Genomic DNA, 60,948 nt, shown 5'->3' on the forward strand with positions numbered 1-60,948 from the left:
TACCCCTGCTTGTACTGCAGCCTGTAATGGATGAGAACCTCCCTGTTCCAGAGAGCTAAACACTGAACTAAATTGTGCTGTAACACAGCCCTGTGTTGGGGAATTGGGAGTGATCGTGCAAACTCTTGCAAATTTGCACAGTGACAGAGGCAATTGTTTGGGCAGCTGTTCACTACATGAAAAGTCAATTGACCAAAAGTCAGTCACTGAGCTATCTCAATACTTTCATTTTATTTTCTTTTGGTAGCAGGTTGCAATTAAAGGAGAGAAAGAAAACAAAGTGGTAAGAGTGTAAGATAATGTACACCCATGTGTAAAAGAAAATGACAAGACTAGATGACTTGTCTTCTCTTGGTTAGCTCCTTGGGCTGCATGTCTCCCTCCTCAGAGAACCTCGTTTGCCTTTGTCCAGATTCGTTAGGGCAGATAATCCAGGCACCTGCTCCCCCATGATGGAAGCCAAAGATGTCCCTGAAGCCACCTCCAGCTGCATCCTTTCCTGCATTGCCCACATGGTCACAACTCGGCTGATTAAACTCCCTCTCAGAACTTTGGTCTTGAGCAAAGGGATTCGAGGGTGAAGGGACTGAAGGTCTGTCCTTCCAAAGTGGTATGTGAGCAAATGACTAAAGTTTACCTAGCCCTTCCAAGCACTTTTTTTCTTAATTTTTATTTATTTGTTTATTTTTTGAGACAGAGTCTCCGCTCTGTTGCCTAGGCTGGAGTGCAGTGGCATGATCTTGGTTCACTACAACTTCCACCTCCCGGGTTCAAGGGATTCTCCTGCCTCAGCCTCCCCAGTAGCTGAGATAACAGGCATACGCCACCATGTCTGGCTAATTTTTTTGTATTTTTAGTAGAGATGGGGTTTCACCATGTTGGCCAGGCTGGTCTCGAACTCCTGGCCTCAAGGAATCCACCTGCCTCGGCCTCCCAAAGTGCTGGGATTACACGTGTGAGCCACTGTGCCCGGCCCCAAGTACTTGTTACACATCAACTCATTTAAACTTCACAGTAATACTGAGAAGAGTGATATCATCGCCATCTTACAGATCAGAAAACTGAGGCAGAAAGCTGTTAAAAGCCTTCCCTATGTAGCAGAGTCAAAGATATGAACCCAGGCCAACTCCTGCACCTAATCTCCACATTGCACTTCCATCAAGGTCCTCTGGAACTGCCTGACTCCTGTCTGCTGCAAGCCTACTTCTTCAGGAGAACCTTATTTCTACAAGTTCCCCAACAGCCTTCCAATAAAGTCCCTTTTGCTTCAAATACGCAGGTATTTTCTATTGTCTACGTCCAAAAAACTTTCAATGATATATTAAGGGAGTATCAAACTGGGTATACTTGTAAATATGTGTGCTTGAAAGTGTAATTTGAAAGTGGAAGTAGAGACTTAGAGCTCCCCAACGGCTATGGGTTAGTACACGTATTAAGGTTATATGGGTTGGCTGTGTCCCTGCCCGAATCTCATCTTGTAGCTCCCACAATTCCCATGTGTCATGGGAAGGACTCGGCGGGGGGTAACTGGATCATGGGGTGGGTCTTTCCCATGCTGTTCTCATGATAGTGAATAAGTCTCACGAGGTCTGATGGATTTATAAAGAGGAGTTCCTTTGCGCAATTTATCTCTTACCCACCACCGTGTAAGAAGCCCCTTTGCTCTTCCTTCATCTTCTGCCATGATTGTGAGGCCTCCCCAGCTATGTGGAACCCATCCTGAAAATGCCACTAAACCTCCTTTTCTTTATAAATTACCCAGTCTCCAGTATGTCCTTATTAGCAGTGTGGGAACAGGCTAATAAAGAGGGTGAATCACAAAAACAAGATGCTGTAAAAAATGACCCCAGTATCTCAGCTGCCTGCCGGCGGAGACGCAGCTTTTGAGTTGCCGGGCGGCGTTTGTTGGGTCGGCGGCATCAGGGATCCGCCGCGGCGTGTGGTCCGCGTAGTGCGGCCCGTGCTGCGCCCCGCGGCAGGCAGAGCTCACGCTTCTGCCCCCCCGACTGGTCCGGGGTCTGGGCACCGCGTCGACGGCGGCTCCGCAGGACGCGCAAACCGGGCCGCAGCCCATGCCCCGAGCGGACTGCATTATGAGGCATCTGCCTTACTTCTGCCGGGGCCAAGTGGTGCGGGGCTTCGGCCGCGGCTCCAAGCAGCTGGGCATCCCCACAGCTAATTTTCCTGAGCAAGTAGTAGATAATCTTCCAGCTGATATATCCACTGGCATTTACTATGGTTGGGCCAGTGTTGGAAGTGGAGATGTCCATAAAATGGTGGTGAGCATAGGATGGAACCCATATTACAAGAATACGAAGAAGTCTATGGAAACACATATCATGCATACCTTCAAAGAGGACTTCTATGGGGAAATCCTCAATGTCGCCATTGTTGGCTACCTGAGACCAGAAAAGAACTTTGATTCTTTAGAGTCACTTATTTCAGCAATTCAAGGTGATATTGAAGAAGCTAAGAAACAACTAGATTTACCAGAACATTTGAAAGTCAAAGAAGACAATTTCTTCCAGGTTTCTAAAAGCAAAATAATGAATGGCCACTGATGAAAAATCATATTTATTCATTCACTGTTTTCTAGTGTTTCTGTGTTGATTACTGTCCAGCCTCATCTTGGTTATATACTAAAAATCAAACACTTTGCTACAGTTGTGAATTAGTTTGAACAGTACAACATAGTTACCATATCATGCTTCAACTGTTAAATTAAGGCCATCATGTCATAGCACGAAAAAGATACAGTTAAAAATCAAGATTTAAAGAATATATATTGATTAAAATGTACCACTAGAAAGGTATTACATGTGTGTAAGTATGGGTAAAAAGGCAAGTCACTAGTTTGAGATGAAAATTAAAATTTTCATGATAAAATACCAGCATATATGTAATTGTATAGTGTGTACTTCTAAACAGAGAAGGCTTATAAAAGTAAATGCATTAAGGCCGAGTGCAGTGGCTCACACCTGTAATCAATCCGAGTACTTTGGGAGGCTGAGGTGGGAGGATTGCTTGAGCTCATGAGTTCAAGACCAGTCTGGGCAACACAGCGAGACCCCATCTCTATAATAAAAAAAAAGGAAATGCATTAAATAGAAGGTTGATAGTTTATCATAAACCTGTGAGAAAGAAACTCAGACTTTGTATTTTGGGCATTAATACATTACAAACATGAAGATGTTTATAAAATTTTGTTGTAGTCATTTTCTTTGCAGTCACATTGTACCACCTTCATTATTGTATAGAGCTGCTTCAGTTCTGAGTCCTCTGGACTTCCCCTGCCTATCTGTTTTTTGTTGCCGTTGAAGACAGTAAAATAAGTGTTTTCAAATCTAAAAAAAAAAAAAAAAAAAAAAAAAAAATGACCCCAAAATTTCAGAGGCCTAACTTAATCGAGATCTGTTGATTGCTGACGTCATGGGTGGTATGCATGGGGGAGGGGCAGGGGACCTCTGCTCTGCTCCATGCAGTCATTTAGGGATCAATGCTTCTTCCAGGACAGGACTTCACCGTCTTCAACACATGGCTTCTGAGGCTGGTATGGAAGAATAAAGTGCAGAGGATCCTGGAGGAGAGATTTTTTTTATGGTCAAGTTTAAAGGTAGCATTTATTGCTTCTCACTCATATTCCACTAGCCAAAATATAATCCCATGGCCCCAGACTGAACACAAGAGGACTGGGATGTATAATCTAGCTGATGGCCCAGGAGCAAAATGAAACAGATTTGGCACACTCGACCTCTTCCCACTACACCAAAAAAATGTATTCAGTGTTCACCATATGCCCAACACAATATTAGGCACCATGCAGGAACTTTAAGCAAATCTCTGTATGTAAAAATTTATGATTTACTTGAAAAGACAGAATACACATTTCTGAAACACATGAGAATTACCCTAAACCAATAGAACATCCAAAATCATCTAGAGGAATAATAGAAGAAATCTCCATGAAACAAGAGATAACCTTTTCATGTATTAAATTTTAAAATATGTTTAAATGCTAATACAAAATTTCTCCCCAGGGTGAGGTGAAGCCGATATACTCATACATGGCTTATGATTATGTAAAATAATACAACTCTTACAGAAAGTCATCCTGGGCCATGTGCACTGGCTCACGCCTGTAATCCCAGCACTTTGGGAAACCGAGGCAGACAGATCACTTGAGGTCAGAAGTTTGAGACCAGCCTGGCCAACATGGTAAAACCCCATCTCTACTAAAAATACCAAAATTATCCAGGCATGGTGGTGGGTGCCTGTCATTCCAGCTACTCAGAAGGCTGAGGCACAAGAATCGCTTGAACCCAGGAAGCAGAGGTTGCAGTGAGCGGAGATCATACCACTGCACTCCAGCTTCAGTGACCGAGCGAGAACTCTGTTTCAGTGACTCACCCCTCCAATCCCAGCACTTTGGGAGGCAGAGGCAGGCTGATCACCTGAGGTCAGGAGATCAAGACCATCCTGGCTAACACGGTGAAACCCTGTCTCTAGTAAAAATACAAAAATTAGCCGGGCGTGGTGGCGGGTGCCTGTAGTCGCAGCTACTCGGGAGGCTGAGGCAGGAGAATGATGTGAACCTGGGAGGCAGAGCTTGCAGTGAGCCAAGATCGTGCCACTGCACTCCAGCCTGGGCGACAAAGCGAGACTCCGTCTCTAAAAAATAACAATAATAACAATGTTGGATAAAAAAGTATTGAAAAAATTTTCATTGCTAATGATTTAATTATTATCACATTGATCCTTGAAAATTGTTGTGATGCCCTGAATTTTAGTTTATTTTCTAGAATTTTTGTCATTAAAATTTCTACAAGATAATAGCAAAGAAAATCTGTAGACTAGATTTTCTATGAAAAATTATATGAATCAGTTTTTGTAGATGACAAGTGTTTCCGGAATTTATTTAATAGGTCACAGTTCAGTTCTAAATTAAATTTCACAGACCAAGTTTTAAAGTTGGCTTCTATAAAAGTAGGCAGTTAAAAAAAATTACCTTCATGTTACTTGCTGGACCTGGTAAGTAAAGATATTTATTACTGCATTATTTAAAATAGCAAAACATGGAAGCAATTTATATGTCCAACTATAGGGGAATGGTTGAATAAATAATGGCACATTCATTAAATTAAATCTAATGCAGTTATGAAAAGTCATAAGTATGAAAACCAGGGAGAATATGGAAAAAATAAGTGTAGTGTTAAGCAAAAAAAGAACTGAGAATTACGAGTAGCCTTGGATTGTGATTACATCAGATAAACAACAACAAAATTATTTACAGTGAGATGGAAAGTCTTACTATCTTTCAAATATTTGTAATGGTTTCATATTACTTTTATTATTTTATTTTATTTTATTTTATTTTGAGGTGGAGTCTTGTTCTGTCACCCAGGCTGGAGTGCAGAGTTATGATCTCGGCTCACTGCAACCTCTGCCTCCTGGGTTCAAGCAATTCTTATGCCTTAGCCTCCCGAGTAGCTGGGACTACAGGCACATGCCACCAAGCCCAGTTAATTTTTTGTATTTTTAGTAGAGACGGGGTTTCACCATGTTGGCCAGGCTGGTCTCAAACTTCTGACCTCAGGTGATCCACCCACCTCGACCTCCCAAAGTGCTGGGATTACAGGCATGAGCCACCACACTGGCACCATATTACCTTTAAATAATGTTTTAGGATACAAGGTGGCATTGTTTTAACATGTAAGTAAAGGAATCACCAGGATGCACTGGGTCGGTCCCTATAGATGAGCACCAGGGTGATATGCACACACCCAAGTGTGAGGCTCCTGCTATACACTGTGTATGTGTGTGTGCATAAAACCTTGAGGAAAATGCCATTTGCCTCATCCATTTTTCCAAAGATGGTTCAAAGACAGTATTTATCACTAAATTCCTCCAAAATCTTAAAACCACATGTGTACATTTGCACTTGTGAGTCACTGAAATCCAGTTTGAGATCATTAGCAACACTGGACAGGGTGACCCAGCCTGTCAAATCATGGGGACAGGTGGGGATGTTACAGGTGGAAATGGACTGACTCACACTCAGGCTGTCACAGCCTGGTCTCAGCCTGCAGGGCTCATGCTGAAAATGGTACAAGCAGGGGAGCCAGGGACTAGTGTCCAGATGAGACATCAGGCTCCATCACCCACTGGCTGAGTCACCCAGGCAGGAGAGCTCACCTGTCTCCCTGGGCCTCTATTTCTCCATCTGCACAGCAAGTATCACAGTCACTATGGTCAAAATGTGTCCTCTAGAATTCATGTGTTAGAAACAACCCCCAAGGCAACCATGTTAGGAGGTGGGGCCTAATGGGAGGTGTTGAGGTTGTGATGGCCCCACCCTCATGAATGGATTAATGCCATTATAAAAAGGGCTTGCAGAAGTGGGTTCACTCTCAGGTGCTTTTGTCCTCATGTCTTCCATCATGTGCTGATGCAGCAAGAAGGCCCTTGCCAGACACTAGCGCCTCAATCTTGGGCTTCCCAGTTTCCAGAAAAATTTCTGTCTATTATATATTACCCAGTCTCAGGTCTTCGGTTATAGAAGCAAAAAATGGACTAAGACAACAGTCCTGCCTATGGGCTCCTTGAGAATTAAAGGGAATCCAGGAGGCCCACCTATCCTTGGATTGGATCCACACGTCCTGAACACATGGTAATTTCTACTGTGATGGTCTGGAGGGGTGTGACGAATGGGTTGTTTTTCTTTTTCAAGTGTTCTGTGGTGCTTGTATACAGCTTTTCATGAAAATGTACAAGGCACAAGTCACCCATTTATCCCACTCTTTGACCTGGGGTAAATTCTGTATCCTCTCTCGGCCTCAGTGTTCTCATCTGTAGAATGAGAATGGTGGTGCGTCCCTCACAGGTTTATTGTAAGGCTAAATGAGCTAACTCATGTAGACATCTAGCACAGAGTCTGGCTCATTCTAAGTGCAAAATAAAGGCTGCTAGCTGTTAGTTAGTTTTTGCTAGGATCAAAATAATCAACTTCTACTCATTTCTATTCAGACGAATTGGCACTTAGAAGCCAGCTTTCTACAAGATCGGGCTGGGTCAGGAAAAACAGTAAAAAGAGCAGCTAAATGCATTGAGTTCCTATGGCATGTCAGGCACTCCTATGAGTGCGCAGTGGTTCCCCCCGTCAAAGGATGGGGGAACAGAGGAACGGCCTTTGCCCAGCTCTGGCTGAGAGCTCTTGGATCAAGAATAACTGATACAGAGACATCTCACCCCTTTGCCTGCCCAGTGCCAAGAGGCCCATTGCCTATGAGACGATGACACCCATGACCCGGTTCACAGATCCAGAGCCAGTGAGGAGCTCTTGGAGCCAGATCAGGTGAAAACTAAACAGAGATGAGCAGGTGTTGGAGTAATTTTCACTGCAGGTCATAGAAACTGGCTGAAGGTAGCTCATGCCAGATAAAAAGGATGTTTATTGGATAAACATCAGAGTGTCTCATGAAACCTAAGAGTGACAGTAGGGTAACCAACCATCCCAGCCTGCCCAGGACTTTCTGTTTTATTCTTGCATTTTCGGAAGCCCCTCAGTCCCAGGCAGACTGAAGCTGTTGGCGGCCCTGGAATCAGGTGCCACAGAAGTGGGACCCCTGTGGGATTCTCACCACGTCTCTCCTCCCTGCTTCCCTTTGCATGCCTCTTCTCTCTTGCCCCCAAGCATCCACCCTGCCCAGCCTCCTCTCACATGCGGTGCAAGGTGGCAGCCCCAGGCTTTGAGCCTTTCCCTTTCCCGCAGGCACTGCCAAGACAGGCTGAGAATCTCTCACCCCTAACACCAGATTTCCAGAGGAGGGAAGCGGATCAGCCAAGCCAGGCCAGGTATCCACCCAGATCTTCATCCACTGTGGCCAAGAGGAGGACCCTATGGTGGGAACTGGAGCACCTATTACCTGCTGAACACTGCTCCAGAAAACATAAGAAATGCTACCAAAAAAATGAAACAGAATAAATGGTGCCATAAATTGAATGTTTGTATCCCTACTCCATTTTTTTTTTTTTTTTGAAACGGAGTCTCGCTCTGTCACCCAGGCTGGAGTGCAGTGGCATGATCTCGGCTCACTGCAAGCTCTGCCTCCCAGGTTCATGCCATTCTCCTGCCTCAGCCTCCCAGGTGCCCGCCACCTATCCCCGCTAATTTTTTTATATTTAGTAGAGACAGGGTTTCACCATGTTAGCCAGGATGGTCTTGATCTCCTGACCTCATGATCCGCCCACCTCAGCCTCCCAAAGTGCTGGGACTACAGGCGTGAGCCACTGCGCCCGGCCCCCACTCCAATTTTATATGTTGAAATCCTAACCCATCCAAGGTGATGGTAGGAGGTGGAGCCTTTGCAAGGGGATTAGGTCATGAGGGTGGGGCCCTCATGAATGGGATTAGTGCACTTGTCAAAGGGAGCTGAGAAAGCTGCCTTGCCCCTTTCACTACTTGAGAGCATGGTGAGAAGGCACCATCTGTGAACCAGGAAGCCAGCCCTCACCAGATACCAAATCAGCTGGTGCCTTGATATTAGAATTTCCAGCCTCTAGAACCATCAGCAATAATTTATTGTTTCAGCCAGTCAGTGTACAGTATTTTTGTCATAGCAGCCTAAACTGACCAAGACAGAGAGATACAGAAAGATGGGATGTGACGGTCAAGGACAGCCTTTCCGAGGAGGCATATGTTAGTTTCCTATGGCTGCTGTGACAATTATCACAAACTGGGTGGCTTAAACAACACACATTTATTTTCTTGTAGTTCTGTAGGCTAGAAATCCAAGATGGGCTAAAATCAAGAGGCAGGACTCTGCTCTGGGGAGAAGCCCTTTCCTTGCCTTTTACATCTTCTAGAGGCCACCCACATTCCTTGGCTCATGGTCCCTTCCTCCACCTTCAAGCCAGCAGCCATGGGTTGAGTCTTTCTCACATTGCATCTCTCTGATTCTGACTCCTCTGTCTCCCTCTTCCATCTTTCAAGCGTCCTGTGATTACACTGGGCCCACCAGAATAACCCTATTTCAAAGTCAGCTGATTAGCAACTTTAATCCATGTGCAATATGAATTATTTTTGCCAAGCACCGTAACATAGCCACAGGTTCTAGAGATTAGGATGTGGACATCTTCAGGGGAGAAGGGCATTACATCACCTACTACAAGGTAATACTTGAACAGAGACCCTGGAACAAGCCTGTACTGTGAAGGCTGAGTCCAAATACACCTGCCACAGTCCATCTGTGCAAGGGGCAGGGAGGGGAGAGAGGGCACAGAGAACACAGATCATTCTGAGCAGGACGGGCTTCTCCAGAGGTGTCTCCATACAGCTCCATATGGCTTCTTGGCTATGACTGGAGGTGAAGTTAACATCTGCCTCTACAGCAAACAGCACATGTCTTATCGTATGCCAAGAGGCAAAGCACAAACTCCTTCCAGGGTCCTGTGTCCCAGATGTGGTTTCTAACTCCAGACCCTTCCTAGAAGCCACTGTCAGAGGGTTAGCCCTGTGCGGCACTCAAGCCCTCAGACAGAGGTGTGCAGGAAGGAGCTGTGGGCAGTGGTTCTCCCAGAAGGGAGGTAAGGAAGTAGGGAGATGTGATGGAGAGCGGTGGTTTAGCGGTATCTGTGATGATGTTTCTTAAGAAACCCAAAAAGGTCTGAAGCAAATACTGCACAATTATGTTGCTAATTGAGAGGGTGGGGTCTTTTCTTATTTTCTGCTCATTAAAAAAAAAAAATTTAAGAGATGGGGTCCTGCTTTGTTGTATAGGCTGGTCCTGAACTCCCCTGATCCTCAGGGGATCCTCCTGCCTTCACCTCTCAAAGTGCGGGGATTACAGGCATGAGCCATTACACCCAGCCAGTCCTTTTCTATAGGTTTGAAATATTGCACAATCAAAAAGAAACTAATAAATTACCAGGGAAACACTTACAGAGCACCTAAACCTCCTTCAAGGCAACATCCGGTCTGATTTTGACATTACTGAAAAGCTAAAAGCGCACCCCACTGGGAACGCAGCTGAAAATTAGACTAAGAACTCCTCAAAGAAGAGGCTCCCACGGAGACACCTTATGCGGCCCCACCTGTCCTGCTGCAGGTACACCCAGTGCCTATGGCTCCCACATCTGGCCAGGAGTTAAACTCTAGAATAGAGATGAAGTCTGGAGGGTCTGGTTTGATATGTGTTTTTAAATTCCGTGGCTCTTGCTACAACCAAAGGTTCTGCTCATGTGAAGCACAAAGGGGAGATGAAATATGGACCCAGAAGGACGACAGCAGCTTCACTGTGCCCCACTGCAGGATGCCAGGCACACCCAGCTGCCCTGGAATAACGGCACCCTGAGGGAGGCCCTCTGCACACCTCCACCCACCCCTGTTTCATCCTGGGTTGCGGGGAGCATGCCTGAAGCCCCTATCCTTGTATCAACCCTGGAAATTAGCAGAGCCAACCTCTGATCCTTCTTGGACATCAGAAAAGCTCAAGAACCTTCCCCTCTGACATCTGAAACTCCAAAGTTCATCACAGATTTCAACCTGAATTTGGAATCTTTCAAGGCAAGTACTATCTTTCCAGCCTTAAAACTAGTCATTAGCTTACTCAACAAATGGTTATTAAGCACCTACCATGTGCCGGGTGTGGCTTCATGCGCTCAGAATACAGCAGTGAGCCAAAAAGACAAAAATCACAGGTCTCATGGAGCCTATGGTATAGTTGGAGACAGATGACAAACAAGGAAAACAAGGCAATATATTAAAACACGTCAGTCAGGCACAGTGGCTCACACCTGTAATCCTAACACTTTGGAGGCCAAGGCAGGAGCATTGAGTCCCAGGAGATTGAGACCAGCCTGGGCAACATAGCGAAACCCTATCTCTACAAAAGATTAGCCAGATGTAGTGGCACACATCTACAATCCCGGCCACTCAGGAGGCTGAGATGGGAGGATCACCTAAGCCCAGGAGGTCAAGGTTGCAGTGAGCTGTGACTGCAACACTGTGCTTCAATGATAGAATAAGACCCTGTCTCAAAAAAGTATATATACACATGTATTTCAATCTATATATTTAAATCTATTTTAAATACATATAAACATATTAACATATTATATAATGTGTTACTATATTGTTACAGCTAATTAATATACAGTAATGTGTATATATACATATATAACTGTATATTAACACATTACATATATATGTTAGTTGGTTATTTGTTACAACTGCTAAGCAGGGAAAGTAAAGCAAGGAAGGAAAACGAGGTGGGGGAGCGAGGGGTGGTTTACAGTCCCAGCTGGGTGGCCTTTAAAGGTGACACTGAAGAAGACCAGACTGGGTGCAGTGGCTCATGCCTGTAATCCCAGCACTTTGAGGGGCAGAAGTAGGAGGACCCCCTGAGGCCAGGCGTTTGAGATCAGCCTAGGCAATACAGCAAGACTCTGTCTCTACAAAATAAAAATAAAATAAATGAGTTGAGCGTGACAGTACATGCCTGTAGTCCCAGCTACTCAGGAGACCAAGATGGGAGGATTGCTTGAGCTTAGGAGTTTGAGGCTGCAGTGAGCTATGATTGTGCCACTGCACTCCAGCCTGGGCAACAGAGTGAGACCTTATCTCAGGGGGAAAAAAAAAAAAAAAGAGTGAGACGGGAACCACTGGTGGCATCTGAGTGCCCGAGTGACACACCCTGATTGCTGCGTGAAGAGGAAGCACAGAAGCAGGAAGCTGGCCAGAAGTGGCTCAATAATCCCTCACGGAGAGCTGAGGGTCAGAGCGGGGTGTAGCCAGGGAGCACCAGGCCGGGAGGACCACTGGGTTATGGAGGCTGGGTCATCACAGTAAAGCCCTCAGTAAACACTGGTGCAAACTGCAGCTAGGATGGGGGCTAAAGGGCGTTAGAATTTTTAGAGTGATGTTTACATTTTTGCTTTGTCCCTTCACATCCCTGTGCCTCCTTTTTCTCCATCTTGAAATGGAGCATAACATGAGCCACCCCTGGGTGATGGTCTGTGCACTCAGCTGCCCACTTCCCTAGGATGTGTTGTTAGATTCCACGACTTAAAAAGCAGGTGAGACTCAAAGAGGAGGAGTTAACTCTGGTGACCTTGACGAGGAGGGCAGCTTATCTTTCCAGGTGATACTGTCATCAATGCTGTACCCTCAGATTCAATAACAGAGAATAAATCCTTTATCAAGATATGAGTGTTGAAAAAATCACCACCTCCCCCAAAGAGCCCATCTTCCAAGAAAGCCCATCCCCACTTGGATCCTTTTTTATTACTCTCGGAAAGGTGGTGTGAAAATTTGATAAGGCAAGATATCAAAGTTCTGGCGTGTCACAGAGAGGGCTCTCGCTTGCTGATAACGTGCAGATACGGCAACTCGAAAAGTACTTTTTTATTGCTTTGGGGCTCTCAATTTGTACCAGAGTTCCACAGCTGCTGGCTGAGTCAGCCCGTTCCTAACCACTCAACCTTCCAGAACATCATCTTCGCAAACCTGCAGTGCAGTGCTAATTTCTGAGATTATCCTCTGGGTAAAAACGAACTGTCTCCTGGGGGCAGGGTGGGGTGGGTCACTACCTCCACAAAAAAAAAAAAAGAATTGTGGCAAACAGCAGGTGCTCAGGCTCTCCTGGGTGCAGGGTCGCTGTCCCCCAAGGAACACAAGTGTTCCAAATGCAACTCCCCGGGAAGGATTCTTCTCTTTGTTCACTCCTGCCCCAGGAATGTTGTTCACAGATGCTGCCATGTTTAAAATTTTTACATCTCTCCCTTGGAACATAGGATGTCTGAGTTTTCTTCCTCAGTAGCCAAGGTACTGCAAAGAACCCATGGAGACGTAGATGAAACGCGATACCCATGAGTTGGTTGTTGTCCTTACTGGAGCTGAATGATGGGTACACAGCATGCATCGAATGAGTCTCTGCTTTTCATATATTTGAATTTTTTTTTCTTTTTTTTTTTTTTTTTTTTTTTTTTTTTTTTGAGATGGAGTCTCACTCTGTTGCTCAGGCTGGAGTGCAGTGGTGAAATCTAGGCTCACTGCAAGCTCCACCTCCCGGGTTCACACCATTCTCCTGCCTCAGCCTCCCAAGTAGGTGGGACTACAGGCGCTCACCACCACACCCAGCTAATTTTTTGTATTTTTAGTAGAGACGGGGTTTCATCATGTTAGCCAGGATGGTCTCGATCTCCTGACCTTGTGATCCACACACCTCAGCCTCCCAAAGTGCTGGGATTGCAGGCATGAGCCACCACGCCCGCCCATATTTGAAATTTTCTATAATTAAAAAACATTTAGGCCGGGTGCGGTGGCTCACGCCTGTAATCCTAGCACTTTGGGACGCCAAGGCAGGTGGATCACCTGGGGTCAGGAGTTCGAGACCAGCCTGACCAACGTGGTGTAATATATATATATAAAAAATATATATTATATATAATTATATATATACACACACACATGCACACACACACACACATATATATACACATATATATTTAACCATCCTCAGAGCAAGTTGGCAATAGCTAATAAAATGACAAGTGTGCATACCCCTGGACTCAGCAATTCCACTTCTTCAGATTCATCCTGCAGACACACCAGCAAAAGTGCCACATGAAGCATTGTTCCTACCACACTCATAAGAGCAAAAGGCTGGAAACAAGCTAAATGTTCAACAAGGGGGGATTGGCTAAGTAAACGATGGCACAGAGGAATCGCGTGTGTGCCACTGATAAAAGGAAAAGGACACTCTATGGCCTGACATGGGACAACCTCCAAGGTAGATTGAAGTGGGCAGAATCCTGGTCCCCTAAAGATCTCTGTATTCCTGTGAATATGTCACCTTATGTTACAAAAGGGACTCTGCAGATGTGATCAAGTCAAGGGTGTTAAGATGAGGACATCACCCTTGATGATCCAGTTTAACCCAATGTAATCACAAGAGTCTCTAAACAGGGAGAAGGATCAGAATCAGAGAGAGACTTGAAGATGTCACCCTACTGGCTTCAGAGAGAAGAGGCCATGAGTCAAGCAATGCAGGCAGCCTCCAGGACTGTAAAAGGCAAGGGAACATCTTGATGTCACAGTGAGATCTATTTTAGACTTCTGGCCTCCAGAACTGTGGGGAAAAAATTAATTTGCATTGTTTTAAGACATTACATTTGTAGTAACTTGTTATTGCAGGAATAAGAAACTGACACATAATTAAAAAGAAAAAGCAGTATGCAAAAATCTTTATCAGCTGGGTGTGGTACTTCATGCCTATAATCCCAGCACTTTGGGAGGCTGAGATGGGAGGACTGATTGACCTCAGGAGGTTGAGGCTGAGGTGAACTGTTGTGTTAGTCTGTTCTTAAAATGCAAATAAAGACCTACCAGAGACTGAGTCATTCATAAAGGATAGAGGTTTCATGGACTTACAGTTCCACATGGCTAGGAAGGCCTCACAATTGTAGCAGATGGTAAAAGAGAAGCAAAGACACGTCTTACATGGCGGCAGGCAAGACAGCTTGTGCAGGGGAACTCCCATTTATAAAACCATTAGATCTCCTGAGATGTATTCACTATCATGAGAACAGTATGGAGGAAACTGCTCCCATGATTCAGTTTCCACCTGGCCCCACCCTGGACACATGGGAATTATTACAATTCAAGGTGAGATTGAGCCAAACTATATCAACTATGATGGCATCACTGCACTCCAGCCTGGGTGACAGAGTGAGACTCTGTCTCAAATGATTTTTTCTTTTTTTCCTGAGACAGAGTCTCGCTCTGTCACCCAGGCTGGAGTACAATGGTGTAATCCCGGCTCACTGCAACTTCCACCCCCTGGGTTCAAGCAATTTTCCTGCCTCAGCCTCCTGAGTAGCTGGGATTACAGGTACCCACCACCACTCTTGGCTATTTTTTGTATTTTTAGTAGAGACAGGGTTTCACCATATTGGCCAGGCTGGTCTCGAACTCCTGACCTCAGATGATCCACCCACCTCAGCCTCCCAAAGTGCTGGGATTACAGGCACGAGCCGCCATGCCCAGCCAAAAGTTTGTTTAAAAAGTGTTTATCATAAGCGATCATTTACAGGAGATGGATAGATATAAACACAGATATAGATGCTGCTACAGATACAGATGTAGATGTATGAATATACTCTGCGGAAGGAGACAAGAAACTGGCAACACTGGTGACCTGCAGAGACGAGAGCTGGCAGAGGGAGTAAAGGAGTGTAAGAATGTCTTTTCCAATGTGTACCTCTTCGCATCTTTTGATTTTTGCATCATGTGAATATACTGGCTAGTGAAAACAGTAAAATTCCAATGACAATATTCCTTCCTCCATTACCATGACATACATATTTTCAAGACTCTTATTTAAAATGCATAGGCCTTTGGCCAGACGTGTTAGCTTATGTGTGTAATCCTAGCAGTTTGGGAGGTTGAGGCAGGTGGATCACTTGAGGTCAGGAGTTCAAGACCAGCCTGGCCAATATGGTTAAACCCTATCTCTACTAAAAATACAAAAAGACAAATTAGCTGGGCATGGTGGCAGACATCTGTAATCCCAGCTACTTGGGAGGCTGAGGCAGGAGAATCACTTGAACTCAGGAGGCAGAGGTTATAGCGAGCCAAGGTCATGCCACTGCACTCTAGCCTGGGTCTCAGAGACAGATTCTGTCTCAAAAAAAAAAAAAAAAAAAAAAAAAACAATGTATAGGTCTGGATGCAGGGGCTCATGCCTGTAATACCAGCACTCTGGGAGACCGAGGCAGGAGAATCACTTGAGTCCAGGTGTTCAAGATCAACCTGAACAACAAAGCAAGACCCTCAACTCTACAACAATCAAAAAATAACCAGGTGTAGGCCAGGTGCGGTGGCTCACACCTGTAATCCCAGCACTTTGGTAGGCCAAAGAGGGTGGATCACCTGAGGTCAGGAGTTCGAGACCAGTTTGGCCAACATGGTGAAACCCCGTCTCTACTAAAAATACAAAACTTAGCCGGGCGTGGTGGTGTGTGCCTGTAATCCCAGCTACTCAGGAGGCTGAGGCAGGAGAATTTGGCAGCTGAAACCCAGGAGGTGGAGGTTGCAGTGAGCCAAGATCACACCATTGCACTCTGTCCTGGGCAACAAGAGCGAAACTCCATCTCAATAAATAAATAAATAAATAGCCAGGTGTGGTGGCATGCACCTGGGGTCCTAGCTACTCAGGACGCTGAGGCAGGAGGATCACTTGAGCTCAGGAGGTCAAGGTTAGAGCAAGCTGTGTTCACGCCACTGCACTCCAGCCTGGAGGACACAGCATGACGCTGTCTCAAAAACTTAATTAATTAAAATGTCTGAACTGGAGTAGCATGGAAATAGGGTTGTCACCATGACTGCTCTCCAGTGGTTGGGCTCCTGGGAAACTTGGTGCACCTGGGAAGGAGAAACAAAGATGTCTGGAAAACCTTCCTGGATTTCACCAGCTACACGGCGTTCACCAACCCAAAGCGCGCCAGCCAGTGCCCCCTTTCAAGGCAGACTCAGAGGGGAAGCTTCTCCCCATCAATATGGAAGCCTCTCTAGTCCTCCCTGGATTCCACCCCCTCACCCAGCACATCCCAAAAGGGCAGGAGGAACAGGTTCCAACGCAGTCTCATTCTGAAGCCTGGTCTGTCCTGTAATTCTCCAAATAGGCCAGGGCTAGACTCTTCAACAGTTCTTCCTCTACCAAAAAAAAACCTCTCAATTATTCCATTTTATGTATCGGCTAAGGAAGCGGAAGAGGACTAGAACAGCCCCAGGCAAAAACGCTCCCAGACCTAAAGTGATTAGCTTTATGCAAGCCATTATGCAAATTTATGGCCATTTCAAAGCTATTCAGCCTTGAGGAGACCAAGCAGAGAATGGAGAGTAGAATTCAAAAGTTTTTGATTATCCAAGTTCACTCAGATTCTAATTTGAATATTAAAACTCACAGTGATTACTATGTGGCCCGTGTACCATCAGACCTTTTAAAGCTTTAGTTACACTTTGCCCAAAATCAGGGATGTAAAGAATTCAAAACACCGACAGGAGGAACAAAGGTTGATCTCAGTGGCATCAGTCCAGGGAAGCGTTTTCTTTTCTCACCTTTGAACGCAGAGCACAGCATCAGCCAGGTCTCACCACTTATCTCCAGGATAACCAGGTGAAGGAGCCCAGACCCATCTGAGCTCAAAGCGGGTGAACCAGGGTCCACATCCAGGCCACTGAGAACTAGTGAAACGGTTGTGGGATAGGATGAGGTTTCTCTTTAAATGGCCTGATCGATTCTTTATTTTATAATTCATAGTACCCCCTCCACCCCTTTTTCCTTTTTCTCTTCCTTTCTGGTTTTGTTATATGCCTACACACGCCACAGTACCAGGCGTTATCAGTACCAGCTCACATTCCTTTCCTTATTTGGAAAGAAGACTAGCTCTCTAGCTCATTGCAGCCACCCCTTCCCCTTTCCCTCTCTCCCTTGCGTGCCCACCTTATCTAAAAAAGTTTAAATGTTCAGCCAACTGGGATTAGTTTAGACTGTACAACCCGACCCCGGCCAGTGGGGAAAGGGTACGGGGCAGGACTTGCGTCAGGAATAAAGGCTTTCGTGCCTCTTTGTTCAGGTGTGCTCTCATGGCGACTGGCCAAGGAGAAGCACCCATTTGCGCAGAAAATCCCTTTGCTAAAAAATCCTTTGAGTGTTCAAATTTCCTTAGGATTTTGAACATTATTACCAACACCACTATTACAGAAGTTTAGAAATTATTTAGGCAGATAGTAAGGGTAACAAAGTCCTTGGTAACGTTTCCCTTTTAATAAAAAGCAGTCCTAAAATCATTTTCTTTTTTTTTCTTTTTTCTTTTTCTGTTTTTTTTTTTGTTTGTTTGTTTGTTTTTTGAGACAGAGTCTCCGTCTGTCGCCCAGGCTGGAGTGCAGTGGCACAATCTCGGCTCACTGCAACCTCTGCCCCCCGGGTTCAAGTGATTCTCCTGCCTCAGCCTCACGTCTGGCTAATTTTTGTATTTTTAGTAGAGTCGGTTTCACCATGTTGGCGGCTAGTCTCGCACTCTTGACCTCAGGTGATCCACCCGCCTTGGCCTCCCAAAATGCTGGGATTACCGGCGTGAGCCACCGCGCTCGGCCCCAAAATCATTTTCTTTTCTAACAAAGAGCAGCCTGTAAAATAAGGCTACAGACATAGAAAGGCAAGCTAGAAGCTTGTGCGGGTGAATGCCGGCAGTTGTGCCAACAGGGAAGAGGTTACCTGGGGACTAGGCATGTTCAAAATGGCGGCTGCATCTTCCCTTTTCTTCGTAAACCACGTGTACACAGTAAGGAGCAGGCAACATGGCTCTGGCCCGGCAAACACCCCATCTTCATAACAGAAGATCAGCGTGAGGCGGCCAGCTTCCTCAAGTGCTATGCAAATATCACATCTGGTCCAACCAATCTTTGGGCCCTATGTAAATGAGACACCGCCTCCTCCAACCGGTCTATAAAAACCCGTGCCCTGCACCACAAAACCGGAAGTCCCGCTAGGGCGCCCCCTCTCTCTTGCAGGAGATAGGGCTCTTCTCCTTTCTTTTTCTTTTCTTTTTTTTTATTTTTATTTTTTGAGATGGAGACGCGCTCTGTTGCCCAAACTGGAGTGGAATGGCACGACCTCGGCTCACTGCAACCTCCACCTCCCAGGTTCAAGCAACTCTTCTGCCTCACCCTCACAAATAGCTGGGACTACAGGCACGTGCCACCACACCCAGCTAATTTTTGTATCTTTAGTAGAGATGGGGTTTCACCATGTTGGCCAAGATGGTCTTGATCTCTTGACCTCGTGATCAACCCGCCTCGGCCTCCCAAAGTGATGGGATTACAGGCATGAGCCACTGCCCGGCCTCTCTCTCTTTTGCCTATTAAACCTTCGCTCCTCTGCCAGTCGTGGTGGCTCATGCCTGTAATCCTAGCACTCTGGGAGGCTGAGGCAGATGGATCACCTGAGGTCAGAAGTTCAAGACCAGCCCAGCCAACATGGCGAAATCCTGTCTCTACTAAAAATACAAAAATTAGCCAGGCGTGGTGACCTGCGCCTGTAGTCCCAGCTACCTGAGAGGCTGAGGCAGGAGAATTCCTTGAACCCGAGAAGCGGAAGTTGCAGTGAGTGGAGATTGCACCACTGCACTCCAGCATGGGCGACACCGCGAGATTCAGCTTAAAAACAAAACAAAAAAAAACCCATCCAGCCCTAAACCCACTTCTCATGTGTCCGTGTACTCGGTTTCTGTGACATAAGACAACGAACCTTGAAAATTTGCCCTGGGCAAGGATGCACTTCAAAACCACCTTTTCAAAAATTATAACTGAGGAAATTATGACAGTTAAAGAGATCAGACCTGACTGACCTCATCTTGCTTCTAACCTTTAAGCTGTCCTTCTTCAGTTCTGGGTATAGGAAGGAACTCAATTTATAGTTTGACTCTGAAACAAAATTGATAATAGCCCTTTCCTGAAAAGACCCCCTTCTTGCCTGGGGCCGAGTCTGCCTTTGCAGGACTAACAAATTTGCTACAAGATTAGAAATTACAGTTTAGGGGTCATGCAGCCTTTGCCTCCAAGAGTCTGAACTTCCCCAGATTGCTCCTGGCCATAATATCACTATTGTAAAAACTAAAATCAGTGCTTGAGATATTTTGCAGACCCTGCACAGGATGGATCAGCTGATAGCACCCAGACAGGTAATCTGGATCAAACAGTTCTGTCATCGTGCCCAGGAACAAAAGACAGCATGAAAACCTCACTTCAATCTCCTATGATTCCATCTCCAACCTGACCAATCAGCACTCCCCACTTCCCAAGCCTTTACCGGCCAAATGATCTTAAAAAACTTTGATCTTCAAATACTTGGGGAGACTGATTTGAATAATAATAAAACCCCAGTCTCCTGCACAACTGGCTCTGAGTGAATTACTCTTTCACCATTGCAACTCCCATCTTGATAAATCGGTCTAAGCAGGAGGCAAGGTAAACCCATTGGGAGGTTACATTAGGACTCAGGAAAGCACTTGCTGAGCTCTTGCTATCGGCTAGACACACTTCAAAATATGTTGCGTGTGTTAACTAATTTACTCCTCAGAGCCACCCTTCGAGAGAGATACTATTACGGTCAACCACAGATGACAAATTGGGAAACCAAGGCACAACTAATGAGAGGCAGATAAGGGATTCCATCCAGCAATTCGATCACATTGTCACACCCACGTGGGATCAGTGTGTGATCCTGTGGGATCACTATGCTTTCCTCTCTAAAGCATAGAAAACTGGAAATTTCGGATTTCTTAGGAAGGACATAGACAAGGAGGTCCATGAATGAGCAAGCACCTGGACAGGTTGGGATCCAGAGCCTGGGCACTGGGGGTAGCAGACAGCCTGTGTTTGACCTTGGACTGGACCATGGTCCTTGTGTCATTATGGACGAGAGACTCTAAAAATTAACGGGTTTTGTTGTTGCTGTTGTTGTTGGGTTTTTTTGTTTGTTTTGGTTTTTTGTTTTTGTTTTTGAGATGGAGTCTTACTCTGTCGCCCAGGCTGGAGTGTACTCGTATGATCTCAGCTCACTGCAACCTCCACCTCCTCGGTTCAAGTGATTCTCCTGTCTCAGCCTCCTGAGTAGCTGGGATTACAGGCATGCATCACCACAGCCAGCTAATTTTTGTATTTTTAGTACAGACAGGGTTTCGCCATGTTGTCCAGGCTGGTCTCGAACTCCTGACCTCAGGTGATCCACCCGCCTTGGCCTCCCAAAGTGCTAGGATTACAGGCGTGAGTCACTACACCTGGCCCCCAAAATCCTTTTTTTTCTGACAAAGAGCTGCCTGTCAAATCAACTTGCAGACATAGAAAGGCAAGTGATGTCAAATCACCATGTCTGGCTAATTTTTGTACTTTTAGTAGAGACAGGATTTCGCTGTGTTGGCCAGGCTGGTCTTGAACTCCTAACCTCAGGCGATCCGACTGCCTTGGCCTCCCAAAGTGCTGGGATTACAGGCGTGAGCCACCGCACCCGGCCTATATTATTTTTAAGATAGGACTCACATGCCATGCCGTACCATTTGTCTTCCTAAGTATACAGCTCGGTGGTTTTTAGTGTATTCACCAAGTTGCACAACTGTCACCGCTATCTAATTTCAGAATATTTCTTTAACCCCAAAAAAGAAATCCCATCCCCATTAGCAGTCACTTTCTAATCCTTCCCCCAAGTCTCAGGCAACCACTGATCTACTTTCTGTCTCTATGGATTTGCTTATCTTTCACAATAAGGGAATCATACAATATGTCACCTTTCGTCCCTGCCTTCTTTCTTGAAGATCTTGTCTTTTAAAGATTCATCCATGTTGTAGCATGTGTCAGTATAGTTGTCCTTTGGTATCCACGGGGGGATTGGTTCAAGGACCCTCCTCAGATCAAAAATCACTGCTCTCAAATACCGGATATTAAATGTCACAGTATTTGTATATAACCTACAAACATCCTGTATACTTTAAATCTCTAGATTACTTAGAATACCTAATATAATAGAAGTATTATGTAAATAGTTGTTACACTGTATTGTTTAGGGATTAATGACGAGAAACACAAGTATGTACATGTTCAATACAGGTGCAAACAATTTTTTTCTGAATATTTTCAGTCCAAGGTTGGTTGAATCCAAGCATGCAGAACCAATGAATACGTAGGGCTGGCTGTCCTTCATTCCTTTTTATGGCCAAATAATATTCCATTGTATGAATAGGCCACATTTTATTTGTCCATTTGTCAGCTGATGAATATTTTGAGGTGTCTCTACTTTGGGCTATTATGAATAATGCTGCTATAAACATGGGTGTGCACGTTTTTCTGTGGATGTAAGTTTTCACTTCTCTTGGACTTACAGCTAGAAGTTAAATTATGGGTCATATGGTAACTCCATGGCTAACTTTTTCTTTTTTCTTTTTTTTTTTTTTTTGAGACAGAGTCTTGCTCAGTCACCCAGGCTGGAGTGCAACGGCACAATCTTGGTTCACTACAACCTCCACCTCCCCAGTTCAAGGTATTCTCCAGCCTCATCCTCCTGAGTAGCTGGGATTACAGGTGCCCACCACCACGCCTGGCTAATTTTTGTATTTTTAGTTGAGACAGGATTTCACCATGTTGACCAGGCTGGTCTCAAATTCCTGACCCCAAGTGATCCACCCACCTTGGCCTCCCAAAGTGCTGGGATTACACGTGTGAGCCACCGCGCCCAGCCATATGGCTAACTTTTTGAGGAACTGCAGGACTGTTTTCCATAGGGGTGCACTATTTTACATTCCCACCAGCAGTGCATAAGCGTTCTAATTTCTCGACACTATCATCAACACTTGTTGTTGTCTGTGTTTTGACTACAGTCATCCTCATGGGCATGAAATAGTACTTTTTTTTAGAATATTCACAAGTTGTGTAACCATTACCCCTATCTAATTCCAGAATATTTACTCCCCCCACAAATAAACCCCATGTCTATTTTAGTCACTCCCCATCCACCCTTTCTGCATCCCCTGGAAACTGCTGACCTACCTTGGGATGGACGAGATTCTTTTTTTTTTTTTTTTGAGACTAAGTTTTGCTCTTGGTGCCCAGGCTGAAGTGCAATGGCACAATCTTGGCTCATCACAATCTCCGCCTGCTGGGTTCAAGCGATTCTCCTGCCTCAGCCTCCCGAGTAGCTGGGATTACAGGCAGGTGCCACCATGCCCAGCTAATTTTTTTTTGTATTTTAGTAGACAGGGGGTTTCTCCATGTTGGTCAGGCTAGTCTTGAACTTCCAACCTCAGGTGACCTGCCCGCCTCGGCCTCCCAAAGTGCTGGGATTACAGGCGTGAGCCACCGCGCCCGGCTGGGATGGACAAGATTCTTATCTTCCTCGCCTGCAGAGAGGAGCTGATGGTAGTGCCTGCCTCACTGGATTGGGTGAGAACAAGATGAGATCATGTCTATAAACTTGCAGTGGCACACACTATGCATATATGTATTTCCATATGTATGTGCTATGTTTGTATGATACACACTGGTACACACTAGGTACTCAGATCTAAATCTAGGCAGGGGGCTTATAGGCACCCCTCCTCTCTACTCCTCATCCTCAGGGTTGCATCAAGAGAGACCCCAGCTCCCCAGCCGTAGCTGAAATATGGGAGCGTGAACCCTGAAAATTTGAGACTCAGTTAATTTAGAAAGTTTATTTTGCCAAGGTTGAGGATGCGCACTGGAGACACAGCCTCAGGGGGCCCTGATAACATGGGCCCAAGGTAGTCAGAGCACAGCTTGGTTTTATACATTTTAGGGAGACATGAGACATCCATCGACATATGTAAACTGAACATTGGTTCGGTCCAGAAAGACAAGACAAACTCGAAGCAGAAAAATGGGACAACTCAAAGCAGGGTGAGGGGCTTCCAGGTCACAGGTAGGTGAGAGATTGCATTCTTTTGAATTTCTGATGAGCCTCTCCAAAGGAGGCAATCAGGTGTGCATTTATCTCAGTGAGCAGAGAGATGACTTTGAATAGAATAGGAGGCAGTTTGGCCCTTCGCAGTTCCCAGCTTGACTTTTCCCTTTAGTTTAGTGATTTGAGGGGCCCAATATATTTTCCTTTCATAGGAGATCGGTCTAAACTCGCTCTCCTTTCCCAAATAAATGATGATTTTTTTTTTTTTTCCGAGGAGTTTCGCTTGGTTGCCCAGGCTGGAATGGTGCAATGGCATGATCTCAGCTCACTGCAACCTCCGCCTCCCGGGTTCAAGCGATTCTCCTGCCTCAGCCCCCTGAGTAGCTGGGACTATAGGTGCGTGCCACTCTGCCCAGCTAATTTTTGTATTTTTAGTACAGATGGGGTTTCTCCATGTTGGCCAGGCTGGTCTCGAACTCCTGACCTCAAGTGATCCGCCTACCTCGGCCTCTCAAACTGCTGGGATTACAGGTGTGAGCCACCGCGCCTGGCCTAAATAACGATTTTTAAAGGAATTCTGTGGGTGAGTCAAAACCCCACTTCGATCCCACATCCAGCAAAGAGCTTGGATGGGGCAGCCTCCAACAAGTCTGATGATGCCACTGCCTTTCTTAAGAGCCTTTGGTGGCTCCCTGTTCTCCAAAGATGAAAAATGTTTGCACGATTCTCCACCATCTGGCTTCGGCCTATTTGTACCATTGTTAGAGTAACTGCAGTTAGTCTGGAGAAAGTCCTTTCAACTCAGACAGACCTGACTCCTCTCATTGACTGTGTGACCTTGGCAAATGTTCACCTCTCTGAGCCTGAAGATCCTTGTCTGTAAAGTAGGGGCAATCATGGCTCCCTGCAGGGTTGCTGTGGTTATTCCTTGGGAATATAACTGAAGAGCACCCAGCATAGCTTCTTGAAATACGCTGGACCAGCAGTCAATAGACTTTTGCATAAAGGCAGGTGCAATGGACTAAATAATTGTATTCCTCCAAAATTCATTCATTAAAATCTTGATCTCCAGTGTGATGGTATTCAAAAGTGCGGCTTTCAAGAGACAATTTGGTCATAAGGGAGGTGTTCTCATGAATGGGATTAGTACCCCTATAAAAGGGACCCCAAAGAGCTTTCTCCTCCTCTTCCCACCATGTGAGGATATGATGAGAAGATGGCGGTTTGTGACCCAGAAGAGGACCATCTCCAGAACACAACCATGCTGGCACCCTGATCTCAAACTTTCAGCCTCCAGAACTGTGAGAAACACATTTCTGTTGTTCATAAGCTCCCCAGTCTACAGTACTTTGTTATAGCAGCTCAAACGGACTAAGATAGCCAAGTAGTAAATGTTTTGGGCTTTGTGAGCCATAGGGTCTCTGCCACAATCACTCAACACTGTCATTAAAAAGCAACCACAGGTGTGCCAGGCTCAGTGGCTCACATCTGTAATCCCAGCACTTTGCGAGGCCAAGGTGGGCAGATCACCTGAGGTCAGGAGTTTGAGACCAGCCTGGACAACATGGCAAAACCCCGCCTCTACTAAAAATACAAAAACTAGCTGGGTGTGGTGGTGCTCGCCTGTAGTCTCAGCTACTGGGGAGACTGAGGCAGGAGAATCACTTGAATCCAGGAGGCGGAGATTGCAGTGAGCTGAGATTGCTCCATCGCACGATAGCCTGAACAAAAAGAGCACATATAAAGGAATGTGCATGGTTGTATTCCAATAAAACTTTATGTATAAAAACAGGTAGTGAGCCAGATTTGGCCTGTGGGCTTATTCTCAAGCCACGCAGACTCCTTGTGGCTCCCCTGCAGACAACCTTGCACCCCCACACCTCCATGCTAGTGTATAGCTACCATGACTTGAGTCTATAGCTAGACTCAAGCTAGTCTATTCTCCCAGAACTGCCAGCACGAACATCCTGCCTTATTTGTGAAGACTGGCCTGACTTCCCCAGGCTCTGCAGGCTCCCACAGCCTGCAGCTGTATCAGTTCATGTCTACACCATCTCATGGTGAGTGGTTTTGATACCAGTGGGCTGTGGAAGGTCCCAAACATGCCGGTGTCCAGGTTCTTACCACCATTGTGAGAAGGAATTCAAGGATGAGTCAGAAAATAGTGAAAGTACAGAGATTTATTGCAAAGCAAAAAGTACCCACTCCAGAAAGAGGAGAGCAGGTGCACTCAAGAGAGATGTGCCATGAGGTTTGGGGTTTTCATCTTTAGGGGTTTATTTAACCAATGGGTGGGATATTCATGGAAATTCCTGGAAAGAAATGGAGATTTCTTGAAACTGTAGTGCCACCCATTTTTATACCACATATGGGTGTTCTTGGAACTGTCATGGTGCTGGTGGGTGTGTGGTTTAGGATGTTAATGCATGCATCATGAGGTCCTGGGTAAAACCTAGGCCGAATCCAACACCATGTTGGGTCCATTTGGTCTCAGCCAGCTTGGCCCACAACCTGGTTTTCAGGGTTTTAGCCCATAGCCTCTAGTCATGTGAAACTGCTGCCTGGAATTTTCTATTCTCCTGCAACCTCCCTGTAGTATTCCTGTCTCATTTTACCATCTTCTCTTCCAAACTGGACAGGGGACCCCTAGATCCTCTGTGTCCCCAGGGCCTGGCACCATACCTACACATCCAGGTGATTAATCAATGTTTATGGAAAAAAGTCAACAGGAATCTGGCACAGGCAACACAAGGAAGGAATCTCATCTGGGATATTGATCAAAGATGCCAGGGACAGAGGAGTTCCCACTGGATGATTTCAGTTATGTGGTGCTCAAGATTAGGCAAGAGCCATCAGTGAAGATAGAAACCAGAACAGATAGTGACTTCGGGTGGGGAAGGAGCTGTCATGGGGGAAGGGGCCCAAGGGAGCTGTCCAGCTTCTGAAAGGTTCCACGTGTGCATCTCAGCACTGGTTACATGGGCGTATTCACACAGGTAACAAAGTACTACAAGAGAGGTGGCTTAAGCCAACAGACATTTACGATCTCACAGTTCTAGAAGCTAAAAGTCTGAAGTCAAGGCATTGGCAAAGGCATGCTCACTCAGAGGGCTCTAGGGGAGAAGTTCTTCCTGGCGTCTTCTAGCTTCTGGTGATGATGTCCAGCAACCTTTAGGGTTTCTGGACTTGTAAATGCATGACCTCTATCTCTGCCTTCATCTTCACAGCGCATTCTCCCTGTGCATGTGACTGTGTCCTACTCTCCTCTTCGTATAAGGACACCAGTTTTACTAAGCCAGGGGCCCACCCTAATCCAGTATGATCTCATTTTTCTTTTCTTTTTTCATTTTTTTTTTTCTTTTTTAGAGACATGGTCTTGCTCTGTCATCCAGACTGGAGTGCAGTGGCAAGACCACAGCTCATTGCAGCCTCAAACTCCTGGGCTCAAGTGATCCTCCTGCCTCAGCCTCTCAAGTAGCTGGGACTACAGATGTGCATCACCACACCTGGCTAATTTTTTGTAGAGATGGGGTCTCACTTTGTTGCCCAGGCTGGTCTCAGGCAATCATCCTGACTTAGCCTCCCAAAGTGCTGGGATTACAGATGTGAGCCACCAAGCCTGGATGACCTCATCTTAACTAACTATGTCTGCAATGATCCTATTTTGGAATAAGTCACATTCTGAAGCACTGGGTTAGGACTTCAACATGTTTTTGGGGGACAAATTCCACCTACAACAACAGGTGTATAAATAGGTTAAAAAAAAAAAAAAACCTCAAATTGCACCTTTAAGATGAATATATTTTACTGAATAAAGGTTATACCTGAATCAAAAAAAAAAAACAAAATGGGAGGAAAAGATAAATAAGCAATAACTAGCAAGTTCCTCCTCTTTTCAGCTTCTAAAAGACAGAGCCAGAAATAATTCCCCCCAACTTATTGAAGCAGTATAATGCATTAAAAAAATTTTTTCTCTCCCTTGTGGCATCAGATACACACTCCTTCCCTCACAAAATCTGCCGGGGCTCCTGGGATCTGCTCTTTCCAGGGGTTGGGGAGAGGCTGGTGGTGAAGCGGCCATGATTTTCGGAGCAAAGCCGCCTCTAAATTAGCAGGACCGGCCAGCTGCTCATTCCCCACCCCCACGTGCTGCTCTTGGCAGACGAGAAGGAATTTTTAAAGACTGATTACACATTCTTTTTTATTGGTGCCATGTTTGTAGTATTTGTTGGCCCCAGCTGGTGCCCCAGTAGGTGATATAAAAAGACATATGAATAATGTATACAACAGCCCAACAGTCATCAGAGAACCTCACTGCCAAAACAGGGATGGCGCGGCGGGCCGAGATAGTGGATTACAGGGGGAAGGGAAAGAAATGCACATTCCTGCCCAATTTTGCCTGAAAACTGTAAGCTACAGTCAGCTTGAAGATCAGCAAGTGGGATCTTCACACCACCCTAGAGAAAGCTCCCAACAAGCATATATGGGGTTTTCAAACATAGCCATCCCACATCCAGAAAGTCCAACCTACCAGAGTATAGACGTGGATGTACAAATAGTTATGGACCAGGTTGTTCATTTCAGCATTGCTGTAATTGTGCAGTGGGGACTGGGACTGGGGAGGGATAAAAGATTTAATAGGGTTTCTCTAGAAAAGTCTCTCATGGGGCACAAGCCCTCCAAACAAATGCTGCCTCGAAATGAGACTGTCCCTGGCATTAGTTGATGCACTTAGGTCTTGAATGATAAACGAGATAATGAGACTTGGCAGTGCAAGGGTTCGAATGTAATGAAATGGAAGAGCATAATGGATCATTTGGGATGGACGGGGGAGAGTTGGAGGGCTATTTGTCCATGGTTGATTGAAGCCCCTTCCTCCTGAGCTCTTTCATTCCCTCTCACCAGCCTGTACAGAGGCTGAACAAAAGAGATGCTTGTTTTCCCAGCCTCCCTTGCAGCTAGGGGTGGCCATGTGACCCAGTCTTGACCAGTGAGACACAGAGGAAGGACTCCTGGGAACTTCTGGGAAATATGTCTCCTTCCTCATAGGTATTTCTCTCTCTCTCTCTCTCTCTCTCTCTCTCTCTCTCTCTCTCTGTCTGTCACACACACACACACACACACACACACACACACACACACACACACAAACACCACCACAACCAATGACAACAAACACCCTGGCCATCCCCAGACGCCTTTGGCTGGAGATGGGTAACGATTCGCTGCTTAGATCTCAGCAGCCATTTTGCAACATGAAGGAAAAACCAAGAGAATTGTAGAGTCCACAACCCAGAGCCCTGATCCCATGCAGTTACTGAACCAACCCCAGAAACACCACCCGCTCTCCAGGCTTCCTGTGGACCATCCCATTCTTCACCCACTGAGAGTTGTGTTCCCAGTCACTTACAGGTGAATGTGCTGTAACTTCTCCATGGCCTACATGGTGACTGCCTGGCTGCCACAGCTACACACATTCAGCCTCAGAAAAAGAAAGGAAGCCCTGGCCTTTTGCCTGGGGCAACTGGAAGTACCAGGACGCTCCCAGTGTGGGTTGAATAGTGTCCTCCAAAAATCTATGTCCACCTCTAGCCTCGGAATGTGGCCTTATTTGAAAACAGGGTCTTTGTAAATGTAATTAGTTAAGGATGGAGATGGGATCACGCTGGATTAGGTGGGTCCTAAGTCCAATGACGAGTATCCTTGTAAGAGACAGAAAGGCAACCACAGAGACACAGAGCAGAAAGCCACGTCAAGGTGGAGGCAGAGGTTGGCATTATACTGCCATAAGTCAAGGAATGCCAGGAGCTGGAAGGGGCAAGGAAGCCTCCTCTCCTAGAGCCATCAGGGGGTGTATAATCTCACCAACATCTTGACTTCAGACTCCTTGTCTCCAAAACAATGAGAATGTATTTCTATTGTTTTAAGCCATCAAGTTGTGATCATTGTCACAACACCCCTAGGAAATGAAGTCATCATTCCAGCCTGTTCTGTGGCCCTTAGGCTTGCTGAAACCCTCCTATAAAACAACTGCGCCTCCCTGACCAGACAGTCTGACTTGCCCTCCTTCTGGGGCCTCTCGGGCTGTGGAGATGACCACCCTACCCCAACCCATGGACAGTAAATCCCATCCCCCTCCTGCCTGGTCCAGAGACCCATCCCTTTCTTCCCATTGGGACTGGAAGTGACAGACAGCAGCAATGAAGCAGGCTTTCATTTCACTCAAGTCTAGAGAGTTGGTGTCCTCAGTACAAAGGTCTCCTTGAGGAAGAAAAAAAAATCTTCAATTTAGTTCTGCCTTTACAGCTAGGAAGCGCCATCTTTACCCATATATATACACACATATATATGTGTGTGTGTATGTGTGTATATACATATATTTTTTTTTTATTTTTTATTTTTTTTTTTTTTGAGATGGAGTCTCACTCTGTCACCCAGGCTGGAGTGCAGTGGCGCGATCTCCGCCCACTGCAAGCTCCATTGCCTCCCGGGTTCACGCCATTCTCCTGCCTCAGTCTCCCGAGTAGCTGGGACTACAGGCACCCGCCACCATGCCCGGTTAATTTTTTTGTATTTTTAGTAGAGACGGGGTTTCACTGTGTTGGCCAGGATGGTCTCGATCTCCTGACCTTGTGACCCGCCTGCCTTGGCCTCCCAAAGTGCTGGGATTACAGGCGTGAGCCACCACGCCTGGCCTCACACATGTATTTTAATTAATATATGAATGTAAGTACAGAGAATAATCTAGAAGACTGTACAATAAACCAAAAGCATGGTTATAAGATTTGGCCTGCTGTTCTTCTCTCCTATCACCATTTATTATTCACAATACACTTCCCACACTTGCAATCACACATTCACAGGCCTGTGTATATTAATCACTCAATAAATATTTGCCAGGCACACGTTAGACTTCACTTCTTCCTGCCTACAGAACCCAAGAACTCTCTGCATTTACCAAATGAACAAGTGAGAGACTGAACCTAAGGAAACTATGAAGTTATCACTGTTCTAGAGTGGTTTATTACTTCTTCCTTTAAAATAGAAATTCTGCTCTTGGCAGAATGGCCTGTGGGTACAAGTGCAACTCTATAACATTAAGGCAACGCAAACTAGATCACAGACTTGAAATTAATCGACATAAAAACCCTGGAAGGCTTTCCCATCAGGAAAAGTCCAAGAAAAAGGCATTTTGCTATCCAAAAGCATCTCTCCTGGCTGGGGTTCACCTTGCCAAGTTTATCTGAGGTTGTTGTCAAGTCTTGTTCACAAGCCAGCCAGGCCTGGAGGTGTGCGCTCTGGTTCACCATAGAAAGCAGAGGCTAAGAGCTTGGGCACTGGCATCAGCAGACCTAGGTTCTAGTCTTTTTTTGGCTCTTAAGTTTGGCCAAGGGTCTTCTGTTCTGCAAGGCTCCCTTTTTAAATCTATACAATGGGGCTGTTGAGGCTTCCTACGGGGCCAGGCTGATGCAAAGATTGAATGAGATGAGCTCCAGAGAAGTTAAACATGTTATGTCCCAGGAGAGCCCCTGAGATAAGGGTTTGGGTACACGTGGACTTGGGAGGGGATCCTAAGAGGCTCCAACAGGGGAGAGGAGCAGTGAAACAGTGACAAGAGGAACCCAGTACCAGAGGCGGGATAGGGAGGTCTGTGCTCTGGGCGACTGGGGCTCAACCCCACAGGGAAACACAGAGAGATCACACAGAGCATATCTCAGCCCAGGAGCCCCAGATGAAAACGGGGGCTGTTGGCAGAACATGAGTACATGAGTGTACCATTTTCACGCTGCTGATAAAAACATACCCAAGACTGGGCAATTTACAAAAGATATGTATAATGGACTTAACAGTTCCACATGACTGGGGAAGCCTCACAATCATGGCAAGGCAAGGACAGAGCTTGTGCAGGGAAACTCCCCTTTATAAAACCATCAGATCTTGTGAGACTTATTCACTATCACGAGAAGAGCACAGGAAAAATCTGGCCCCATGATTCAATTGCCTCCCACCGGGTCCCTCCCACAACATGTGGGAATTCAAGATGAGATTTGAGAGGGGACACAGCCAAACCACATCAATGGGGAAACAGGTGAGCAGCAAACATCACCGCACTGGGCCATGATCATCATTTAAAATGCCAGCCCGGGCCAGGTGTGTTGGCTCATACCTGTAATCCCAGCTACTTGGAAGGTGGGAGAATTGCTTGAGACCAGGGCTTCGAGACCAGTCTGGGCAACATAGCAAGACACCCATCTCTACAAAAAACTATAAAAATTAGCCAGGTGTGGTGCGGCATACCTGAAGTCCCAGCTCCTCAGGAGGCTGAGGCAGGAGAGTTGCTTGATCCCAGGAGTTTGAGACTGCAGTGAGCTATGATTGCACCACTGCACTCCAGCCTGGGCAATAGAGCGAGACCCTATCTTTAAAAGATAAATAAATTAAAATATAAAGTCAACCAGTGGTGCCGGAGAAGCAGGAGTACTTTGTGATATAAATTCAACTAGATTCTATCAACAACGCAACAACTCAAAGACAGGCGGGATGGCCCAGTTAACAAGCAGAAAGGACTCTGTGAGCCACGTCCACAGCAACGCCTCCCCATGTTCCTATGCATCAGGGTCACCACGGAGAGTTAATGAAAACACAGGATCCTGGGCCCCAGTTTCAGGGATTCTAATAAAGCAAGTGCACGGCGAGATCCAGAGAGCTGCATTTTAACAAGTTCTCCACGTGATTTGATGTAGGTGGCCAAAAGATCACACATTGAAAAACATGGGTCTTACGAAACCCAAGACGCTGGTTTTGCAGGTCTTTTGGCAATACTAGGTGGGTAAGAGACACCCTCAAGGAGAGGTTTTGCAACAAGTCAGCATTTAAAATGGGTGCACATGAACACTCACACAATACACACACACGCACGTAACAATACCAACAAGGAGGGCTTGGAACATCAACTATGTTTACACAGTGAAATAAATGACTGTGTCTCTAACATACTCCAGAAATCATCCAAGAATAATTCATAACCTCTACCACCACCACAACCAGCTCCCTCCCCTGACCAAAAAAAAATTTAAAAAAAACTCTTGAGAATGAGCCAAGGTTAATGAGGCTGGTGGTTATCTGCTGAGTAAGTGCTGGCCATGCAAGTTAAACTGCCTGAAGGTAGATTCAATTTATGGGTCCAATTTTTCCAGGAATGCAAAGAAAACTGTGTGCACGAGATGGGAGGCCAGATGCCGCGGGCCTGGGTGAGGAGAGATGGCAGGGCTCTACCAGGTGGAGCTTATAATTTGGTGGGGAGACAGCAGCTGGTTCTTCAGAAGCCTCTGTTTCCTTTCAGTCATTTTCCCACTCCGCACTGAGCCAAAGACTTCAAGAGGGACCTTTCCCAAATCCTTCTGTGCCCTGGAGTGGGGCTCTCTGTTTCCAGCTTCTAAAGGTGAAGGTCAGTGGGGCTCCCAGCTCTCCTTTTTAGCTTCCCCCATCCATCCCCAGATACTGGACAGATAGGCTGGGTGCAATCAGTGTCAGGACTGGGTACATTTTGTTCTGATGTGCTCGGAGGTATCACAGATCCTTGGACACCTTGCTGCTCAAAGTGAGGCCCTCAGGCCAGCAGCATCGGCAACTCGGGAGCTTGTTGGAAATGAGGAGGCTGGCAGGGTGTGGTGGCTCACACCTATAATCCCAGCACTTTGGGAGGTCGATCCAGGCAGATCACGTGAGGTCAGGAGTTCAAGACCAGCCTGGCCAACATGGCGAAACCCTGTCTCTACTAAAAATACAAAAATTAGTTGGGCATGGTGGCTCATGCGTGTAATCCCAGCTGATTACAGGGGAGGCTGAGGTAGGGGAATTGCTTGAACCGGGAGGCAGAGGTTGCAGTGAGCCAAGATCACACCACTGCACTCCAGCCTGGGTGACAGAGTGAGACTCTGTCTTAAAAAAAAAAAAAAAAGAAAAAGAATGATATAATGGACTTTGGGGACTAGGTGGCGGGAAGAGGTTGGGATGGGGGTGAGGGATAAAAGACTACATACTGGGTACCACGTACACTGCTTGGGTGACAGGTGCAATAAACTCTCAGAAATCCCCGCTAAAAAACATCCATGTAGCCAAAAACCACTTGGACCCCAAACTATTACAATTTAAAATTTAAAAAGTCTCCCTCTTCTTTGCCTTATAAAGGCACCCATCATCACATTTAGGGCCATCCCAATCCATGAACTTGTTTCACGTGAGTATGACCTCATCTTAACTTGAGCGCATCTGCAAAGACCTGATTCCTGAATCAGGTCACATGCATGAGTACAGGGATTAGGACCTGAACATGTGTCTCAGGGGGACACGAGTTAATCTACAACATCCCCACCACTCTTACCTCCAGCCTCATTTCTTCCTCTTCTCTCTGCCCCTCGCCCACTGCCCATGCCACAGCCCTAGAAGCTCTACTCTTCCCCCCACTGCCCTCGCAGGGATACTGTTTAGCTCACACGGGACCGTCTTCTTCCTGGCCCCGTCTGGTTGCTCTTCATCCTTCAGTCTCAGCCCAGCCAACACTTCCCCAGGGAAGCCTCCCCTCCCCCTACCCCCACCAGGAGGTCCTTGTCTTTTGCCACATCTAACTCCATACCTTGAAACTGCTTTTTTTATTTATTTATGAGACTGGACGCAAACTCCTGAGCTCAAGTGATCATCCCACCTTAGCCTCCCCAGTAGCTGGGACCTCAGGCAGGCACCTCCATGCCCAGCTGAAAATACCTTTCAAAGCCTCTCTCCTAGAACCGTGTAGGGAAACTCTGAGAGGAAAACAACTCTGTCTAATTACACCCCAGTTTAACTCTGGTGCCCAGTTCTGTGTGGGTATGCAGTGGGCACTCAAACACTTGGTGAATGAATGAATTAATGACTGAATGAATGCATGAACAAATGAGCAGAAGAATTAGTGCATGGAAGGGGGAGAGGAAAGAAAGGAGAAAACAGCATATTTCACACCCGAGATTTATTAGGACGCACGCTCTAGCAAGAGATACTTAAAACACAACGCAGTCATCGCTTTGATTGTGAAGAACAGTTCAGCTCATTTTATTTCTGCTCATAATCAATACTGCCCAATCTCAATGCCTGCTCCTGTCTCATTAACATTTATCAACAACACTCAGTGGCACACAGTCTTTTACAATTGTTTACTGACTCTCCATTTCAGTTCTTCTCCCCAGCAGCCCACCCAGCCTTGGGTGAGAACAAAGGGTTCCTTCTCGCCGTATCCCATTATTATCTGTGGGTTGATTGATATCATTCCAAACCCAGGCTGGCCAGAGCGTCCCCTCCTCTTTTGGAATTAGATCGATTCTAAGAATCCTCAATAATCCAAACGAATGCTCCAGCTTATGCTGTCACGCTGGCCTTTTGGTTGCCCGAGGAGGGCTCTTCACTGTCCCGCCTGACAGTGATGTATAGACAGGAGGCTGCTTTCCCTTCTGCAGGGCAGATGTTGATAGGTATGGGGAGCAAAGTGCACCTGCAGAATGGAGCATCATTTCTGGGGGTGTGACCTCCCCAGGTGCTTCCTCCACTGCAGTCCCATTAAGACAGCTGTGGGCATCTGTCACAACCCCTCTGAAAGGAACCTCAGAGTGACCCTCTCAGCTCACTCCCCGGGAGGGACCTGTTATGCTCAAGGCTTTGCTGAAAGGGACCAAGAGACCTCAGGATTAGTGGCTTTGTGTCTCTGGCTGACCTTAACTTCTATCTTGCTTCTTATCAAGTGTACCCAACAGCTCCGTAAAGAAGAAGAGGCTATTTTCCTGCACAAGTGTTCGGTAAGTGGAATCTGGGCACATCACAGCAACCTCCCTGGGCCTCCTTCTGCAGAGCAGAGACAGCACTCGTTTTGTTTCAAAGAGCCTCTAACAGCTGGCAGATTCCGACAAAACACATCACCCCTTAAAATTCGCTTTCTCCCTAGGGTTGATTTTATTGGAGGTTTGTTTTCCTCTGCCTGCCTGCATCTGCAGAGCTACAGGAAGAATCATCCTGGGTATTGTTCTGCTCCTGTAACTGCCACCACCGACTGCTCACCTGTATCTCTGACAGTGGCACCAGGTGATTCCGACTCACAGCTGGTGGGTCTCAAGCTGAGAGAGCTGAGGGCCCACAGGCACTGTCTCAGGAGACAAAGAATCCACATGTCCTGGTCTTACCCAGGTCTTGGCTGATCGCGAAGGCACAGCCCCAACAGAAGCACAAAATGGACGAGCTTTTGTTTTTTGTTTTTTTTTTTTGAGATGGAGTCTCACTCTGTCACCCAGGCTGGAGTGCAGTGGCACGATCTCAGCTAACTACAACCTCTGCCTCCCAGGTTCAAGAAATTCTCCTGCCTCAGGCTGGCAAGTAGCTGGGACTACAGGCATGCATCACCACGCCCACCTAATTTTTGTATTTTTAGTAGAGACGGGGATTCACCAAGTTGGTTGGCCAGGATAGTCTCGATCTCTTGACCTGGTGATCTGCCCACCTCGGCCTCCCAAAGTGCTGGGATAACAGGCGTGAGCCACTGTGCCCAGCCCAGAGGAAGGCTTTTCATACATGCTTTGCAGCCTCCTGCATCCTACCCCAGCACCAGGCACTCACCACCTTTGGGCTGCGCTCATCCATGATCATCTCTCCCCAGGCCTGCTGTTCCTTGAGAAAGAAAGTCGTAATGGGCAGAATTCTAGGACAGCCCCCAAGAGACCCACTCCCTTATATCTGCTCCCTGTATCATCTCCTGTTCTTGAGTGTGTGCAGAGCTTGTGATTTGGCCAAGGGGAAGGAATTTTGCACGTGTGATTAAGGTCACACTTGCTTTGTTAAGCACATATGCTCAGCTGACTTTGAGTTCATCCAAAGCAGGATGATCTCATGTGGGCCAGACCTAATCAGGTGAGCCTTTTAAAGGTGAAGTTTCAGAGATTCAACCCTCAGCCTCTAAGGAGACACAAATGGTCATGCTGTGAGCTGTCTTTGGAGGTGGCAGCTCTAGGAGCTGAGGGCCTTCTTTCAACAATTCCAAAAAATTGAATTCAGTCCACAAACTGAACAAGCTTGGAAGAGGACATTGAACATCCTATGAAATTCCAGCTCCAGCTGACACTCTGGTTGCAGTTTTGTGAGACCCTGAACAGAGGACCCAGTTAAACCATGCCCAGACCCTTGGCCCATGAAAACAGATAATAACCGGTGGTGGTGTTTTTGTTTTTGATTTTGGTTTTTTTTTTGTTTTTTTTTTTTGAGACGGAGTCTCGCTCTGTCGCCCGGGCTGGAGTGCAGTGACCGGATCTCAGCTCACTGCAAGCTCCGCCTCCCAGGTTTACGCCGTTCTCCTGCCTCAGCCTCCTGAGTAGCTGGGACTACAGGTGCCCGCCACCGTGCCCGGCTAGTTTTTTGTATTTTTTTTTTTTAGTAGAGACGGGGTTTCACCGTGTTAGCCAGGATGGTCTTGATCTCCTGACCTTGTGATCCGCCCATCTCGGCCTCCCAGAGTGCTGGGATTACAGGCTTGAGCCACCGCGCCCGGCCCCGGTGGTGTTTTAAGCTGCTCAGTTTGTGCTGGTAAATCCACCAACAGAAAAGTAATATGGAAGTTAAATGGGCCGGGCGTGGTGGCTCACACCTGTAATCCCAGCACTTTGGGAGGCTGAGACAGGCGGATCACAAGGTCAGGAGTTTGAGACCAGCCTGGCCAACATGGAGAAACCCCATCTCTACTAAAAATATAAAAATTAGCCAGGCGTGGTGGCGGGCACCTGTAGTCCCAGCTACTCGGGGGGCTGAGGCAGGAGAATGGCCTGAACCCGGGAGGCGGAGCTTGCAGTGAGCCGAGATCGCGCCACTGCACTTCAGCCTGGGCAACAGAGAGAGACTCCATCTCAAAAAAAAAAAAAAAAAAGGAAGTTAAATGAACACTTTTGACCACTGATGGAAGTTACTTTCACTCCCTTTTACTTAATCATCTTTATCTTAGCCCTGAAAGAGGGATGCTTTAACCCCATTTGTAACAAGTGAATCTGAGGCCCAGAAAAGTGATAGAATTTAGCAAAGTCCACCTTGCTGCCTGGTGGCCCCAGCTAGAACTCAGCCCCAGGTCCATATACCTAAAGTCATTACAACACCCACTAAAATTTTGCCCCTCTCTCCGTGCCTTCCTCTACAGAAGCCTGTTCCTTCAGGGATAGATCCCAACCCCGTGTGACAAGGTATTGAACTTTTATTTTGACAAAATGTAGTAACTACCCCCCAAAATTAATAATAGTATTTTTGAGCCAGGCGCGGGGGCTCACACCTGTAATCCCAACACTTTGGGAGGCCGAGCTGGGCAGATTATGAGGTCAAGAGATTGAGAGCATCCTGGGCAACATGGTGAAACCCCATCTCTACTAAAAATACAAAAATTAGCTGGGTATGGTGATGGGTGCCTGTAATCCCAGCTACTCGGGAGGCTGATGCAGGAGAATTGCTTGAACCCAGGAGGCGGACATTGCAGTGAGCCGAGATTGCACCACTGTACTCCAGCCTGGGCAACAGAGCAAGACTCCATCTTAAAAAAAAAAAAAAAAAAAACAACTATTTTTGAGTCCTTATGTGTCAACCACTAGGCTATCACAACAGCAACAGATATTATGATTATGATTATGATTATTTTTTCCATTTTATTGATGAGGAAATCAACACATAGAAAGGTAAAGGGCCTTGCCAAAGGCCAAGGTCACACAGCCAAAGAGCAGTAGAAACAGCACAGGAATCCAGGCACACTCATAGCCAAGCTCTGCTTTTCACCTTCACATCATACTGTCCTCAAACTAAAACCCTAAATCTGACCTTCTGAATCAAAAACCAGATTCAAGGCTGGATGCGGCAGCTCATGCCTGTCAGCCCAGCACTTTGGGATGCCAAGGCAGGTGGATCACCTGAGATCAGGAGTTCAAGACCAGCCTGGCCAACATGGTGAAACCCTGTCTCTACTAAAAACAGAAAAATTAGCCAGGCATGGTGGTGGGTGTCTGTAATCCCAGCACGTTAGGAGGCTGAGGCACAAAAATCACTTGAACCCAGGAGGCAGAAGTTGCAGTGATCCAAGATCATGCCACTGCACTCCAGCCTGGGCAATAGAGCGTGACTCTGTCTCAAAAAACAAAAAAAATTGTGCTTAATAATAGCTTGGAAGTGCACATATCTTCTGTGAAGGTGGATGGACTACAATTAGCTTCAAAACACAAATAAGTAAACATGTTTACATGAGACCTTCTGTGTAACAGCTACGGAAAATCAATGTAGCTATTCACATTTTAGTTCCCTTTCCAGGCACAGAGAAGTTGCCCGTGACTCTGTGATCCGTTTTGTCCAATGAACCATGAGCAGGAGCGACTTGAGTCACCTCCAGGTGGAAGTGTTAAGAGGTTGTGTGATCCACCACATTCCCTTTCCCCTGAAGTGGTGATCAAGGATCTCTGAGTGACATTACATATTGGTAGGACTGTGATGTCCCCTGAGTCTCAGACCAGCAAGTTTTTATTAAGGGTTTCAAAGGGGCAAGGGGTGTAAGAACAGGGAGCAGAGGTGCAGAGATGGGCCTTTTGTCAGCCTGGATCCCTGAGTGAACACAATGAACAGACCACCCCACAATGTCCTAACACAGCCCAGACATGCAACGTGACCAAGAATAAGCCTCACCATGGCCAGGCACGGTGGCTCATGCCTGTCATCCCAGCACTTTGGGAGGCCAAGGTGAGTGGATCATTTGAGGTCATGAGTTCAAGACCAGTCTGGCTAACATGGTGAAATCCTGTCTCTACTAAAAGAACAAAAATTAATCAGACAGTAGTGGCATAGACCTGTAATCCCAGCTACTCGGGAGACAGGAGAATCACTTGAGCCTGGGAGGCAGAGGTTGCAGTGAGCTGAGATTGCGCCACTGCACTCTAGTCTGGATGACAGAGTGAGACCCTATCGCAAAAACAAACAAACAAACAAATACCTCACAGCATGCAGCCACTGAGATTTGGGGATTGTTGTTACTGCAGCAGAACCCAAATCATCCTGACTACTAGACTGTCCTAACTAGGGTTTCTTACCAAAAGCAAAGGCATTTTTAGAGTTCGTGACATTTAAACAAAAGAGCAAATACCAATGTCTGCCACTTTGTCAGGCTAACAAATGCAAACAAAGCCAACAGCCAGAAGTTGAAAGAAACAGATCATTAGGTTGAAAACAGAACTGTCAAAACAGGCACAATTGACTCATTTAGTGATTGCAAAGAACATCAGGCAAGACACAGGTGTGGTCATCATATCATTCATCACATGCTTAATTGCACGTTTCACTAAGAAAAACACAAAGTATTTAAGCTCATCTGTAGTTCCAAGTGACTATCCGTGTATTTATCCATTCATCTTGGATTTATTTATTAAGCAACTCTTTTGTGCCAGGCACTGTGCTGGGTGCTGGTAATGCAATGATAAAGATGGCAGGCATGGCTCTGCCCTCCAGGAGTTTCTGGGATATGGAGGGAGACAAAAAAAAAAATAACTAAATCCATGAAAGAAGTATTGGTGGAACTTGCCTCCAGTATTTCAACATAGGTTCTTTCTATTTTTCATAAGTGTCAGCTGGCTGAGAAATAAAGAGAGACAGTACAAAGACGGGAACTTTACAGCTGGGCCGCCAGGGGTGACATTACATATCGGTAGGACTGTGATGTCCCCTGAGTCTCAGACCAGCAAGCTTTTATTAAGGGTTTCAAAAGGGGAAGGGGTGCAAGAACGGGGAGTAGGTACAAAGATCACATGCTTCAAAGGGCAAAAAGCAGAACTACTAACAAGGGTCTAACAAAGATCACATGCTTCTGAGGGAACAGGACAAAGGGCAAAAGCAGAACTACTGACAAGGGTCCAACAAAGATCACAAGGCAAAGGGCAAAAGCAGAACCACTGAAAAGGGTCTATGTTCAGTGGTGCACATATTGTCTTGATAAACATCTCAAACAACAGAAAACAGGGTTCGAGAGCAGAGAACCCATCCGACCACAAATTTACCAGGGTGTAAGTCAGCCTGAGGGTACTGCAGGAGACCAAGGTGTATCTCAGTCCTTATCTCAACCGCATAACACACACATTCCCAGAGCAGCCGTTCACAGACCTCCCCCCGAGGAATGCATTCCTTTCTCAGGGTATTAATATTAATATTCCTTGCTAGGAAAAGAATTTAGCGACATCTGTCCTACTTACACATCCGTTTATAGGCTCTCTGCAAGAAGAAAAATATGACTCTTTTTGCCCGACCCCGCAGGCACTGAGACCTTATGGTTGTCTTCCCTTGTTCCCTAAAAATCGCTGTTATTCTCTTCTTTTTCAAGGTGCACTGATTTCATATTGTTGAAACACACATTTTACAATCAATTTGTACACTTAACACAATTATCACAGTGGTCATGAGGTAATGTACATCCTCAGCTTAGGAAGATAACAGGATTAAGAGATTAAAGACAGGCATAAGAAATTATAAAAGTATTATTTGGGAACTGATAAATGTCCATGAAATCTTCACAATCTATGTTCCTCTGCCACAGCTCCAGCTGGTCCCTCCATTCGGGGTCCCTGACTTCCCGCAACAAAAAGTAATAAGAGGTTAAGGTGGAGAAGAGAGGGGAAGTCCACTTTATAAAGGGGTCAGGAAAGAGCTCTCTGTGGAAGCACCATTTTAGCTGAGACCTAAAGGATGGTCTTGTTTGGGGAGGTGCAGAGGAAAATCATTCCAGGCTGAAGCAGCAGGTGCAAAGGCCCTGTTATGGAGAAAGGTTTGAGAGTCCAAGGAAACAAAAGGAGGCCAGAGTGGCTGAAATAGAGTAGGCCAAGGGGAAGAAATAGGAGAGGGGTGGAGAGGCAGCAGGAACAGGCAGAAGACTCGGGGTCTCGATTTTATTCTATGTGCCATGGGCAGGAAAGGCAGAGATGAGACTCAATGGACACCTTAAGATCCCTGAAGCTGCCAGGTGGGAAATGGATTGCTGAGCATCGACAGCAGGTGCAGAGGACCAGTTAAGACCAGTTAGGAGGCTGCTGCTGTAGCCCAGCTGGGATAGCAGTGTCCTAGTCAAAGATAATGACAGTGAAGATAGAGAGAGTGGACAAGTTGAGATAAAGTTTAGAATCACAGGACTTGCTGACTGGAGAAGAGGGCAAAAGCGGAGTTAGCACAACACATGAGTTATGACTGCCTTGAGCAGCTCAGCAGGGGGTGGTGCCATTTACAGAACAGAGAGAGAATGGACGGAGCCCATGGAGAAGGAGGAGGAAAAAGAGAGTTTGGCTTTGGGTTTTTATTAAGACAGGGTCTGGCTCTGTCACCCAGGCTGGAGTGCAGTGGTGCGATCATAGCTCTTTGCAGCCTCAAACTCCTGGGCTCAAGCAATCCTCCTGCCTCAGTCTCCCAAGTAGTAGGACTACAGATCTGACAGATGCATATCACCATGCCTAGCTAATTTTTTTTTTTTTTTTTTTTTTTTTTTTCAAGATAGGGAGTCTCACTAGCCAGTCTCTGTGTTTTCCAAACTGGCTTCAAACTCTTGGCCTTGAGTGATGCTCCCACCTCAGCCTCCCATAGCACTGGGATTACAGCCATCACCTACCACTCCCATCCATGAGTCTGGCTTTGGATGTAACAAGGTTGAGGTGTTCATGAGTTGACAAGTGGAAAAAACAAGAAAGAAGCTGAGTGTTTAAGACTCTGTTTGAAGAAGTCTAGCCTCAAGACAAAAGTTCAGGACTCATCAGCTGAGAAACGGCACCCAAAATTATGCAAATGGATGAGCTCAGCTAGCAAACAAATCCAGGGAGAGCAACACTGGGCTATACAACTGGCCTAACACCACCCCACTCCTCCCAATCCTTGTGTTATGCTGGAGAGGGTTCAGCCTCTGGTGAGTTTCACCAAACCCCCACATCTCTTTCTTCTGAGACCTTCTCTATAATCCCCTCTTTTATACTTAGTGAAATGGGATTCTCTTTTCCCTATCCAGCTTAAGCAAAAACTTTTGACTATGAGAGGAATGAGCATGCATTTAGTATCTGTTCTGCACTGCTAATTCCATCAAAGATTTCTCATTATTCATGCCTGGCAGTCTCATTTTCTTCTTTCGCCTCTCAGAGCACAGTCAAAGCCTTAATTACTGACCTTTTCACCCTTCTAACACCAGCGATTTCCCCCATTTCAGTTCTCAGGAAGTTCTGTTTGCAGAATTATCTCCTGAATCCTCACCTGGGGATAGAAATTGTTCTCTGTTGGCCATGTCTTCCCCCTCTAATTCTTATCAAAAAACTCAGCGATCTCTGTGCATCAAATATTAAACTCAAGCTTAACAGAACAGATAATGCTTCTGGCTTCTCTCTGTCTCTGGCCTATGGGTTAACAGGTTTGTAACCTTTGCAGGGGAGACACCAAATTCCAGGAGGCCAGAGTTTCCAAGGGTGCTGGTCACTCTTACTCTTTTTCTCCTGCTCAAAATTCAGCACTAGAGAGTATTACACCATTGCACCTGCAGAGGAGTTCATCTGACTCTAGGGACTACAGATGAGAGAGATGGACAAACTAGCAGGCATTCAGAAAATGGCTACCACAATGGGGAAGAAAATGAAAGTCAAACCAAATAAGCAATGGTCAAAACAAAACAAAACAAAAACCTAGAGACCAGGTGCAGTGGCTCACACCTGTAATCCCAGCACTTTGGGAGGCCAAGGCAGGTGGGTCACTTGAGATCAGGAGTTCGAGACCAGCCTGGGCAACATAATGAAATCGCATCTCTACCAGAAATACAAAAATTAGCCAGGTGTGGTGGTGGGCGCCTGTAATCCCAGCATTTTGGGAGGCTGAGGCAGGTGGATCACCCGATGTCAGGAGTTTGAGACCAGCCTGGCCAACATGGTGAAACCCTATTTCTATTTAAAAAAAAAAAAATACAAAAATTAGCCAGCTGTGGTGGCAGGTGCCTGTAATCCCAGCTATTCAGGAGGCTGAGGCAGGAGAATCGCTTGAACCCAGGAGGCGGAGGTTGCAGCGAGCAAAGATCATGCCACTGCACTCCAGCCTGGGCAACAGTGAGACTCTGTCTCAAAAAAAAAAAAAAAACCTAGAGATGTCCAGGCTGGCTGAAGAGAATATTCCAGAGCAGGGGTTGGGACACTATGGCCCATGGGTCAAATCTGACCTGCTTGCACATGTTTTTGTCAATAAAGTTTTATTGAAACACAGCCATGCCCATTTGCTACATATTGTCTATGGCTGCTGGATTAGGCTGTTCTCCCATGCTATAAAGAAATACCTGAGACTGGGTAATGTATAAAGAAAAGAGGTTTAAGAGATTTGCAGGCTGTACAGGGAGCAAGACACTGACATCTTCTGAGCCTCTGGGGAGGCCTCAGCAAACTTACAATCATGGCAGAAGGTGAAACAGGAGCAAGAGAGTGAGGAGGTAGGTGCTACACACTTGTAAACAACCAGATCTTGCAAGAACTCACTCACTATTGCAAGGACAGGACCAAAGGGATGATGCTAAATCATTCATGAGAAATCCACCCCCATGATCCAATCTCTTCCCACCAGGCCCCACCTCTAACACTGGGGATTACATTGCAACATGAGATTTGGGCGGGGACACATATTCAGACTATATCAGCTGCTTTCACACTATGGGTGGCAGAGTTGACTAACTACTACAAGAGACTGTATGACCCACGAAGTCTAAAATATTTACTTTTTCTTTTTCAAGAAAAAGTCTGCAAACCTTGCTCTTGAAAAGGAAGAAAAGGAAGAGAAGAGGAGGAAGACAGGAAGGAGTAGAAAGGGACACAGGGCTGTATTCAAACATCTGTTGTTAAGAAAGAGAAATTCAACTTATTTGGCATGGCCCAAGTTATCAAACTAGGAGCACTGGATTGAAGTTTCAGGACAAGCACTGTGCTGAACATAAGGATGACCCATCCAACAGGCACATAATCCACCCGGAAATGCTGTCCTGGGGTAGTGAAGATGATGTTGCTGGAAATATCCTTAAGTGGCATGTGGATGAGTTCCCCCAGAGCCATACATGTTGAACTAAAGATTTTGCTGATGGCAGGTACAAGCTGAAGGGGTTGTGAAAAGCAGAGTGAGGTTTCACAGAAGGCTGTTGCTAGAGAACGCCAGGAGAAGAAATTACATGGCCAGATAGAGCGGCATGACCATTGGATGAGGGTTTTGTTTGTGTTGTTTTGTTTTGAGATGGAGTTTCGCTCTTGTTGCCCAGGCTGGAGTGCAATGGCATGATCTTGGCTCACCGCAACTTCCGCTTCCTGGGTTCAAGAGATTCTCCTGCCTCAGCCTCCCTAGTAACTGGGATTACAGGCATGTGCCACCATGCCTGGCTAATTTTGTATTTTTAGTAGAGATGAGGTTTCTCCATGTTGGTCAGGCTGGTCTCAAACTCCTGACCTCAGGTGATCCGCCTGCCTCAGCCTCCCAAAGTGCTGGGATTATAGGCGCGAGACACCACACCCAGCCTGGATGAGGGTCTTTAGCAAAGATGGAAGTTTTAGTACCTTGCAATATAATCTCTTCATATATGTCCTCCTGAAATCTTCAGTAAAAGCACTCTTTTGTCAATGCTTCCAGGGTCGTACTTAGGGGGATTTAAAGGAGATGCGATGTGGCAGCCATTGACTCAAGGGAGTATCATACTAGCTCACAGAGACCTGGGTACATGCCAACTGGACCAACTCTTCTGAGGATGTCATAGATCCTGGGAGGCCACTCTGATCCTGCCAACATTGAGGCCAGGTGTGTCTTTGAAAAACATGGCTTGGCTTAACACCAGCACTTAATCTAACACCCATCATGAATCTTGCTGAAGTTAAGCTATACAAATACCTTTTCAGAAGATCTTTTTCATTCCAGATCCTTCTTAGAAATTCCTAAGGCTCAATGCTGTGTGGAAGATTCTAAGAAAGAAAATAGTTTCCGATCTTTGGGATTCCCCTGAGACGGTCCAATCTGTGAAAAGTTCATTGCCATTTCCCTCAAGGACACTGAGAACAGGAGTCTTATCCGGATTGGATCCTGGGAATTGAGAAGCTTCAGCAGATGGGAAATGCACCCTCCACTGGCTCACATCCCTGTGGGCTATTTCAGTTACCTATTGCACCCTAAAATTAGAAACTTTAAACCACCACAATTCATTATTGCTCATGACCCTGTGAGTTGCATGGGGACTTCCAGGCTGGTTTAACCTGGACTCATTTGTGTGGCTACCTGCAGCTGGAGGGCCAGCTGGGCGGAATGTCCAGGATGGCCTCACACATGTGCCTGGCAGTTGGTGTGGCTGTCAGCCAGGGAAGCTTGTTGTCCTCCATGTGGCCCCTCGCCCTTCAGAGCCCCTCTTCAAACGGACCTTTAAGCAGGATAGCCAACCCTTGCTTGGTGCCAGCATCCAAGAGGGCAAAAATATGGAAACTACGAGAGGACTCTCAAGGCCTAAGACTATAAGCACCCCAAACAGCTGAGGTCTCAGTTAATTCAGAAAGTTTATTTTGCCAAGGTTGAGGATGCACGCCCATGACACAGCCTCAGGAGGTCCTGACAACATCTGCCCAAGGTGGTCGGGACACAGCTTGGTTTTATACATTTTAGAGAGACCCGAGACATCAATCAATATGTGTAAGATGTATATTGGTTCAGTCTGGAAAGACAGGACAACTCCAGCGGAAGGTGAGACAACTCGAAGCAGGGAGGGGACTTCCAGGTCAGAAGTAGATAAGAGACAAATGGTCGCATTCTTTCGCTTTTCTGATGAGCCTCTTCAAATGAGACAATCAGATATGCATTTATCTCAGTGAGCAAAGGAGTGACTTTGAATACAATGAGAGGCAGGTTTGCCCTAAGCAGTTCCCAGCTTGACTTTTCCCTTTAGCTTAGCAATTTTTCTTTTTTTTTCTTTTGGTGACAGCGTCTCGCTCTGTTGCCCAGGCTGGAGTGCAGTGGTGTGATCTCGGCTCACTGCAACCTCCAACTCCCGGGTTCAAACAATTTTCCCTGCCTCAGCCTCCTGAGTAGCTGGGATTACAGGCGCCTGCCACCACGCCTGGCTAATTTCTGTATTTTTTAGTAGAGACAGGGTTTCATCATGTTGGCCAGGCTGTCCTTGAACTCCTGACCTCAGGTGATCCGCCCGCCTCAGTTTCCCAAAGTGGTGGGATTACAGGCATGAGCCACTGAGCCTGGCCTAGCTTAGTGATCTTGGGGTCCCAAGGTTTATTTTCCTTTCACAGCTAGAAGTTGGTCACCATCACTTTGGCAGCACTCCACTGGGAAAAGCACGTCATAGGCAGCCCAGATTCATGGAGAGGATAATAAACTCTACCTCTTAATAGAAAGCTTGGTTCAATTACACTGCACGAGCCTTTGCAAGATGCTGCACCCATCTTAGGAAACTGCTCCCCCTCCCCCCCCCCCACACACATCTTTACACGCAACTGCCCCTTGAGGTGCATCTACTTCCAGGCAGAACCTAAACTTGACAGTACTTGAAGGAAGAAAAGTAGTGTCCTAAATGCCAGTTCTCTTCTTACTTAACTTCAGCCTCATTATAAGCAGATTCTAACAGAGTTTCTGTGTCTTGAGAAACATTGTCATTAATCTTTGGAATTTAAGAACTTGAATTCATAGCAGTAGCCTGTGCATAGGAAATATGTATATGGTAGGTTTTTCCTTTCTGCTAAATCATGCTGAGGGAACCACAATGTAACTGTTTTTTTTGTTGTTGTTGTTTTTGAGAGGGAGTCTCACTCTGTTGCCCAGTGGTGTGATCTCAGCTGACTGCAACCTCCATCTCCCAGGTTCAAGCAATTCTCCTGCCTCCGCCTCCTGAGTAGCTAGGATTACAGGCAGGCACCACCATGCCCAGCTAATTTTTGTATTTTTTTTAGTAGAGATGGGGTTCTACCACGTTGGTCAGGTTGTTCTTGAACTCCTGACCTCTGATCTGCCCACCTCGGCCTCCCAAAGTGCTGGGATTATAGGCATGAGCCACCAGCTCACAATGTAACTATATATTGAAAGGTGTTTTTGTTTTAGTAATTAACAGGTTTAACAGAATGTATCTCCTAATCTATTCCTTTTACTGCAGACATCTATTGCCTTTTCAGCTTAGCAGACCTACCCTCTGTGGAGACTCATACTTCCTACGCCAGGCACGTGGCTCTCATGGGGGCTGCCATGTTCTCACATGACTCCACCACTCTGACCTCAGTTGATTGGACCAGGGATGAGCATCTGGCCTAAATTGGCCAATCAGAATTCTTCCCTTGAATATTTTTCCAAACTGGAACTAGACCAAGTTAATCATTCTCTGTGATGACAGGAACTGTGTGGAGTGAGAAATACAGGAGCTTTTGTGGCCACATTTCTCACCTTATGGAGAAAAGGCTTGAGTAAGAAGAAATTGAGTCAGTATGCAAAGCCAAAGAGAGAGATGGAGAGAGAGATCTGATAGTGTCTCCATCCAGAGATGGAGAGAGAGATCTTGTGGTAAGACCCTTGGTATTTATCATTCTAGTACATGTTTGCTACTACATACAACCAAGACTTTCACCTGAGGGCTTTCTCAAAGTCAGGCATGGAATATGTCAGAAAAGCCACAGAAGCTGGGCACAATGGCTCACGCCTGTAATCCCAACACTTTGGGAGGCCACGGCAGGTGGATCACGAGGTCAGGAGTTCGAGACCAGCCTGACCAACATGGCAAAACCCCATCTCCACAAAAAATAAAAAAAAATAGCTGGGCATGGTGGCGGGCACCTGTAATCCCAGCTACTCAGGAAGCTGAGGCAAGAGAATCGTTTGAACCTGGGAGGCAGAGGTTGCAGTGAGCTGAGATCGCGCCATTGCACTCCAGCCTGGGTAACAGAGTAAGACTATGTCTCAAAAACAAGAAAAAAGAAAAAAAGCCATAGAGTTGATGCCCTGGGACCACTCCTCAGCCAGTGATGAATGGGAGCCAGGGTATAAATGCTTCAATATCTTTGCCCACTGGATGGAACAACTTTGAAATGTATTCCACATCATCTCCCAGAGGTCCCCAGTGGGGTCGAACCCTAGCTGCCTGGAGTGGTAATCTGCTCTTTGAAGCCCCTTCTGTGGCCTCCTGCCTTTCATGTATCAGTTCCTCACTCCTATTGGTGTTCCCTGAAGTCATCTTCTAAACAAACCACTTGCAATCCTGTCCCTCTTTCAGGATGTGCTTGGGGTTGGGGTAGGGGAGTACAGACCAAAACATGATCCCTTTTCCACTCCACACTAGTAAGATGAGTTTCTGCCACTGGCAACCAAGAGTTCTGACTATTATCTCCTTCTGAGATAATTTCTAAAATGTATGTGGGAATTTCCCCACCTCCACCCCACTGCCTACGTCATCAATATGTAGATTTCTTAACAAAGTTTAATGGTATTCTTTGATCAAGTTTCACAAAACACACTGCACTTTCATAAGGGCTCCCCGTGACTGACAGATCAGCCATTCAAAAGAAGGGAAGTGTCAGAGATGGCTCTGCTAGACTCACGTATTCTTCGGTAGAATCTGGGTCAGGATGGCGTGGTCGGGAGATGCTTCTGGAGTTCTGGGACCCACAAGCCTGCGTGTCCCATTTTGGGGTATTAGGACAACTTGAAAACATAGTGGCAGGAGGAGGTTTCCTCCCTCCCCTGCAGTTCATCCTCCACGACACCCAAACTGCTCAATAGATAGTGGTTAAAAGAATAATGGGGCCGGGCGCAATGGCTCACACCTGTAATCCCAGCGCTTTGGGAGGCCGAGGCAGGTGGATCACCTGATGTCAGGAGTTCAAGACTAGCCTGACCAACATGGCGAAACCCCACCTCTACTAAAAATATAAAAATTAGCCAGGCGTGGTGGTGGGTGCCTGTAATCCCAGCTACTTGGGAGGCTGAGGCAGGAGAAGCACTTGAACCTGGGAGGCAGAGGTTACAGTAAGCTGAGATAGCACCACTGTATTCCAGCCTGGGTGACAGAGCGAGACAAAGAAAGACGAAAGAAAAAAAGAAAAGAAAGAAAGAAACAAAGAAAAAATAATGGATTCCTTCCTTCCAAACTGCAACTCACCAAAAGAAGACCAAGACGCATCACAATATTGTGGCCATAATCACCACAGTGATGATAATGAATATAATCAACTCTCAAGCCAGCCCCTCCACTAAACCTGGCAGATCACATCTGGTGTTTCACTTTGGGGATGTTTTAGTGGTCATGGTAGAGTGTTGCCTGACTGCTGGCTTTTCTAGGAATATAGAGATGTGTACGGATGACCCCTAAAGCAGCCTAACTGATTAGTATGCAATTCTCAGAGAACCAAACTGTACCCCAAAAGCTACTATAACAAAAAAAAAAAAGAGTTTTAATTCTCAAAGAGACAAATCAGATAGTAAAAGTGTTTATGTTCCCTTGGAGAATCTTCCCACCAAGGACCCAAAGTTGTCTCCAGACCAGGGAAAGACTGGGGCCTTGAACATTTCCAATTGTGGTATCACCTCCCATTCTCCTTTAGGTACAGTTTTCTCAGAGGAGCATACATTGTTCATTGCCACCAAGGGTATCCAAGGACACAAACTGAAGATAATAGTGCTTTATTGTCTCTCAGTCATCTGTCTCTCCCACATGCTGGAAGAAGAGCCAAGCCCAATTTATCCAATTACAAAATAGCAACATTGGCCTCATGAGATCAGATAACAAATTTCCAGTGGCAATCTATCTTCCTACCAAAAGTAACCAACATCTGTGGAGCACTTACCATGACTAAGGGTCAACACAAGTACTTTACATGCTGCATGTGTCAGGATGGACTCGGTTATGCTGCAGTAACAAATTAACCCCACAGTCTCAGCAGCTTAGCAACCCAAGTTGATTTCTTACATTCCATGTCACAGTGGATTGGCCGGGTATGGTGTGCTCCATATGGCCACTCAAAGACCTAGAATGATGGAAATTCTACCATCTTAATGCAAGGATTTTCCCATTACTGCACCAAGAGATGAGAGGAGGAGACAGTTATGCCCCAGCCCTCAAAAGCTGCAGACTACAGGTGATGTCAGTGACTTCCACTTACAGAGCATTGGACCCTGGCATGGATCTATCTAACTATTGGGGGTTTGCGGGATACGAGGGAGCACATGCGAATCCCATGAGCAGTAACCATTCCTGCCAGCATGCATTATTTCATCTGAACCTCATGACCCCATGGAATATATAACAGATGCTTGGAGAGTTATGGGACCCACCCCAAGGCATCATAGGTAATGAGTTGCAGAGCTGAGCTATGACCCTCGGCCTGCCAGGATTCAAAACACTATGCTGCATACTCATCACAAAATTCTATGAAATTCCCTCATACAGCAAAACACCACACCAAGTAAAAAGAAAGCCAAGTTGTGCAAATACAAAATAGAACTCCCCTGACACTTCACCTCCTCACCCGCCTGAACCCTACCGAAAGAATCAACCTACACAAATAACTGGAACGAAATTCTCGGGCAGTTTCCACAGGGGAAATGGGGTTATCTCATCTGGTTCTCGTATCCGACCTTGTCAAGGCAAGACCTTCCCTAAACTTCACCTGAACACCTGGGCACACGGTCATGTGTTGCCGCTTCTTGTTACTGGAAATCCAATGATGACGTCTTTACACAATTTATAGGTCTTTCTATAAGTGCCAAGATAATGTCATCCCTGTACCTGCATATCGTTCAGAGGTAGGCAAGCTTCTATGTAAAGTGCTAGATAGTAAATATTATAAGCTTTGTAGGATACATCTGATCTCTATCTTCTATTCTTTTTTTTTTTTGTACAATTTTTTTTTTTCTTTTTAGATAGGGTCTAAAAAGAAAAAAAAAATTCATCCATGCTGTGACATGGATGAATGTTCAAAACACATTCAGTGAAAGAAGCAGACATGAAAGGTCATATATTGTAAGATTCCATTGATATGCAATGTTCAGACTAAGCCAATCCACAGAGATAGAAAGTAGATTAGAGGTTTCCAGGGGCTGCAGGAGGAGTATGCAGAGCGTCTGCCCAATGGGTGTGAGGCTTCCAATTGAGGTGCTGAAAAAACTCTGAAACTAGGTAGTGGTGATAATGGCACAACACGATAAATGTAAGAAATGTCACTGAATTGTACACTTTCAGATGCACAAAATGGTAAATGTTGCATATATTATACCACAATTTTATTCATTTACTTTTAGAGATAGAGTCTCACTCCATCACCCAAGCTGCAGTGCAATGGCACAATCATAGCTCACTGCTGCGTTTACCTCCTGGGCTCAAGCAACCCTCCAACCTCAGTCTTCCAAATAGCTGGGACTACAGGTGAATGCCACCATGCCCAGCTTTTTAAATTTTTTTATAGAGATGCATTCTCACTATATTGCCCAGACTGGCCCAAACTCCTGGCTTCAAGCAATCCTCTCATCTCAGCCTCTCAAAGTGCTAGGATTACAGGTGTAAGCCATCATGCCAGGCAATTTTTAATTCCTATGCGAAATTTTCACCTAATAAATTCCTAGGATGAAAAAAAAATGTTGATCAACATGGAGATTAGAGGAAAAAATAACTTTAAACAGAGAAAAAAATTAAATGACATGATGTATATGTATACTGTGCCTGGCCTCATGGTCACTGAGTCCACTGCAGTGTTTTTTTTTTTTTTTTTTTTTTTGAGTCAGGGTCTCACTCTGTCACCCAGGCTGAGTACAGTGGCATAGTCACGGCTTACTACAGCCTCAACCTCCTGGGCACAAGCGATCCTCCCACCTCAGCCTCTCAAGTAGCTGGGACTGCAGGTGCACACCACCACACCTAGCTATTTTTGTTGTATTTTTGGTAGTGACAGGGTCTCACCATGTTGCCCAGGCTGGTCTCGAACTCCTGGGCTCAAGCGATCCTCCCACCTCAGCTTCCCAAAGTGCTGGGATTACAGGTGTGAGCCACCATGCCCATCCTGTTGTAGCTATTTTAATAGTACTGGTGTACAATAATTTGCTCTCCCTATAAAAACAGGACACACTAAGCCAAGGAAAGCACCAATCTAGTTTGTTCTCCCCAGATCTTCGCAATGTTGGAATTAGTATAAGAGTCCAAAATATTTCACATGGTTTGGCCTTTTTTTTTTTTTTTTTTTTTTTTTGGAGATGGAGTCTTGCTGTGTCATCCAGGCTGGAGTGCAATGGTATAATCTGGGCTCACTGCAACCTCCACCTCCCAGGTTCAAGCAATTCTCCTGCTTCAGCCTCCCAAGTAGCTGGGGTTTCAGGCATGAACCATCATGCTCAACTACTTTTTGTATTTTTAGTAGAGATGGCGGTTTCACTATGTTGACCAAGCTGGTCTCGAACTCCTGACCTCAAGTGATCCACCCGCCTTGGCCTCCCAAAGTGCTGGGATTATAGGCATGAGCCAACATGCCTGGCTGGTTTGATTTTTTATTGTGGTGAAATACATACAAAAGCCATCGTTTTAACCATTTTCAAGGGAACAATTCAGTTAAGTGCATCCACCACGTTGTACATCCATGTCCCCCATCCATCTCCAGAACGCTTTCATCCTGCAAATATGCAGCACCTTGCTGCACTCCAGGTTTTTTGTCCCACAACAGAGCTGGGCTGAATTACCAATGTGGACTTTGTTCGACAACAGGCTAAAGAGGGAGAAGCCCATGAACCTTGTGAGGAGTGCATGACAGGTGCTCGCAGGATGACAGGGCTCAGGGCCCTCCAGCCACTGCTGCTGCTGCCTGTCCTGCTGGGTGGCCACCCCATCCCGGGGAGGAAGAGCACTCACAGCTGCTGCTGACCTCCTTCAGTGGCTTCCGCTGGGACTACGACCAGGATGTGGACACCCCTAACCTGGACTGTCTGACCCACGAGGGTGTCAAGACCAAGTACCTCATGCTGCCCTTTGTCACAGTGACCTCCCCATCCCACTTCACCGCCATCCCAGGTAAGCACCACTCTGCCCATTTCACCCGATGCCCATCAAAGCCCCAGTGCCCGTCATTCCCTGGGATAAGAAGCAGAGCTCGGTTAGCCCTAGGGAGGGTGAGGGGGCTCCTGCAGCCCATGGCCATGCCGCAGGAGCAGCACCAGGTCTGAATACACTGAGGTGTGGGGATGCAGGGGTGCAGGGATGCAGGGCCGTCACTTGGGCCTCAAGTCCCAGCCTGCAGACAGGACCAGGACCAGGGATGCAGCCACCTGAGGGTCTCCCTACTCCCAGGCCCTTCCCCACCAGGACCAGTGGTCTTCTGTAAAAGTAAGTAATTAAAAGAATGTGACTTTTTTTTTTTTTTTTTGTGACGGGGTCTCACTCTGTTGCCCAGGCTGTAGCTCAGTGGCATAATCACAGCTCAGTGGGGTCTCAAACTCCTGGTCTCAAGCAGTCCTCCCTACCTAAGCCTCCCCAGTAGCTGGGGATACAGACAAGCCACCATGCCTAATTTTCTCAGTTTTTTAGACATTGGGGAGGGGGTGTCTCACGATGTTGCCCAGGCTGGTTTTGAACTCCTGGCCTCAAGTGATCATCCCACCTCAGCCTCCCAAAGTGCTGAGATTAGAGACATAAGCTACTGTGCCTGGCCTGATCTTTTTTTAAAAAGTAAATAAGGCCGGGCACGGTGGCTTACCCCTGTAATCTCAGCACTTTGGGAAGTCAAGGCGGATGGATCACCTGAGGTCAGGAGTTCAAGACCAGCCTGGCCAACACGGTGAAATGTCATCTCTCCTAAAAATACAAAAATAAGCCGGGTGGGGTGGCAGACGCCTATAACCCCAGCTACTCGGGAGTCTGAGACAGGAGAATCTCTTGAACCCAGGAGGCAGAAGTTGAAGTGAACCAAGATTGTGCCATTGCACTCCAGTTTGGGCAACAGAGCAAGATTCTGTCTCAAAAATAATAAAAATAAAAAGGTAAATAATTAAAATCACTTTTAAAGAATTGTATAAAAATAATAAAACATTGACATTTACAGAGCTCAGTGAGATGAGGTGACTCATACCCTCCAGTGGCGTCCTGGTTCTCTTACATGAGAATTCAAATGTCTTTCTGCAGCCCAAAAGATTCCACGCAGCCTGGCCCCTGGCCCATCTTCTGCCAGCCTCTCTCATCTGTCTCCCTCTCCTTCACTTCCCTCCAGATCAGAGAGGCCTTTTGCCTGTGCCTTCTGCCCTGCTCCCTCCAGCCCCAGGGTCCTGGCCTGTGCTAGTCCAGTCCCTCCAGCTCACCAGGAGCATGCAGTCCAGTCGAGGAGACAGATACCAGACACCCAAACAGGCACACACATCCCGTGACAACTTGGGAGGCACCAAGGAGGAAAAGGAGTTTTCCAGGCATAGACTACAGGGGTAAACTGGCTTCAAAGTAGAGAGGGAGACAGGGGCTCTCTGAGCATGGGGCAGTTGAGTTGAAAGAGATCTCAGAGGACCAGAGCGAGGAAAAGTGTTCCAGGCAGAGGGAACAGCAATTGTGAGGTCTCTGAGACAAAGACCTGGTCATTTCAGAATCCCAGTGGCCACTAAAATAGAGGGACTCCAACCCAAAAAGGAGGGAGAGGGGGCTGCTGGGAAGCAAGGGACTCTGTGTAAGAATCACAATAGCTTCTGTTCCTCAAACACAGGCTTGGTGCCGGCACTGTGTGAAGTCCTTTGCTTTCGTGATCTCTGATACACGGAGATAGCAAAGTCAGTGTCCCATTCTACAGATCGGAAAACTAAGGTTCAGAGGTGCTGAACAGGCCGGGTGCAGTGGCTCACGCCTATAATCCCAGCACTTTGGGAGGCCGAGGTGGGCAGATCACCTGAGGTCAGGAATTCAAGACCAGCCTGGCCAACAAGGCAAAACCCTGTCTCTACTAAAAGTACAAAAATTAGCCAGTTATGGTAGCGCATGCCTGTAATCCCACTTACTTGGGAGGCTGAGACAGGAGAACCGCTTGAACCCGGGAGGTGGAGGTTGCGGTGAGCCGCGATCGTGCCACTGCACTCCAGCCTGGGTGACAGAGCGAGACTCTGTCTCAAAAGCAGCAAAAACAAAACCAGATGCTGAATAACTGACCAGCTGCTCTGCTAGAAAGTGGGGAAGACAGACTTGGAATTGGGGTGTCCCTGGCCACACGGAACTGGTTCTACCTGGTTTTCTGAGCCTGGAAGTCCATCCACAGATCCCCTCACGCAGTGCACCTTAAACACAGGAAGGTGAGGCACGGTAGAGTGCCTGGCGGCATGAGCCCCACTCCTATCCAGACAGCCGCTTCTTCAGGGGTCTGGGAAGGCTTCTAGAACCTTAGAGATTCCAGGCAAATTGCAGTTGCCTTCTTCTGGGGAGAGGGTTTATCACTCTCATCAGACTCTCAAAGGGGTCCTCGAATCAGAAACTTAAAAAATAGGTTGGCTCACACATGCAGTCTCAGCACTCTGGAAAGCTAAGGCGGACCGATCGCCTGAGGTCAGGAGTTTGAGACCAGCCTGGCCAACGTGGCGAAACTCCATCTCTACTAAAAAAAAAAAATACAAAAATTAGCAGAGTGTGGTGGCACACGCCTGTAGTCCCAGCTTCTCAGGAGGCTGAGGCACGAGAATCGCTTGAACCCAGGAGGCAGAGGTTGCAGTGAGCCGAGATTGTGCCATTGCACTCCAGCCTGGGCGGCAGAGTGAGACTCTATCTCAAAAAAATTTTTTAAAAAAAAGAATAGAAACTGAAAAACCAAAGCTGAACAACCACTCACAGGAAGATTTGCTGAGGTAGATTTTTCTACATGCAAACTCTGAGAGGCAAGTCATCTGGGAGCTCTTAATGCCAGGAAGCAGGAGCCAAATATCCCTTTTCCGGAGAAAGGAAAGCCACTTGCCAGTGGCGTTAACTTCATGACACTTAAAAGATCTCCTGTGGGCAGATCCTGGATGGATCCCTGGGTGCCGAGAATACGATGAGCACAAACTATCGTAAAGTATGCCCACCTTTTATTTATTCCCAGATTGTGATGAGAAGATAGAAACAGTGAGAGCCAATGTTTAAAATTACAGAATCACCCTACTGCTCTTCTACATTCTGCCAGGGGGACAGAAATGGGTATGGCTTCAGGCTGGGCGTGGGGGCTCATGCCCGTAATCCCAGCACTTTGGGAGGCCGAGGCAGGCGGATCACCTGAGGGTCAGGAGTTCGTGACCAGCCTGGCCAAGATGGTGAAACCCCATCTCTACTAAAAATACAAACGTAGCTGGGTGTGGTGGCGGGTGCCTACAATCCCAGCTACTTGGGAGGCTGAGGCAGGAGAATCGCTTGAACCCGGGAGAGGTTGCAGTGAGCCGAGATCATGCCATTGCACTCCGGCCTGGGTGACAAGAGCGAAACTCCATCTGGAGGAGAGGAGAGGAGGGGAGGGGAGGGGAGAGGAGGGGAGTGGAGGGGAGGGGAGAGGAGAGTAAAGAGGGAGGGAGGAAGGAAAGAAGGAAGGAAGGAGAAAGGAAGAAAAACAGAGAGAAAGAAAGAAAGAGAAAGAAAGGAAGAAAGGAAGAAAAAGAAAGAAAGAAAGAGAAAGAAAAAGAAAGAAAAGAAAGAAAGAAAGAAAGAAAGAAAGAGGAGGGAGGGAGGGAGGGAAATGGGTAAGACTTCAGTGAAGGATAATCTGACAAAATCAGATAGTACACTAGACACAGGGGCTCACATAATCCCAGCGCTTTGGGAAGCCAAGGGGAGAGAATCGCTTCAGCCCAGCAGTTTGAGACCAGCCTGGGCAATATCGCGAGACCTCATCTCTAAAAAAATACAAAAATTAGCCGGGCTTAGTGGTGCACATCTGTAGTCCCAGCTACTCTGGAGGCTAAGGTGAGAGAACTGTTTGAGCCTGGGAGGTTGAGGCTGCAGTGAGCTGTGATCACACCACTGCACTCTAGCCTGGGTGACAGTGCAAGATCCTGTCTCAAAAAAAATTTTTTTAATGCATTATCTTTCTTATTTGGCAATTCCACTTGTAGGACTTTGTCCTGCTGACATATTTGCTCGGTGGTAAGGGATGTACATACAAAGTTATTCACTGCCTACAAATAACAAACTGGTGTAACAGAAAATCTTCATTCACTCACTGTAGAAACAGCATGTTCCTGTGTTCCTCTTATTTATAACCAGATATACCATTTATTGAGCTGGGAAACATTTACTCTGCTTCAACATTAAAACAGCTTTTTGGCCACATGTGGTGGCTCATGCCTATAATCTCAGCACTTTGGGAGACCAAGGCAGGAGGATTGCTTGAGCCCAGGAGTTCAAGACCAGCCTGGGCAACATAGCAAGACCCCATCTCTGCAAGAAATTAAAATAAAAAGTTAGCCAGGTGTGGTGGTGCACACCCATGGTTCCAGCTACTCAGGAGGCTGAGGTGGGAGAATCGCTTGAGCCCAGGAGGTCAAGGCTGCAGTGGGTTATGACTGTGCCACTGCCCTCCAACCTGGGTGACGCAGTGAGACCCTGCCCTCCACCCACAAACCAAGGAAAAGGCTTCTTAACCTCAGCTCTATAGACATTTAGGGCAGGATCATTCTGTATCGCATGGGGTTGTTCTGAGCACTGTGGGATGTTACCAGCTTTCCTGCTCTCTACCAACTAGATCGATGCCATTGGCACCCTTCTCCCATTGTGACAACCAGAAATATCTCCAGACCCTGCCAAGTGCCTGCCGGGGGCCAAATTCACCCTCAGCTGAGAACCAGTGCCTTGAGATAACTATACACCATGTTGAACCCAGTACCTGGCTTCAGAAAATGTCCAGCAGGTTCCACAATCATCAGCTCCTTCAATTCTCTAAACACTGACAGCAAGTCAGGCAGGTTCCTTCCTGAAAGGTGAGAAATCAGAGACTGAGGTCACACAGGTGGGAAGAGGCAAGGCAGGATCCCAACTCAGCCCTGGATGGTTCCAGCAACTGGGTCGCCCATCCCTGCCACTGCCACCCCCAGCTGCCCTCCTCCAGCCTCAGCCTTCATGTGTCTTTGGTTCTCATTAAGTAATCATTACGAACCCCTGTGAATTTCACCCAGCTCCCAGCTTCCAGGTAACAGATATAGATCCTGAATATGTTGCTTTACTGAAACAGAGGGCACCCGGGACCCGGCAAACCACTGGCATTTGTCTTCAGTGGCTGGGCTCAAGCCGACCTCTGTCTGACTCCAGTGTGGAAAGGAATTATCCATAATAGAAAAAATAATGGATAAAAATTGGTGCTGCCAGCACCCAAAGACCTCATCAGATTCCAGGGGGTAGGCTGGACAAAAACTATGATAAAGGGGGTTCCCTCAACCCAGCCACTTATTAACTGCAGTTTAAAACAAGGGGGATTGGTGGTGAGGCGGGGTGATCCCTGTTTCACATCTGGGCTGCAGTACCATACACAGGTCCAGTTAGGGTTCAGGTCCAAGAAGCCATGTAGATAGCCCTTCGAGCTGCCTAGACAGAGTCCTGGGGGTGCCAGAAACGTGGTAGTCCCAAGCAAGAAACAAAGCCGGCAGAGTCCAATCCCCCCAGCACAAGAGCCCTTCTAGGAGAGACTCCCTGAGACAGAGAGCTCACTTCACTGCCCAGATTCCCCCTGGGGCACATGGTATCTCTACAAAACCGAGCCGGTTGTACGCACTATGTGCCTGTAGAGGTGCACGGTGCAGACACCTCAGACTTCACCCGGGAGACAGGATCACATGACCCTCATCAGCTTTCCCTGCTGCTGATGAAGAGAAGTCTTCCTGGAGAGTTCTTTGAGAGGGCTGATGCTGTATTCCTTCTTTCACTCAGGGAATACTGTTTGAGCTTCTACTTTGGTCCAGGCAGTAGGAATGGTGGCCAACGACAGAACTCATGTGTCTTGGGAATGGTGCCATCTTCCCAGGGCTTGTGTCATGACATGGGGCTCCGGTCCCCTCCACTCTCTGATCCCATAGATCTTTTTGTGAGGATGGCTTCCTTTTCTCTGTAGTTCAGTCCAGGGAGAAGGATAAAAAGTCCCTTTTGGGAGGATGCTTTCACTGCTTCGCTTCCTTTCTCTGACAGCTCAGGGAATCAGAAGACAAGGGAGATGACATTTGTTGTTGTTTTGTTGTTGTTTTGGAGACAGGGTCTTGCTCTATTGCCCAGGCTGGAGTTCAGTGGTGTGATCACAGCTCACCACAGCCTTGACCTTCTGGGCTCAAGCAATCCTCCTGCCTCAGCCTCCTGAATAGCTGAGACTACAAGTGTGTACCACCATGCCCAACTAATTTTTAATTTGTTTTTTTAGAAATGGGATCTCACTATGTTGCTCAGGCTGGTCTCAAACCCCTGGGCTCAAGTGATCCTTCTGCCTTGGCCTCCCAAAGTGTTAGGATTTCAAGTATGAGCCCCCACACCCAGCCAAGACTGTGTTCTTACTCACCTAGTATCCCACAAGACTTTCCCCATGCCCCAGCTCCTCCATGGCTCCTGGAAGGGGCTAAGCTTGTGAAGCTCCAGGTCACAGGGAGTCTCTGGTTTCCTCCAGGACATTCTCTCCTAGAAGCAAGGAGTCCAAAGGTGCCAGCAATTTGAATGAGAAAAGGCTCAGGGAGAGAGGATTTTTAAAAACATTGGCTGTTGACTCCAAATATCCTGCCTCATCATCTCTCCACTCCAGAAACGTTTCGCATGCTTACAAAGGGTGTTTGTTCTTCCTCTAAGTATTTGCCCCCAGCCCCACCTGCAAGAAGGTAGAAGTAGGGCCTCTGCCTGGGATCGTAACTCTCAAATACAAGGCAAGACCTGCCTCTCCTCCAACATCCCCAGGACTGAAGGACTGCGCAAGTCTGCATATGGATCGAGCTTCTCCCTCCCTCATCTGAAGGGACTTACTTCCTTCAAGCCACTTTTCTTCTTCCCACCTGGCTCCACGCCCCCACCCAGTCATCCCCCAACCCATCTCTCCCCACCTCCATGCCACACAAGAGGGGCTTGACCACAGCGCCTGGAAGTTCCTTAAAAATGAATGGTGTGTCGGGCCGGGCGCAGTGGCTCACGCCAGTAACCCCAGCACTTTGGGAGGCCGAGGCAGGTGGATCACTTGAGGTCAGGAGTTCGAGACCAGCCTGGCCAACATGGTGAAACCCCATCTCTACTAAAAACACAAAAATTAGCTGCATGTGATGGCACATGCCTGTAGTCCCAGCTACTTGGGGGGCTGAGGCAAGGGAATCACTTGAACCCAGGAGGCAGAGGTTACAGTGAGGCAAGATTGCACCACTACACTCCAGCCTGGGCGATAGAGTGAGACTCTGTCTCAAAAAAAAAAAGAAAAAAAAAATCGAATGGTACGATTAGCACATGGTTAACTTATGATTTTTTAAAAATGGAATG

General features: G+C 46.6%; 1 protein-coding gene and 2 long non-coding RNA genes across 4 annotated transcripts in view; 2 read left to right on the top strand and 1 right to left on the bottom strand.

Annotated features, from left to right (window-relative positions):
* Positions 1-1,138, top strand: part of LOC103880283 — a 13,704-nt gene extending 12,566 nt beyond the window's left edge. The window contains exons 3-4 of one of the 2 annotated variants that reach the window (XR_002519375.2): positions 413-610; positions 1,053-1,138. This is a non-coding gene — a long non-coding RNA (uncharacterized LOC103880283). Of the gene's footprint in view, positions 1-412; positions 611-1,015 lie in introns of both variants that reach the window. The other variant, XR_002519374.2, reaches the window with a different exon arrangement.
* Positions 1,139-1,851: 713 nt separating this feature from the next.
* On the top strand, positions 1,852-3,343 carry LOC101026936 (riboflavin kinase). Its single transcript, XM_031657939.1, has one exon. The coding sequence runs from the start codon at positions 2,073-2,075 to the stop codon at positions 2,559-2,561; it is 489 nt and encodes a 162-aa protein (XP_031513799.1). The 5' UTR covers positions 1,852-2,072; the 3' UTR covers positions 2,562-3,343.
* Positions 3,344-18,117: 14,774 nt separating this feature from the next.
* LOC108583599 lies at positions 18,118-60,468 on the bottom strand. The gene is made up of 3 exons (XR_002519129.2): positions 59,996-60,468; positions 58,343-58,429; positions 18,118-18,385 (listed from the first exon to the last, which is right to left on the bottom strand). It is a non-coding gene; the product is annotated as an uncharacterized LOC108583599 (long non-coding RNA).
* Positions 60,469-60,948: the final 480 nt, after the last annotated feature.

Source organism: Papio anubis, chromosome 18 (genome assembly GCF_008728515.1).
Source record: "Papio anubis isolate 15944 chromosome 18, Panubis1.0, whole genome shotgun sequence".
Classification (NCBI taxonomy): Eukaryota; Metazoa; Chordata; class Mammalia; order Primates; family Cercopithecidae; genus Papio; species Papio anubis.

Coding starts and splice junctions, on each gene's coding strand:
- LOC101026936 (XM_031657939.1), top strand. CDS start 2,073: ATGCCCCGAGCGGACTGCATTATGAGGCATCTGCCTTACTTCTGCCGG.